At 49.8% G+C, this 70,828-nt stretch overlaps 2 protein-coding genes, 2 long non-coding RNA genes and 1 pseudogene across 4 annotated transcripts; 4 read left to right on the top strand and 1 right to left on the bottom strand.

Moving 5' to 3' along the window:
* The first annotated feature begins 10,284 nt into the window (after positions 1 to 10,284).
* Cxcl14 (C-X-C motif chemokine ligand 14) lies at positions 10,285 to 18,311 on the top strand. The gene is made up of 4 exons (NM_001013137.3): positions 10,285 to 10,551; positions 10,710 to 10,815; positions 14,312 to 14,425; positions 17,179 to 18,311. Exons 1-4 carry the CDS (start codon positions 10,488 to 10,490, stop codon positions 17,192 to 17,194), a joined length of 300 nt encoding a protein of 99 aa, NP_001013155.1. The 5' UTR covers positions 10,285 to 10,487; the 3' UTR covers positions 17,195 to 18,311.
* Positions 18,312 to 37,194: 18,883 nt separating this feature from the next.
* Rpl35-ps1 (ribosomal protein L35, pseudogene 1) lies at positions 37,195 to 37,613 on the top strand (annotated as a pseudogene).
* Positions 37,614 to 55,230: 17,617 nt separating this feature from the next.
* Positions 55,231 to 56,750, top strand: Neurog1 (neurogenin 1). The gene has a single exon (NM_019207.2). The coding sequence runs from the start codon at positions 55,474 to 55,476 to the stop codon at positions 56,206 to 56,208; it is 735 nt and encodes a 244-aa protein (NP_062080.1). The 5' UTR covers positions 55,231 to 55,473; the 3' UTR covers positions 56,209 to 56,750.
* A 2,593-nt stretch (positions 56,751 to 59,343) lies between these two features.
* Positions 59,344 to 60,405, bottom strand: LOC134482672 (uncharacterized). The gene is made up of 2 exons (XR_010059061.1): positions 60,287 to 60,405; positions 59,344 to 59,630 (listed from the first exon to the last, which is right to left on the bottom strand). It is a non-coding gene; the product is annotated as an uncharacterized LOC134482672 (long non-coding RNA).
* Positions 60,406 to 60,540: 135 nt separating this feature from the next.
* On the top strand, positions 60,541 to 66,511 carry LOC102547185 (uncharacterized). Its single transcript, XR_360776.5, has 3 exons — positions 60,541 to 64,179; positions 65,583 to 65,757; positions 66,007 to 66,511. It is a non-coding gene; the product is annotated as an uncharacterized LOC102547185 (long non-coding RNA).
* The last annotated feature ends 4,317 nt before the right edge of the window (positions 66,512 to 70,828 follow it).

A 70,828-nucleotide genomic window follows, 5' to 3' on the forward strand; every position in this document is an offset into this window, starting at 1 on the left:
GTCTTCACCTTGAGCTTACCTCCCTGAGCATCACCCCATCTAACCTCACCTCTAGCCTCCACTGTCCTGCCTGGTAGGTCAGAGTCTCGGTGTGTCTGTCTGTCTGTCTCTGTCTCTCTGTTCCTTCTCCCTCCCCTCATCGAGGTACCATCTGTCGTTAACAGTCAGTCTCGATGTCCTGTTCAGGAATATTCTCCTGCCCCCACAATATCTCTCCACGCTGCTGGCCTGGGACCCCTCTCCCCAACAGACCTCTGAGAAGCTGATGGCTTGCATTTTGCAACCCAACACAATCCATCCCCTCTCCCAGCAGAAGAATGGCAGCCTAGTCTGGCGTGTTTCTTGCTCACTTCTAGGGACTGCTACAGGCCTCTGCTGCATCTGATTCCTCCCCGGAATAAACACATTGAGTCTCTAAACACGTTTTAAAGAGTCATGCCAAGTGTCGAGCCTTCAAAGGCACAACCTCAGAACCTCGTGAAATGCCGTTTAGTCCAACCCATGTAGCCTCCGCTTCTGCCTTTCGCCTCTGACACCGGACTTCCAGCAGAGACGAGCAGGCCACAGGCTGAGCCAACTTGAAGTGGGGGCTCCCACCTTTGCAGAGAGGCCCCTGCTTAGCATCTCTCCCTCCTGCCCCTGCTCCCGGCATCCACATCTGGTTTCCCTTCAGCACAAATGTCACAATGGACAGATTTTGCACTTCGAGGATTTATGAATCCTGCCGCCCCTCTTGCTTTTGATATGATTCCATTATGTGCTTAAAAGCTGGGCTGTGTTCTTGGCTCCCGGGACCTGTTTATGACAATTCTTTTATGGCCTTAAATCGCTCACTGTTAAGAACTCGGTCGTGTCAGAAGCAGCTGAGTGGTCGCTGAGACACGGAATTGACTAATCTCAGTAGTCCGAGATTAGTCGAGGCTAAGAGATGCTCACCTGACAGGTAAACTCTCAAAGCAGAGCCTTTGACGCTGTTCTCCCACCTGCATGGCCAAATGCTGATTTCCATGCAAATTAGTCACCATCCCTCAGCCCAAAGCCAGTCACTTCCTCTCTCCAGAGAGAGGTTCTTGGCTCTAAGGGGTAGACATTCAAGACAGAAGGTCCTTAACCAGAAAGCACCAGCATCACCAATGCCTCGCTCTTAACAATTTTCCCTGGCTTGTATTTTTCAAGAAAGGGCCAAGAATTCCAAGAAAGGGAGACCAACTGTTAAGCTGTCAGCAAGATTTCTCCTGGCTCCCAACCCCCTCCTGCCAGTTTCCCTTCCCACAGCAGCAGCCAGAGTTCTTCCTATAAGGTTTGTGGGGACAATGCGGCCCTGGAGCCTAGAATGCTCTACTAGGTCTTTGAAGTCAGGGCTAAAGTAGACCGTCTCAGCAGGCCACACCTTGAGCAGCCTGGGTGATTCTAAATAATGAGCCTTAAGATTGTTCCCATGGTAACCTCACACTGTTCCCATGGTGAACCTCACACTGTTCTCATGGTGAACTTCACACTGTTCCCATGGTAACCTCACACTGTTCTCATGGTGAACCTCACACTGTTCTCATGGTGAACCTCACACTGTTCTCATGGTGAACCTCACACTGTTCCCATGGTGAACCTCACACTGTTCCCATGGTGAGCCTCACACTGTTCCCATGGTAACCTCACACTGTTCCCATAAGGAACCTCACACTGTTCTCATGGTGAACCTCACACTGTTCCCATGGTGAACCTCACACTGTTCCCATGGTGAACCTCACACTGTTCCCATGGTGAACCTCACACTGTTCCCATGGTGAACCTCACACTGTTCCCATGGTGAGCCTCACACTGTTCCCATGGTAACCTCACACTGTTCCCATGGTGAGCCTCACACTGTTCCCATGGTGAGCCTCACACTGTTCCCATAAGGAACCTCACACTGTTCTCATGGTGAACCTCACACTGTTCTCATGGTGAACCTCACACTGTTCCCATGGTGAACCTCACACTGTTCCCATGGTGAGCCTCACACTGTTCCCATGGTGAGCCTCACACTGTTCCCACGGTGAACCTCACACTGTTCCCATGACTCCCACTCTACACTCCAGTCTTCTGGTGTTATCCCTTGACCTTCCCCACCTCGAGCACCGCTAAACAGTTGCATGCCCTGCCTGCATGACCCTCCTGCATGCCAGCTTGGTCACCCTGCCTCCCCCTCTTTGCTACATCAGGAAAGCCAACGGTGTCTACAAGAGTTCATAGAATGCTTGTCCCTACCCTCCCAAGCTCTGCCCAGTCAGACCTCAGAGATTTAAGAATCCTCTCAAAAGGGAGGTGGCCCAAACAACATCACCACCCTCCAGTGTAGGACTCAGAAGTGCCGATTAAAATACAGGACACTCGGTTCCACTTGAATTTCAGATTAGCAACAGATGATTTTTAACGTAAGAAAGTCCCAGGCAGGGCATGGGCATCCTGCCTTTGTTGCTGAGTCTGGCAACCCAACTGGATGGGGGCTCTGGAGTGCCCTAAAGGAAAAGCACCCAGGACATGGCAGCATCAGGACCCAGGGAAGAGGACGGGGTGATGAGGAGCACCCCTTACCCCTGAGAGACAGCACAGGGCAGGATTCCAGAGCCAGGCTGCTCAGATCTGAACCTCAGCCCTGGGACCTGTGCCTCAGTTTCCCCTTCTTCTCCAAATGAGGCTAGCCACATCATGCAGACATTGTGAGATTTAAGTAAACATTTGAGCATTTACGGTAAAGGGAAAGAACACAGCCAAACGAACTCCTGGCCCCGACCGGACTTCTGTGCGTCACGCACCACATGTCGAGGCACTGAGCGACACGTGTGTCCTGTGTCCGCTCATTTAGTCCTCATCACAGCTTTGTCATTGGTTATTGTTATTAACCCTTTGTTGGACCACCCCGCCACTAAGGCACAGGTAGCCTAGTGGGATTCTACACTGGGAGGGCTGGCTCCATGATTCACCAGAAGGCAGTAAAGGGAAAACTATGTCCATGTTCTCACAGTCCCCCTGTTCATCCCTTCACTGGGCACCTGGATGAAGCTAACAGAGAGATTTCCGAGACCTGTGAGAAAACTCCCAGTAGAAAGAGTCTTGTAACCTGTCCCTCCACTAACACGGGTTGTTCTTAGAATGTGCTTCCGTGCCCTTCCCGTGTGTGAGTTCACTGTAGATAATTCATGGCAGCTGGCCATTGTCATTTGTTTACACAAAGACTCCTGTTTGCCACCCGAGGCCGCCCTTGTGACTGGATCCTTCACTCAGGTGGCTTGCTTTAACCCTCGGAGTACAAACTGTCTGACACTCTGAAGGAAGTTGGCTAGCGCGGGAGCCTTTAGACCCCCTCACTTATACGATCCTCTCTCCCAGGTTCACACCACCAACCAGAGCAGTAAACAAGCACCTACTGTGGGTTGGGCTCTAAGCTCGTGTAAAGGCACCAGAGTCAACAAGAAAGCCACAGAGCAACCCCGTACCATTAAACACCCAAGTTCATGAAGGGGAAGGTTCTGGAAGGTAAAAAGAACAACCAACCAAGGGGTCAGGAGAGCTTACCCCGAGCACAGGTAGCCTGCAAGGCTTTTGGGTAGAAAAAGCAGCTTTCAAAGAATCCAAAGAATAAACGATTCAGTTAGAAGCCAGGTGGCAGTGCAGACTAGCAAGGGGTATTACCAGACACATGGAAGTTAGGAGAGGGCTCGGCTTGGCTGGGCCTTTGGGCTGTGTCACCATGAAAGACAGCCACCAAGAAAAGCTCAAAGAGGGCAAGACAGGATGAGGCAAGATTCAGCCACATGGCGAGGGCTATGCAAATGGGGTCAATTCTGAAGACAAGGCTGGGTCCCTGTGCCTAACCTGGTCCACCACAGTGTCCCATGTCCTGCAATGTCTGCCACAAAGCCTCACATGCCTGCCTTATGGGGCTCCCAAGTGCCTATAATCAGATCATTCTCATAAATTCCATGACATCCAACCTCCTACCTCTCAGAGAAGTGGTCCTGTGTCCCTCACTTTGCCACCCTTCATATAGACCATCCTACTTGACGTACCTATCACCCTGTTAACACAAGCCTGCCCTTTTCTGCAGGTGTGACCACGGTCGCTGCAATCGGGATCCTCAGACCACCCTACATGTCCCTTCAGCTCTTTCACTAGCTGCTCAATCCCGCCTAGCCGTGCATGCAGACACAAAAAGAGTATCATTGGGGTTGGGGATTTGGCTCAGTGGTAGAGCGCTTGCCTGGTAAGCGCAAGGCCCTGGGTTTGGTCCCCAGCTCTGGAAAAAAAAAAAAAAAAAGAATATCATTAAATGGGGTACCTGTTACAGAGTTTTTTGTTTTAATTTTTATTTATTCATTATTCTGTTTTAAGACAGGGCCTCTCCGTTATGTAGCTCTAGCCGTCCTGGAACTCGATGTGTAAATCAGGCTGACCTCCGACTCACACAGGTCCGCCTGCCTCTGCCCTCCAAGTGCTGGGAATAAAGGCATGAGCCAACAGGCACACACACACGCTTTGATACAGATTTTTAAATAAGAGTTTTCTCAAGGGAATAGGGCGAACTCATTGAACTCCTGGGCGCACACACTATAAATATAATTTCCAATACCTCGTGCCCAGTCATCAGTGGGTCTCACCACTTACGCTCCCTTTGGACACAGCCTTATAAATGGTTCCTTGTTGGCTACGATGTGAGTGTGAACACCGCACCTCCACGCCATTACTGTTGTCTTTGCCCACTAATAAACATGCGCGCCCTTGTGAACTGTTTGATAATTACTTCTCCCAGAACGGTCTGTCATTCATGAGAAGGTTAAGGCCTTCACTAAAAGCATTTTTTCTGTATTAAGATAGTAAGGGGCTGTTTGGTGGGTGGGTAAGTAAGTAGCAGAATAAATGCTACTCACTGACACGGTCTTGTTCCTTTCCAGCGTTCTCTCCCATGTTTGGGTAGATCCTTCAGAGTGTCCCTGCTAACTTGTCTGAGTATAATAACCCTCTTCTGCCACAAATACAATATCATTGGGTCCCCAGCACTGTCCCCTCCAGTTATAAATTATTCAGAAAACCTAAATATCTCCAGTATAAAGAACAAGCCAGGATCTGTCCTTGGGGACCTCAGCTCTTTGTCCCCTCCACCTCAGAGTAAGACCCTGGGAAGTGGCTGGAGGAGCCCAGCAAAGGACAACACCCTACCTGGCATCCCACAGGCTGGGGTCACCCTCAGAAAGAGACACATGGGTTACCAGGCACAAGGAGGAGCTGCAGATGGGAGGTACTATATTGGATTAATCTCTATTGGTGTGATTAAACACTGGCCGAAACCTGCTTGTAGGGGAGAAGGGCTTAGTTGGATTACACATCTGGATCATGGCCTGTCATGAAGGGAAGTCAGAGCAGGAACTGAAGCAGAGGCCATGGAGGGGTGCTGCTTGCTGACTTGCTCCTCACGGCTCGCTCAGCCTGCTTTCTCTCATAGAGCAGATCACCTGCCCTGCAGTGAGCCAGGCCCTCCCATGTCAATCATTAATCAGTAAAATACCTTCTGGACATACTTGCCTACCAGCCAATCTGGTGGATGCAATTTCTCAATTGAGGTTCACACACACAACACACACACACACATGACTTCCAAACAACACAGGTACCCACCAACTTGGACTTGGTCACTGGAACCAGGTAGAAGTTAAATATTTGTGAGACCCACTGTGTCATGGGTGGCAACAGGGCTATATGTTCTGAAGCATGAGAGGACACAAACAGGATCGTGTCTAACACTAATGTCCTGTTTTGTCCTTCTGTGAAAGCCTACTATCTTTCCAAGCCTCAGTTTCCCTCTGTGTACTATCAGGGTAGATGAGGCCTACATTCACCTAAGTGCTTGAATCTAGGATTCCTGTTCCATCAAAGCAGAGGGTCCTTCCTGCTAGAAGGTCAGACATGGAGAGAGCTTGGGGTCAAGAGGGAGAGAATCTCCTTGTCTTCTAGTTTGCAGGGTTGGAAGGTAGCTGTGACGAAGCCCCGCCTCTCAACAGACCACGCAGTGATACCTGGGTAATGAGCTACAGCCTACAGGAAAGCTGGTTCATTCTTCCCCCCCAGTCACCGCTGTTCTCAAACAAATGCTGGAGACAGAACGGGCTTTCCCCAGACCTGAGGCTACCACAAACCCCCTTTCTCTCCTCCAATATATGCACATGCGCACACATTCTCATGTAGCCTCTTTGCACAGCCTAGGTTCAGCAATGTTCTCTACAGCTTTACCTACTGCCTGAAGCACGCTTCTATTTACCCGACTTACACAGAAATGAGGCTGTATTTATCTACTTTTCAATTGTGAGAAAACACCAAGGCCAAGACAACTTAGACAAGGAAGGGTTTACTTGCCTTAGCGATCCACAGTCCAGCGTAAGCTGAGACACCGCAGCAAGCAACAATCTTGATGGCAAAAGCAGAGAACTCAGATGTCGCACCACAAACAGAGCACTAAGCTGCCCCAGCGAGGTTTTTGCACCCTCAAAGCCCGCCCACCCACTGACGTACTTCCTCCAGCAAAGCCACACCCCCTAAACCTCTGCAAACAGCGCCACCAACTGGGGACCAAGTACTCAAACACCTGAGTCTGTGGGGGATATTTTCATTCAATCCACTTCCGAGGCTATGCTGCACACAGAGCTCACCTGAGGACGCTGAAGATGGAGATGACTGAGAAGTTCCCCTACAGTACACCCGCAACGAACATAAAAGCAACATGTCTGCCGTGGTAGCGTGTGCTGTGCCTAAAACGGTCACGGCACAGAGAGTAGCTGCTGCTGGGCTGCCAGGGAGCTTGGAGTACTTGAGTCTGAGAGGTGGACGTAGGCAGGGAGGATGAGGAGGGTGGCCCTGGGAAGAACAAACACTGTGGGCAAGAGGGCTGGTGAGCAAAGATTCCCCAGCGGGGAACACTGAATCCAGAGAGGTAAGTCAAGGCAGGGTCGCCAAGCATACAGAGTGGAAGGGATGTTGGCTGACCATTGGGAGTAGGCATTGTTGGGTACTCAGCCAGGGCTCTGAATGAGATTAGGAGTCAGGGAAGGGCTTGGAGAAGGGCCATCCCACGGGAGTTTGCCATGGGAGCAGAAGGATCTGCAAGAGGTGGGCCTTCTTCCCCTGTCAGCCATCTTATCATCCTCCACAGCCAACCCAGTGATCGCTTCATCTGGAAAAGCTACCCTACTTCTGCCCAGAATCATATCACCTGGTGCCAGCTTCTATGTGGTACCTACCTCTGGGGAATTCACACACTTATCCCACAATTGTAGTGGGTGCTATAGACCCTCCCCTGGGAACAGGTCCGTGTGCTTGCTCATTGTAAGTCCCCAGTGCCTGCTCTGAGGCTGGCCCATAGCTGGGGTTCGGGTGAGTGTAAGAATACAAAGGGGACCACATTCCCAGGTGTAGTTTCCTCCTGTGATGGCTAGTCTCGAGTGTCAACTTGACTACATCTGGAATTGATTAAAAACCCAAACAGCTAGGAATAACTGTGAGTGATTTTTAATTAGTTGGATCATCTGTGGTAGGACGACCCATCTTAAATCCAGATCGTTTGGGGTCAGAAGACCCTGCCTAAATCTGGGCCACACTCTCTCATGGCAGCCTACATAAAAGACATGGGAGGAAGCAGCTTATGCCTTCTGCCTGCTTGCCCTCATTCTCACGGCCAAGTCACATATTCCCTGCTGCTGAGGCAGTTGAGTTAGAGCCGCCTTTGGGATTCTGATGTGTGCTGAAGATCAGCTGAGACATCCAGCCTCACAGACTGAACAACGACCAGATTCTCAGGTTTTCCACTGGGAGACAGTCATTGTTAAGACTTTTCTTCCAGGGGTTGGGGATTTAGCTCAGCGGTAGAGCGCTTGCCTAGCGAGCGCAAGGCCCTGGGTTCAGTCCCCAGCCCTGGAAAAAAAAAGAAAAAGAAAAAAAAAAAAGACTTTTCTTCCTCCCTATGCTGGAATTACCATTATTGTCCCCTTCTTGCAGATGAGGAAAACTGAGGCAAAAGAATCATTTTTTCCCAAAGTCACATGCAGATTAACTGAAATCAGATACAGACCTCTTGGCCAGTATATTACATGGTTTCAAATAACACTGTTTTTTGTTGTTTTTTTTTTTTTAAAGAGACCTGAAGCAAGGCCAGCCCACAGAATGATACAACAGGCAGATCATCCCACCAGACGTGCAGCTGGTTCTTAGCTGTGCACAGAGCATTCAAACCCCAAAGATGGCGCCGTTTTCATCTCGGTGTAGACCTCGAGTAGATAAAACTGCTGGCCTTGTGGTCAAAGCTGAAAGCCAGGTGGAGTTAGGGGATTAGCACAGGTTGTGTGTTTCTTATTTTTCTGAAATAAACCCATGCTGCTATACATGGAGAAAAACGAATTTTAATCCTTTTACAAATGTATTTACTTTTATTTTATGTGCATTGGTGTTCTGCCTGCATGTATGTCTGGGTGGCTGTGTCCAATCCCCTGGAACTGGAACAGACAATTGTGGGGGCTGGGAATTAAACCCAGGTCTTTTGGAAGATCAGCCCAAATTTTAATCTTTTAATGTGATAAGGAGCAAAGATCATCTTGCTTTCCCTCTGCTGAACCCAGTGTCCCTATGCCAGCCTGACTTTTAGGACAGGAGCAATGGTGGTAGTGGGTTCTGCTTGCTTTTCAATTACAGCTTCCTTTAGAGGTGCACAGTTGAGAAGAAAAAGCACAAATTCTGCAGTTCACTATCACTATCACAGTGAACTATCACTTCCTACCCAGAAGCCCCTCTGTGATACTTGCACCCCTAGGGGCTTCCAGGCTAACAACACAGCAAGGAGCAAGCCCTGGCCTGAGAGCCAAGGCTAGCCCCTCCATGAGCCTAAGATACCTGGACCCTATCTCTGGGCCTCTCAAAGCAGCGCTTCACCAGAATTCAGGGGCCTGAAGACAGTAGAGTGGTTCTACTCTGCAGTCACAAATCCATAGACCCCTCCGTGCTAAGCCACCTGCTTCCTGGTTCTAGATCACCTTGCATGAGTCATTTCTTCCTCACTGTGCCTGTTTCTGCACTGGCAAATGAACAACTTAAAAGTACCAACTAGGGGCTGGGGATTTAGCTCAGTGGTAGAGCGCTTACCTAGGAAGCGCAAGGCCCTGGGTTCGGTCCCCAGCTCCGAAAAAAAAAGAACCAAAAAAAAAAAAAAAAGTACCAACTTAAGGGAAGCCGTCCCAGTCAAAGTGACACAAAATGTATATGCACGAATGATGCCCTCAAGCGCCGTTGTCCAAGCATGGTGTCCTGCATCCTGATAACTGCTTTGTACCTCTTAGGTTCTTCTCACGGATGCCTTTGTGGACACTATGACCACCTACAGGTTTACAGAGAGCAAAAAGAAGCCTTTTAATGGACAGTCGTGTGCTGCTGAATAGTGGGGCAGGATGGAATTTCATCCACCACAGTCTGGGGCAATGTTCACAAGGCGGGGCGGCCTCCCTCCCGTTACCATGGTCATAGCTGCCTACTGCCTGGCTCTACCTGGCTTTACAGATTCTTATGAACGTATGCGACAAGTGCCCCGGGTTGTCCACACTATAGGCACACAGTGCACAGTCACACATGAACACCACACCCCTTCTAGGACTTGCTAGTCCTCTCCACTGGTCACCCCCCACCCCGTGAACCAGTGACTTGATCAAAGGCTTACACAACCTGTGCTAAGTCCCTAACTCCACCTGGCCTTCAGCTCCGACCACGAGGCCAGCAGGCACAATAGAGACCAACACCGCAGGGGGCCGGGCCTGCTGGCATTCTCCCTTGGCACCTGCTTGAAAACTCTAGGATTTGAGCCAGGCCTGGGTCTCTCGGTGGCCTCGGAACATAAACCTGTGTGGCCTGAGAAGTGGCCACAGGAAACAGAAAAGCAGCACCTTTCCGCAGGCTGTGCTCCCGCCTGACCTTCTCCGAGGCAGGGCAGCGGCACCGAAGTATGGGTGTGCAAGTGCGTGAAGGCGGGCGTGCTGTGGAGCGAGAGGGTAGCGGATGTGAGTGTGTGCGTGTGCGCGCGTGGCTCCGAGTGTGCACCGCTGGGATCGCGATGGGTCCGGGGCGGGCAGCAGGGCGGGCTGGGAGATCTCCTCCCCCCACCACATTGAGAAATCTCAGTGAGTCACCGAGTGGTTCTGCATATTAATGAGCTCGCTCTCCGAGAGGGCAGGAGCGAATTTAAAAGAGGCCAGGGTGGGCGGAGGGAAGCTGTGGGGAGATCGCAGCACCCAGCGCCAAGCGCAGCGCAGCACCGCGACAGACGGCAGGAGCACCCATCGACGGGCGCAGCTGGAGAGAGCCCAGCATAGAGAGGCGGGCTCAAAACCGAGAACCCTGCCGGGCGGCATCCCCCGGCCGCCGCACGCACAGGCCGGCGCCCTCCTCGCCTCCCTGCTCCCCACCGCGCCCCTCCGGCCAGCATGAGGCTCCTGGCGGCCGCGCTGCTCCTGCTGCTCCTGGCGCTGTGCGCCTCGCGCGTGGACGGTGAGTGCCGCGAGGGCCCTCGGTCGCGGTCCTGTCCCGTCCTAGGGAGCCCAAGCACCACCTAGGCATCCTGGAACCCGGGGGGTCCCGGGCGGGCATCTTGGGCGGTCGCGGAGACCCGTGCAGCGACTCAGCAGCCGGGCCGCGCTCTCCCGCAGGGTCCAAGTGTAAGTGTTCCCGGAAGGGGCCCAAGATCCGCTACAGCGACGTGAAGAAGCTGGAAATGAAGCCAAAGTACCCACACTGCGAGGAGAAGATGGTTATGTGAGTTCTGGGGTAACAGGGATGTCCCGTGGTGGGGCCCAACCTGGGGTTGGGTCGGGTTGATAACGCCTTTCTCTCTGCCTTTGCCAAGGCCCGGGGAAGCAGTTCATAACCGGCTGGCAAGTCCTCGGGGCATTGCCCGACAGTCTGCAAAAGGGGAGAGGGTGTCTTTGGCCCGTCCTTCTGAGCCTGTCCTTGTTAGGATTCAAAGTGGCAGACGAGGTTTACTGTGGGCTAGTGGTTCTGGTGCGCCCGCTTAGAATGTCTACACCAGATCGGTTCCGGACACACACCCAGCCTGCTGGGCTGGCTGTGGCTGCCTTTCTCTTACTGAAGAGAGAAGTAACTTTTCCTTTCAGTGCCCCATTTCAGCCAGAGGTCTGGCCACAGGAGTGGACACTTTGGGGCTCCCAGGGCTTTCAATGTGAGAATGCTCCTGTCTCCTCTGCCTCGTGGGCCCGTACATCTGAACAATGTTGGAGAAACCGTTCCGCTGGGGTTAATGTGCCATGCCACCACTGCAGCCTGCTTAGTGGGGAAGCCGGCAAAGTCTTAAAAACTGGGGCAGAGAGAGAACACTGAGTTTCCTTGCGCCTCAGCCTTCCCAATTAACCGCTTGAAGCCAGCGCTGCCGTTTTCTCCATCAATACACTCTTGGCCAGGAAGGCAGCCCTTGGCAAAACAGCTCCCAAATATTTGCCATGGACCATTGGCCCCTCTTCCCCTCCCCCAGAAACAGGACACACTTTATTCTCAGTCTGGGCAAGCGCCTTCCACCGGCTGCCCTTGCTTGCCCAAAGGCCTTCACGCCGCGTCTGTGAAGGAAGGGCACACCCCCCACCCGGCACCTCACCACTTCCATCCGCCTAAGTTCAGGGAATTCAGAGAGCCACAGGGCCTGAGCTGACCCGAGTCATGAGCCTCCCAATTAACATCCTTATCCCCGCCCTCGTCTTGCAGGTCAGAGAAAGGAAAAGTACCCTTTGGGGTGTGGGCTGGCTTGGGGTTAAAATGCCCATGGCAAGAGTCACAAGAACTTTAGAATTTCTGGCTAGGGGAGTTTAAACTGTCAGAGGAGATTGCAAATTGTCTTTGAGACCTTGCAGGGGACCAAAGAAAGAAAGAAAAAAAGAAAAAAAGCATCAGCAACTCAGAAAGAGAAGGATCCTCCCCAGACAGGCTTTCCTTGAGCGAAGTTCTCTGGGTAGAGAGGGAAATTGCAGGCAAAGAACGTTCCCTGTAGCCTTGGGGAAACTTGCAGGAGCCACATGAGACCACCTCTCCTAGGTCTCACCTTTTGCCAAAACAGGTTTTCAGCCACAAAGACTGAAGGCAAGGTTTCCAGCTCACCCCGAGTCATGCAGAGACCTCTACTTGGGAGGTTGGGGGTAGAAGGGGTCAGGGGGAAGTCAGTGTGCCTTTTGAGTGCAAGTCTTTGTAATCAGGGCATGGAAAAGCCCAGACTCCTTAAAAAGATAGATAGATAGATAGATAGATAGATAGATAGATAGATAGATAGATACATACATACATACATACATACATACATACATTGATACATAGATACATAGATAGATACATAGATAGATGATAGATGATAGATAAATAGATGATAGATAGATAGATGATAGATAGATGATAGATAGATAGGAGATAGATAGATAGATAGATAGATAGATAGATAGTAAATATAATAAATATGCACTTATTATTGGGGAGCGAGTAGGCACGCCATGACCCATGTGTGATGAGAGGACAACTTGCAGGAGGTGGTTCACCCTTTCTACCAGGTGTGGCCCAGAAATCAAACCCCGCTCCAGGCTTGGTGGCAAGGACACTTACTTACTGAGCCATCCTGCCAGCCCAAGTCCAGGTTATTGAAGGACAATTTGTCCATGGAATCAATGATCCAAACCATCGGCACCCCAGAATTGCTGGGGGGTGAGACCCAGAATGTCTAACAGTTGTTAGGCCTTGGATCCCAGATTCTGCACCCTGTTCTGATTTTCATAACCCCAGTGTTCTGAGAAAGCTCTGGGCACCTCTGTGGGGGGTGAGGCAGAGAACTGAACCCTTTTGTATGCTCCCTGATCTTCAAAAGTAGGATGTTCGGTCTGCACTCTGGCCTGTGAAGAAAGGGGTTTTTAGGGGGGTTTGGGGGGCTGTTGTTTGTTTTTACTGGAGTTTGCCATTCAGGGAAACAGCATCATGGTACAGCATGGTGGGTTTGGCAGAAATACAGGTGCTAATTCCTACAGGACGGTAGAGGTAGAGAGGGAGGGCCCCATGCTCAGGGCCTGGAAGGATCCACTGTCCCTGGGGAAGCACGATCCAATTACCTGGTCTTATCAGATGTCCATCACTGGTCTTGGAGGAAGAACAAGGCCCTGGCAAAGCATTTTGTCCCCATTCTGCTGGCAAGACTGTTTGCCATTCCTACAGGCTGGAAATATGCGTTCACAGCAAGCCTGCCCCCTTCTAGAATTTGGCCTATAAACCCTGACTCTTCACCTTGGGGCCAGGTGGGGAGCAAACTTTCCCCTCTTTCTACTCTCATCTCCAACCACCCCTGCTGTAACCCATCAGGAAGACATATTCTGATTTTTTTTCCCAAGGCCCTAATTTCACCACTGTCACCTTTCTCATAGAAGTTTCCCGTAATCCCTGCCAGTATCTCCCTGGTCGCCCTAGGCGAGAGAGGTACCTCAGACCGTCCAGGACTGAGCTCACACATGAAGTTTATCATTCTCCTGGCTGCCTCATCTCTCGTGACTATTTAGTAATTAAGTCCCTGGATACCTTCCAAGGACTGAGTACTCTGCCTAGGATATACCTTCAGGAGCCCCACAACACAGGTCCTTTCACTGTACCTATTTTACAGAGGGCAGGCAGAGTCAGACAGGTCACAAGGATTCAAACCTGGCTGACTGCACTCAGTACCGGGTCCTGCTTCTCCCCTGCACAGCTAGGCCTCCATGGAGTGTTGGGGCTTTGGCTGGGAGAAGCCCGGAGAAGAAAGGTCTTATTTTTCTGCCCCCAAATGAGATCATTGCAACCTCACGCTCAAGCATCAAACGAGGCCACTGAGCCAGTGAGGATCAGCAAATCCTCAGCGACAAGGTGTAGAGGGTTCAGGTGCTGGGGTTACCAGTCAGAGACGGTGGTATCTGCAGGGTATATCTTAGCCCTTCTGTGGGACTTGGCATGAGCGCCTTCTAGCAGTGGCTCTGTCTACCTCTGGTACACAGGTAGAGCCCATGATCATTGCTCCCCAAGAGAGGCTGTCCTGGAAACAGCTGGGTGCTGTGGAAGGTGGGGGTATGGTCTCCCACTCAACTCCCTACGGGCTAGCCATATCATGAATATGAAATATTACAAAGGGCTTGCTGGGGGTTGGGCGCTTGAAGCCAGGAGGGACCGAGCAACCCAGTGCTCTTGTCCTGCAGGCAATCATTCAAATATCTCAACCCTGTACCCCGATTCTGCTCTGTTTCAGCATAACCACCAAGAGCATGTCCAGGTACCGCGGCCAGGAGCACTGCCTGCATCCTAAGCTGCAAAGTACCAAGCGCTTCATCAAATGGTACAACGCCTGGAACGAGAAACGCAGGTACACCAATGCTCGCCACCCCAGCCCCGCCCACCTCCAACCCCGCCCACCTCCAACCCCGCCCACCTCCAACCCCGCCCACCTCCAACCCACGCCCACCCTCGCCCACTCAGAAGGGAGTGGCTGTTAGCTATAGCTTTCAGAGCAGGAACGGACCCACACGCCATGCCACCTACCGGCCTCATGTGACACCCACGTAATAGCTATGAAAGGAGAAACCCTAACACCACCTCACACTGCAGGTGGTGTCTCCTTTTGCGAGCACAAGTTCTATCTCGTTTTATCTTTCGCATTATAGACTTGTGTGAAGATTTTTAAAGGTTTGTTTTTTTCTCTCTTATGTATATGGGTATCGGGCCTGCATGTACATATGTGTACCCCTACATGTCTGGTGCCTGTGGACCCCCCAAAAAGGGTCATCAGATCCCCTGACACTGCAGTTGCAGATGTCATGAGCTGCTGTGTGGGTGGCAGGAACCAAACCCAGGTCCTCTACAAGAACAGCAATGCTCTTAACTGCCGAGCCATCCCTCCAGCCCCTAACTCTCACATTACAGTCCAAATTGTTCTTTCTATCTAAGTCACATAAGCTGGAAGTGACTGGGTGAGCATCTGGCATAGTTGTCCCCTGTTAACTTCAGGGGGTGGGGTGTGACCTCTTAGGTGACAGTTTATTAGCCAAAAAAACTACAGGTACACAGTGACCCCTGCCAGTGAGTTGATTTCCTCTCCAAAGAGCCCCGTGCCCTGTTTGTCCTAGGCATCTGACTTGTTCCTTCTCAGGCACGTTCTGAGGGTCAACTGAGTTCAGCCCTTTCCAATAAGAGCCTCTTTACCCAAAGGGGCAGCAGTTGAGATGGTCAGTGCCTTGGACCAGACACCTCTGCTGATGGGCAGTTTTCACCCTCGTCAGAAGGGGGCTCCCTAGTTCTAATCTGGGGTCCTAGATCTGGCCTTGGAAGGAGAGGCCAGTTCTCAGCTCCTGAGGTAGGTCACTCTGCAGACACCCGAGGCCTGTTTTATCTTTACCTCCGAAGCAAAGCTAAGGAAGGATGCACACAGAGGTGACCTCCAAGAATTCCAGCAACTTGGCCTAAGAGGGGGAAACCAAGGTCAGGTGAGGACACGGTGTGACTGCCTTCACAGTACTAGGGAAAGTTGGGGCAAGACCTGTGTGGGGTGTGCGTCCCTGGAGCTGCCTGTCCCAGCAGGTGGCCTTGTGTTACACACACACACACACACACACACACAGCCTCAGCCTCAGCCCTGTGAGCTGCTCTCTCTTGGCTGACACCCCTGTTCAGCTTCTACACCTGAATCCTTTCTTGCTCCCTTCAAAACTGCCTCGTCCGCAATTGCCTGAAATAGAAAATGGTGAGGTGAGAGACTAGTTCCTCTACATCAGATGGGAATGAAGCCCTCTTTCTGGTCAGGGCACGCATAGCTCGCGTGGCAAAAGCAGAACCTGGCCCACCCACACCACACCCACACCCACCCCACCCTACCCCCGCCACCTTCCCGGCTTGTGTCATCAGAAGCAGAATGACCCCAGCTTATGGAGGGTTGGGAAATCTTGCTCAGACTACTGGAGACATTCAAACCGCTACCCACCTGATTTTGCTCCACCTGGACCATGGCTTTAAAGAGGAGGCGTCTGTGGGTTTCCTGCAGCCCCACCCCCACCCCACTGTTTCTACTTTTGCAAGTTGCTCTCCTGGAGGCTCTGAGGGCCTCTGCTAACCAGACTTCTGCCGATTTGCTACATAGTAGCCTTTTCAGGACTATTGGCTCCTTTGGCGAGACACAGTCTCATAAGGCCCAGTCTAGTATCAACTCAGCCTCAAGACAAAGGATATCCTTGAACCCTGAACCCTAGCCTGTGAACCTCCCAAGTGTAGGGATTTCAGGATTACCAGCCCACGTCCCGCTCTAATGAGTTCATCCCTTTCTTAGAACACTGAGGCACCTGAAACAGGAAACCGCTGTGCCTCTCCTTTCTCTTTCTACCCCTTTCCTTATAAAGGATTAAAAACGACTTAATGAACGCCAGTGGCGATAAAAGAACTGTTCCAAGTCAGAGAGAGAAGACACACACATGTTCCACAGCTCAGAAGGGAGAAAGGAGGAAGCACGGTTCCTGGTCCATGCCATCAACTACTGAGCTCAAAGCGCTGTAGAAACCAGAGCTTCTGGCTGTCATGAGAGGCAGCTGCATAGAACACTTGACTGCGTTTCTATTTTACTTATGTGCATGTGTCTGTGGGCCTGTCTGCCATGTGTGTGCAGGTGCCCAAGGCAGCCAGAAGAGGGCATTGGATGCCCCTGGAACTGGAGGTGTAGGGATTTGGGAGCTCCTGATGAGGATGCTGGGAACTTAACTTGATCCTCTGACAGAGCGGTGACAGATTTTAGAGCACTGCCTCTCGGGCCCCGGGGCAGTTTATGTGAATGCATGATTAGGGATTCTCAATCAGAAGTCAGGAACAAGCAAGAAGGAGCAGTGATCTGCCTACAAAGTGTAGCCCAGCGCTAGGATTTCAGGTGTGAGCGTCCACACCCGTCTGTGTGGTGTGAGCTTTTGCGTAGGTTTCAGTCACAGCTTCAGAACCATCTCTCCTCTCCTGGCCCCAGACCTGGGAGAGGATCCATAGATGAAGCCACTCTGCAGGAGCTGTGTGAGACGCCTACACCACGTCCTGAGCAGCCTACACCGCATCCCGAGCCACTTACACCTGTGTGTCCTCTCTTCCCAGGGTCTACGAAGAGTAGGGTGGACGATCTTGGAAAGAAAACCTCCAGGCCAGTTGAGAGACTTCAGCAGAGGACTTTGCAGATTAAAAATAAAAGCCCTTTCTTTCTCACAAGCATAAGACAAATTATATATTGCTGTGAAGCTCTTCTTACCAGGGTCAGTTTTTACATTTTATAGCTGTGTGCGAAAGCCTTCCAGATGTGAGATCCAGCTCTCCTGCGTACCAGACTTCATTACAAGTGGCTTTTTGCCGGGGGTTGGGGGGTTGGGGGTGGGCCCAAGCCTTTCCTTTTTAAAATAAGGGTTTTTGTATTTGTCCATATGTCACCACACATCTGAACTTTATAAGCGCCTGGAAGGAGCAATCAGTATGGTTCAGGCAATTCATTGCACTGTTGCTCCGGTCCAGGCTTTCGAAGCTTCCCCTCAGAGAGCCTGGCGCCTCAGCACAGCTGCCACAGGCTCTCCTGGGCTTATGACTGGTCAAGAGTTTCGGTGTGGCTCCACCATGGCCCCTGTTGCAGGGCAATTGGGAACAAGTCCTTCTGCATCTGTGCCTAGAGGAACTCAATCTACTTCCCAGGACGAGCTTCATGCCCCCACCCCAGCCCCACCCCCACCCCAGCTCATTCCCCTATCCCAACCAGGCAAGCGATCCTTAAAGGAGCTGGGTCTTTCTCTCGAAACCTCTGAGGGTTTCTGAAAGGCTCACTGCTTTGGTAGATGATGCTTCTGAAGCATCAGAAGCCCCCGGCAGCGTGAGAAAACTGTGTGGAGGAAAAGGGGAAAATTCAGGACTCAATGCATGACATCCAGCCAGAGCTACACATCCTACTGGCATGGGGAGACCCACGTAGCTCTGTTCCCCTCGCCCCCACAGAAAGCGCACTCCCCCTTCGGTGCATATGCAAACAGCGAGGTCCTCTTTTGGAGTTAGGATGACCCTGCACCCTCTCCTGTGTACATATTGCTTCAGTACCCGCCCCTGCCACACGCTGCCCCTCAGTAGAGGCCGCACTGGACGGCTGTGAATCTGCTATGTAAGTGCTGAGATTCATGAGTGCTGCATGCGGGTTTCATGTTCTTTCTAAGATGAAAAAGAAAGTAATAAAAATATATTTGAAGTTACCAAAATTCCGGGCTCCTGGGCTTTTTCTCCCGCTCTGTCTGGTTAGCCCAGATGACAATAGAATGTTTGCCAGCGTCCTAAAGGAACTGGCATGAGTGTGTTGGAAGAGGAAATTGGTGTTTCACAAGTACCTGTCTCTATGGAGTGTGGGGCTGCTGCTCTCTCTGGAAGCCAGGAGGCCAGGCTTGGAGGGTAACGCTCCCCACCACTCTCTGCAGCAGGTTGATGGAAGCAGGCAGGTGAGGAGGCAAGGAGGAGGCAGACCAAGATGCTCTGGGGCCCACAGCTCTGAGAACCCCCAGTGCAGGAGCAGGAATTCAAGTGGAAGGCTGTGGGCTCAGGCACCAGGTTGTGTGGTGGCCAAGGAGGGAGATGCTGTGGTGCTGATTCTGCTTCTGGGAGATGTCCGTGGCTTCAGAGCATACCGATGCTGTTTCTGGGGACCGGGTGATGGAGGGCTCCAGGGCTGGTGACCTGTGTTCTACTGAGCATTGCTCAAGTCAGCCAGCCGCATTTGTCATCTACTCTCAAGGGGACGGTCCCCAGAATAGGGACCTGGAGGTACATACTCCTTTACTCTCAAGGGGACAGTCCCCAGACTAGGGACCTGGAGCTCTATACTCCTTCACTCCTGCAGATGGTTTCCTGACCGACTCTCCTCTTATTCATGAAGGAGCACAGCAAGTCCCCTTTGCTGGGGTGAACCATGGGTAACACCACTATGACTCTTCTATGGTGTCCGTGCTTCCCCACTGAAGCTCCAAGCTGTCTCTCACAGGTTACTGAGCAAACTGAGGACTAGCGAGGCTAAGAAGGCTGCCCAGGGACCCAGGGTCCTAAGCATCGTGCTTTCCAGTGGCTAGGTGGCCACCATCCTGCTTGGGGGTAGGAACCTTGACTCCTCCACCCCACCATCCCTTTCCCTCACTCCAAAGGAAGATGGTGTAGGAAGCCTAAGCGAAAGCCAGAGGCCAACAGATGTTACAGAGTAGGGAGCTCCCACAGAAAGACACATTCTAGAACAGGGACAGAGAGGCCAGGCTCCACCCCGCAGGGGCTCCAAAGCTTGGTGCTGGTGTAGCCAGGAAGGCCTCATGAGTGCTCGAGAACCCTGCTGTGAAGCAGTCTATAGAAAGAGCCCTGCTGTCACACCATTGTGGCTTACCTGACGCACGGAGGTCTGGACACTCACGTTGTGCTGTTCTAAGTTCTAGACTTGCCCCTCCACACACTGCACCTGCCACATACCCGCTTGCCTTGTCCAATCACCTGAATCCTGGTTAAAACTGACTGCACAGTTTGCTCCCTGCCCAAGGTGGACCTTTAGGTAAAAATGATTAATTTGCTGCATATTTTAAATAGGGCATCTTGAATGTTTTCGGTACAAGGAAATGGTTAACGTTTGAGGCACTGTGCATGCTAATTACCTGGTCTGATTATTATGCACGGTAACCATGTACGGAAATGTCGAGCTCTACTACATGAATATGTACAGTTCATTTTTGACAACTTATAAAAAAAAAGGCTCGAGTGACAGAAAAGAAAAATGACATACTTCAAGATGGAAATGGCTGAACATTAAACCCAGCATGGGTCCTTCCCCAGCAGGCCCAGGGCAACTCATGTACTACAAGCCCAAGAGGCCTCCTGTTTCCAGTGTCAACTTCAATACCCGTCTGGATGATTCACTGGCCTCAAATTACGACCGGATTTGCTCTGTAATTAGCAGTTTGAAATGTCTAATGAGATAGGTTCTCAGAGGCCAGGGACTGTCTCTGGGCATCTTCATTTAAAACCTCCCCTAAGCCATGAAGGTACAAGGCTCAATGTTTGCTCCTTATCCGTGGGTTCTCTGTGCCACCATGAAGACCTGAAGTTGAGAATATATGGACTATGTTGCTGCTATGCAGATAAACCCAAAGGCAAGCTGAAATTATTATTTATCTAACGAATATGAGTGTTTTATCTGTATTTATGTCTGTGTAACACAGGTACGCCTGGTGCCCACGGTGACCAGAGGAGGGCATTGGATCCCCTAGAACTGCAGTTACTTATGGCTGGGAGCTAGATGGGTTCATTTATCAACTGGGTACAGCAAAGGACCAAACTCACCCCACTATAGATGCCTGACCTTGGCAAAGCATCATTACTTATGGAATCTAAAACTGGACTGGGGGCGTGGAACCCAGCAGTTGAGCTCTTGGTGGTACCTATGAGGTCCCCAGTTTGGTTAACAGAACCACAAGCCAGCCTAAAGCTCACCTGTCATAGCTTCAGCTGTCAACTGGGCACAAACGTAGAGCCCTCTGGGAAGAACAACCACAGCTGGAGGATTGCCTATATTAGACTGGCCTGTGGCCATGCCAGTGAGGCAGTTTCTTAAATGCTAGTTGACTTAACAAATGCTACATCAGCTCACTGTGAGAGGTGTCATCCCTAGGCCGGTGGGGGAGGGTAACAATGCAGCAAGCCCTGGGCCCTGAGCCAGTGAGCTGTACCTCCACGGTTTCTGCTTCAGCTCCCTGCCTCTGGGTTCCTGCCTTTGCATCCATCAATAGTGGCTTGTAAGCTATAAGCTAAGAAGATGCTTTGCTCCCTGAGTTGCTCTGAGTTCTGGTACTTATGATAGTAGTATTAGAGAATCACAGTAGGACATCACTTCATTCATTTAAAGGAAGCACTTCCAGCTTTTCCCTGGCATCTATCAGTCACCACCACTTCACCCTCATTACTATGCAAAATAGGAGTTAGCCACACAAGCACCCCAACACTGCAATGGCCGATCTGACAACCAAAATCACTCCCGAGGGATGGGAGAGCAGAGCATACTGCCTGGAAATGCTGGACAAAAGGGCAATTCCTGTCCCCAAAGGACAGAGCAGGAAGCTGCATGATTTCATCGTGCTATGGCCTACAATCTAAGGTATCGTTTATCTCTCAAATTTTCTACCTAATAGTTTTGGGCCACAGCCGAGCACTGAATCCTTGCAAACACTAAGGTGAAACACCAGGAAGGACTCTGTTGTCCTCAAACAGGACTGGTTAGCTGGTCTGACTTCAGGATCCTTGAGGGGAGAGGTGTGGCTTGATAGAGGGAGAGTTAGCGTCCTTCTTTGTGACAGAAGTTGATGCGGGTTCAAAATGGGCTTTGTGGAGAAAGAGAAACAGGGGGAAGACGTTACTGCTCGCTCCTGGGGAGATTTCAGAGTGTAGGACCTCTGCCCCTGGGATGGATTTACTGGCTGACCTGAGACATCCAAATTTCCCTTTATCCCCAGACCACTCCACACCACAGGCAAACATGGCGAGAGCTTCTGGAAGATTCCCAGGCTCCTGTTGTTGCTCTTGATTGAAATCTGCAAAAGTCACATCCCCCAACAAGGGATCTTCCCAAACACGAGTTCGGGCTGTCCTGCCTTCACAATGGGCAGTCCAAAATGCTTCAGTGATACATTAAAGGTTCCTCACACAGGGCGCCAACATGTGTGGATTAAATGAACTAGTATTTACTCCGAGTCACCAATAATGCATCAGTGTCTCATTAAGGAAAGAAATAAAAACACTTCCTCTTTGGGATCCTTTAACAGGAGCGGGGGAGAGAGGTATCCAGATTTGAATTCTCTGCTTCTTGCTCCCTGGGTCCGCCATCTGTCTGTGTGTCTCCCTCTCTAACACTGAGCTTTACAAAGAAAATACCACATGGGGAAGGAATGGGGTACTTTATAAAACATTTAACAGAGTTTTACAAGGGATTAAGTCGCTGGCTCTAACTGATCCCAACTGATCCAGATAACCAAAAGTACTACAGACATTTGCTTATAACCAGTCTCCATAAACAGTTACTCTTAACATTTATGGTAGGTTTTAGAAGATTGCTTTCAACATTCCCAGCAAATGATACATATGCACTGTCTGGGACCCGGAGGGGGGGTGCACAGAAGAGTGAGGGCTGGGAAGGGGGCAGGGAAGAGCAGGGGAGGGGGAGGGAGGGGAGTGTGGAAGAGTACATAACTTATGATCACAGCTCTGCGTTAGCTTATGTTGTAAAAGTTGATTACATGGGAGATCCAAGGCTGGTTGGACACACTGTTCTCTTCAAGGAAGATTAAACAAACAGGCCGAGCACACAGTAGGACAGCAAGCTTAAGTGACCTCCAGGTATATTATTAACGCTGGCTGTGAGGTCCAGCAAAAGTTCCAGTCTCTTGGGCTATAAGAGATGGCTGCATAATCCCCACACTGAGGAAGAGGATGGGTCAGGTTGCTCCCTTTTCCTCAGAGGCATTCAGTTATCTGTGGGCACCGCACTGCCTTCCTCCTCAGACCAGTGCTGCGTCCCCACACGCTGGGTTGGATGTCGGGGATGCTCTGCTGTCTACCAGGCAAAGCCACTGCCTGGATTGCATGTTGACTACATACTGTGCAAAAGGAGCACACAGGGGGTTGGGGATTTAGCTCAGTGGTAGAGCGCTTGCTTAGCAAGCACAAGGCCCTGAGTTTGGTCCCCAGCTCCGGAAAAAAAGAAAAAAAAAAAAAAAAGGAGCACACAGCAGGCTCTAGGGTAAGTGTTCTCAGCCTGTGGGTTGCGTACACACACACACACGCACGCGCGCGCACACACACACACACACACCATGGCTTCTAGTGTAGCTCTGTATCACAGATGAGGAAACGGAGGCTCAGTACGACCCACCTGTCAGCCATCTGTACAAACTCCGATTGGTGTATTAGTTGCTTTTCTATTGCTGTAATTAAACATTGTGACCAAAAGCAACCTGGGGGAGGAAAGGGCTTCTTAGCTTCTACTCCCATAACAGTCCATCCTCAAAGCAGTCATGGCAGGAACCTAAAGGCAGGAACTGATACTATGGACCAATGCCGCTCACTGACTTGCTCAGCCTGTTTTCTTAAACAACTCAGGGCCAGCCAGGGGTCACACCACCCATCTGTGGGCTATGCCAGCCCACACCAATCACTAATCAAGAAAGTGTTCTACAGACTTGCCTACAGGCCATTTGCTGCAAGTATTTTCTCCACTGTGAAACTCCTCTTCTGGAGTTACTCTAGCTTGTGTCAAGTTGACAAAAAGAAACTATGTAGCAGAAAACGTTTATTTTGGCTTAAGGGTTTCAGAGAGATAACAGTCTGTTATGGTAGGTAGGCACGGCTGCGGGTGGCTTCCCGCAGATGTTCTGCTCTGAAGTACACTGTCTACTGTTCCTGTCCGCCATCCCCACGTGACCTTCCTGCCTGCCTGAAATCCTGGGATAAAAAGACTTGGCCAGGGCTGAGCTAATTATAGAATGGACATCAGCCATTCAGGCAACATGGCAGCACAGGCTTACCGTGGGAGCTAGGTTCATTTTACTGCTGTCAAGTCTAGTTGTGTTCAAGAAGAAGGACGGCACTCCCGCCACATGCTCCTGCAGGGTTTCTCCAGCCGCTCAACAAAGGGAACCACAACCTGCCAGGCAGAGATTGCTCCTTGCCCCACATTGATGGACTCGAATTCTGTTTGAGCAGAGGCAGCCACTTCTCCACTAGCGAACAGCCACGATGCCCGATGCCATGGGATTCAGCTCAGGACTTCAGTTAGCAGTGGGAGGAAACCATCCATATTCAGAGTAGTCCCCGCACCAAGGGAGCGGTAGAACAAGAGGCTTCCTCTTAACGGTTTCCTCAAAGGCAGGACCTAACAGTCATTTCTCCATCAGAAAGGCTGTTCCCTTGCCATGGCGGTCATTAAAGACAGCCAGGGGCTAAGCACTCACATTGGTTCAGCCACAGAAAAGATTGTGAAGCAAGAACATTACGAGAGCAGTTTCTTTATGGTTGCTCAGACCACATGCTTTCAGGGACTGCTAGGGCTTCCCCACCAAACCCCAGTATGGGTCCCATCTTGGAAGAGCCTAAGGCCCCTGTCCAAGGTGGCCCAGTAGCCAAGAGCTCTTCAGCAATGTTAAAGGTCCAGCACTCTCCTGAGTAAGGTAGCTATACAGTCTTGGTTTGCCAGGGAGAGCGCTGGCCCCTGACTTGTTGTCCTGAATGAAAAGCATTGCCCCACCCCCACCATGTGTCTGTCCACATGGATACCCAGGCAATTAGGTACTAGGTTCTACTTTCAAGAGAACAAAACTCAGGGGATGGAGACATGGCTCGGTGCTTAGGAGCATTGACTGCTCTTCCATGAGGACTCAGGTTCAATTCCCAGCACCCACATGACAGCTCACAACCATCTGTAATCCAAGATCTGACCCCCTTAATCAGATATGCTCGCAGGCTAAACACCAATCCACATAGAACAGAAATAATTTTTTTTAAAAAATGAATTCTGTAAGGATTTTAATTGAGAGAGAGAGAGAGAGAGAGAGAGAGAGAGAGAGAGAGAGGAAAGCTTTCCTTGCTAGTGTGGTTGATATGAGCTTAAAGCAAGGCACTAGCTTACCTCAGAGCCTGGAATGGAATACAGGCCTTTGAAATTTCATCTCAGAGCAACCTGGCAGTGCCAAAGCACGGGACAGCTTGGGGGTCCATGGAAACTCTGGGCTGTACCATACTCACGCTTCTGTGATATTTTTCTGATTTTCTCCCTCCCTTGAAAGGGCTATGGGGGCAGGGTTAGATCAGAGACCCAAGTGCACACCATGGAGCCTCGCCAGCTCTGTAACCTGGAGGAGCCTCAGAAAGCTCAGGGGTGGCACCAGACTCCTTTGGGCTCTCTATATGCCCCCTTTGTGTTACAGCCTTTAACTAACACCCTATTCCAGAGGCTATGAGCTCCGTCCAGACCTGCACAGTCGTACACCGGTGATAGCATAATCACCCAGTCACTAGAGCTAAACAATGCATAAAGCAGCTCGCTCCATAGCTGAAGGGTCCAGGCAATGTGTCCTTAAATCGGAGCACAAAAAGATGCTTCCTGGAGCCCGCCCCCTGAGCCCCACAGAGGCAAAGCCTCTCTCAAGTGGTAACCTAGAGCCCTGCTGTGGAACACCTCCCTTCTCCATACTAGCCTTGGCTGTCCTCAGCCATGCTAGGAGGTAGCTGTGACCTCTCAGCCATCAGGGTGCCTCCCCACACCACCTACCATGTGAGGGTGGCTGATGTCCCCTGTGCTGACTGCAATATTTTCATTCAGACACTAGAGACCCCACACAAATGTCCCTCGAGAACACACACCAGGAAGGTATTTAACTGACCTCCCAGGCCTCATGGTGAGAGAGCAGAGTTCTGCTCCCCCAACAGCTCAACCCTTTGGATCTGAGTTCTTAGCTCCAACTAAACTTGGTCTCCCCCAGTTCTTTTCCCCACAGCTCCTGCCTCAGGGGAGCATTTAGAATTCATGTCACTTGTTCTGCAGCAGAGCCTTGAGCTGTTTGGGAACCCCACAGGGGACCAGAAAATTGGCAAGACTCACACTTGTCTGTGCCGAGCCCACAGCTTTGTGCCTCACACATGTTTGCCCTTGGCCATGCCAGCTCTATAGGATTGACACTGACGTCATCTGTCGCCCCCGGTTTGTGTGCTAGAAGCTCTGGGTGGACATGTCAGAACCTCTAAAAGCCAGGCAGGGCCTAGCAGAGAGACTAGGAGGGGGAACTGTCCTTGGAGAGGCCAGCATTGCCTCAGGAACAGTGTGGCTGCCTCAGCCCACTCTTACCTCCTTCCTGTGTGGTGCTTTCTATACCCACATCTGTCATCTAGACACCACTCACCACAAGGCCCTCCCCAGCACCGCGCAGCTGACAGAGCCCTGCTCTCAAACCTGTGTAACTGTTAACTAACTAAACCTCTTTTCTTTATACATTCTCCAGATTCAGGTACTCCACTGTAGCAACACAAAACAGACTAACACACTGTATCCTCCGTTTGTTTGTTGTTGCTGGGATTTGCTTTATTTGTATCTGTGTGTGGCCGGGTATACGCATGCAAGTGCAGTACCCACAGAGTCCAGGAGAGGGCTTTGGAGCTCCTACAGCTGGAGTGACCAGTAGCAGCTGTGACCCATTTGATGTGGACGCCAGGAACTGCAAGATCAGTTTGTCCTGAACCATCTCCCCAGCCCCTATTCTTGCTTTGTAGTTAAGAAAACCAAGTTTAATAAAAATCCAATTGCATAAGGACACCCAGGCACCAAATCACCATGTCAGGACTTCTACCAACCAGGCCTGAGTATGTCGTCATGTTTCAACACGTCTCAACGCTGCTACATGACATAACATTCTTCTAGACACATTTACGTCTCCCTAGGCTTTAGGATCCTTGAATGTAGTGAATGGGTTTCTCTCTGGATTTAGTCTGGTGTGCATGGTAATCATGATTTACTGCTACCCACACATGCCCGGAAGGTTTGGTGTCCCTAGTCCTCAGAGCATGAGGACCCTAAGACTCATTCATCCACTCAGATCCTGGGAAAGTGCACCATATCCCTCCCATGCCTGGACCCACCTCTAGGCCCATGGTAGACTCTCCCATCCTGTCTTTGATACATTCCACAGCACAAGGGGTCTGCAGGGCAGAAGCACTGAGAGGACAGACAAGCTCCTAACTCACTCTTCCAGAGCAGACTCTGGAGCAAACTCGCAGAACTTCTGTCCAAGAAGCTGGGCTAGGGAGAGGCTCAGTATGAAGTGACCAAAACACACTACCGTTCTCTCAGACTACAGTCTAGTTGAGGAGCCTACTTGCTCTGACCCATCTGCTCATGGAATCACACCAACTGTGGCCTGACCCTTTCCCTACAAGCTTTAGAGCCTTCAGTCAGACAATTAAACACAAGCAGTTCCGCTAAGCACATCTCATAGACCAAGAAAAGAAGCCTGGTCCATCCGCTTGCATTCTGGAGACAGTGCACAAGCGCCACCTTGTGGTTATTTAGTAGATTGCATGCTCCCTGGCAGCCTGGAAGTTGGCACCATTGGAACAGGAAAGAGGAAGTCACATGGCTTCCAGTTCCTGGCTTTGATTGTTTATCAAGAAGCCCAAAGAAGAATGTTTCCTTGGTGTAAAACCCATCTCTGGGAACTAATGAGGAGCCTGCGTAATAACCCAGGCAGAAGCGCTGGAGTCAGAGCTGCCCAGGCTCAAGAGCTAGTGTGGCCATTTTCAATCTGTGCAGCTTTGATGGAACTATGTTCCTGGGTGGTGACTGTTTCTATAAAAATTAAAGGGGAAGCTTAACAGAGAATCTAGCCAAGATCAAAACCAGCGCACAGAGGGAATCACAGCCGAGAAATGGCCTCACAGGAAGGTCTGTGGATGAACTCTGGATCCACCAGTTACGTACACCTTGATAAAGCCAGGGCATTCTCTGTTTCATAAGGCAGATCACTCTGGTTTGCCTCAGAGAGGCGCAGTCAGTAAAGACTGGGAGGAGGAAGAGGATCAGAAGGAGGAGAACAGCTGGGTATGGTGACACATACTTCTTCCCCCAGCTTTGTAAGACTGAGGCAGGAGGATCACCAGGAGTTGAATACTAGCCTAGGAAAGATACTGAGATCTCAGGCTCAGGCCCCAGTAGAAGAAAAAAGGAAGGTCTGATTGTAGCAAAGAAGTGATCGTTACATTCCCTTTGCAGTTGCCAAGGAGGTTTTGCAAAACAAATAACCGAGTGAGGGTTCCGTGAAGTTATACAGTGTGACAAGTTGAAAGCCGGCAGGGGTCAGTGGGGGGCTTCTGTCTGGTGAGTTTCTTTTTATTTATTTGTTTATTTTTTAGTTTTTTTCTGTGTATGTCTTGATTTTTTTGTTTATTTTTTCCCTCCATCTTTATTAAATTGGGTATTTCTTATTTACATTTCAATTGTTATTCCCGGTTTCCAGGCCAACATCCCCCTAGCCCCTCCCCCTCCCCTTCTATATGGGTGTTCCCCTCCCCATCCTCCCCCCATTACCACCCTCCCCCCAACAATCACGTTCACTGGGGGTTCAGTCTTAGCAGGACCAAGGGCTTCCCCTTCCACTGGTGCCCTTACTAGTCTATTCATTGCTACCTATGAGGTTGGAGCCCAGGGTCAGTCCATGTATAGTCTTTGGGTAGTGGCTTAGTCCCTGGAGGTGAGTTTCAATATAAAACCAGCACAGGAGAAAGAACTGTGCAGGACAGGCGGTTGTTTTGTTTTTGCGCCCCTGACACAAGTTATACTCAGTCAGGGTTTTACCGCTGTGAAGAGACACCATCACCACAGCAACTCTTAGAAAGGACAACTTAACTGTGGCTGGCTTACAGGTTCAGAGGTTTAGTCCATGATCATCATGGCCGGAAGCACAGTGACCTGCAGGCAGGCATGGTGTGGGACGAGGAATCAAGAGTTCTACATCTGGACTGGCAGGCAGCAGGGAAATAAGGAGACACTAAGCCTGGCTTGAACATCTGGACTCCAACCCTGCCCCCATCTTTCCCCTACACCCATAACACACTTCCTCGAACAAGGCCACACCTACTTACTCATAGTGCCACACCCTATAAGCCTATGGGGGCCGTTTTCATTCAAAACTCCATAACTGGGAAGAGGAAACCTTGATACAGAAAATGTCATCATCAGATTGGCCCATGGGCAAGGCCGTGGGGGCAGTTTTCTTGATCAATGATTAATGTGGGAAGGCCTAGCCCACTGTGGGTGGTGCACTTGGGCAGATGGTTGTGGGTTCTGTCAGAAAACAGGCTGAACAAGCTATGAGGAGCAAGCCAGTAGGCAGCACCCGTCCATGGCTTCTGCTTTAGTGCCTGCCCTGACTCCCCTCAATGGCCTGTACCTCAGAATCTGGAAGTCAAGTAATCCCTTTCCTCCCCAAGTCGTGTTTGCTCACAGGGTTATGTTTATTACACTTTAGAAAGCAAACTTGGGGCTGGGGATTTAGCTCAGTGGTAGAGTGCTTACCTAGGAAGCGCAAGGCCCTGGGTTCGGTCCCCAGCTCCGAAAAAAAAGAACCAAAAAAAAAAAAAAAAGAGTGGCTCTTAAGGGCTGGAGAGATGGCTCAGTGGTTAAGAGCACTGACTGCTCTTCCAGAGGTCCTGAGTTCAATACCCAGCAACCACATGGTGGCTCACAACCATCTGTAATGGGATCTGATGCCCTCTTCTGGTGTGTCTGAAGACAGCTACATTGTACTTATATGTAATAAATAAATAAATCTTTAAAAAAAAAAAAAGAAAGCAAACTTGGGCAGAAGTCCATCAGGAAGGTCAAATATAGATGAGGGCTGAGAGTTAGAAAATGATGCCTTCCGGGCACTCTATGTGTTAGTTAATTCTTTGCAGCCTGTGTGGCTACACGTCAGGTAATTTCTACAGAAATTACCTTCCAGTCAGTAAACCTATTTCCACACGTCTGTCCTAAAAGAGGAGAAACCTGTTTCGGTAAAAATAAAAAGGGGCAGAACCGTCCCTGATGGTCCAACTCTCGCTAGTTCCAGCTCCAGCAGGCCATTGGAACGAGTGCTAATTAACCTCAGGTTAGTATTTCTCCCAGCGGTTCTCTGATAGCCTCAAACTCTCTGGTTCCAGCTACCTGGCCAAGTCATGGTTCTACAAGTCCATCAGCCACTGGCCTATCGCGGCTCCCTGCCCACACTCCCAGCCACTGCCCCCTGGTAGTTAAAGTATAAACTCCCAGCTACCCCATAACATCAACAAACTATATAACCCAACAATCAGATTTATGTGTTAAAATCTCAATCCACAATTCACCCACAGGATAAATTCACTGCCAATTAATAAAGATAGAAACCGCCCACCTAGACAAGATGAAACTGACCCAGTCCACCTGGATCTGGATCGTCCTGCTCCGTTGTCTCCATCTTGAACTTTTCCCTGCCTACCCTTCCTTTTCATCCAATGATAGGCCGCGCCTTCTCCTGGACCCGCCTTGCTGCGTAATGACATCATCCTACACATCACTCTTTCTGTTTAATAAAAAAACAACTTTTTTTTTTCATCAAATATAAGCTGGGTGCCACTATTACCATTAGAAAATCAGCTAGATGACTATATTTTCTCAAAGTTAATTAGTTTGGATAGGCTATGAGACTAATTAGTCTTCAACTCTGAGAAGGACCAAATATCTATAAACATAGGAAGCCTAACATGGCTTCCAGAACTGAGAGGTTGTAGAGACCACTCTCCACTAGCACAGTCCCCTATTAGCAACTCATGAGAGCAGTCTTCAGCCTTCTGGCCCAGGATCAACTGACAGACCTTTGAAATGCAGAAATCTAGAAGGGCTGATGATTCTGGCTCAGCTAAGATTATCAGTCGACCGTTCTGCATAATGTGTCCCTTTTTGGACCGTGTTAGTCTGTAGGTGAAACAGGCAGTTTTGTCCAGTGGCTGCCTAGTCACAAAGTATTACCTCCCCTGGAGGTAGAGATGCTCAATTTCTTCATTAAATCCGCCAAAGGGGAACTGTCTCAACAAAAGATAAATAACTTTAAATGTCATATTTTGTGGATTTCTGACGTTTTTGGAAATAGGAATCCCAGTCATGGAGACTAATGGCCGCTTGGAGGTGTTCCCATGGCGTTATTTACCATGAGGAGGAATAAATTTTCAGAAATAGTGTGAGGATGTTTGAACAGTCAGAAGGCGTATCATCACCTACCTGAAATGACAAATAACACATGTACATCTTTGTACACACACATACAACTACACACACACAACTACGCACATACATACACACAAAAACATACACGCACATACACACACACGCACACACACACAACTACACACATACACACACATACACACATACACACACTCACATACACACACTCACATACACACTCACATACACACACTCACATACACACACATATACACATACACACATACACACACTCACATACACACATATATACACATATACACATACACACATACACATACTCACATACACACACATATACACATACCACATACACACACTCACATACACACACATACACACACATACACACACATACACACACACAACTACACACACACAACTACACACACACAAGTACACACACTACACACACAACTACGCACACGCACAACTACACACACTGCACACACACAACTACACACACGCACAACTACACACACTGCACACACACACACACACACACACACACACACACACACAACTACTCTGGCTACCTTTCATACTGCCAGAAGGTGCTATGAAGGCTGCTAGAGGAAAATTGACAGCGACGGCCTTCCTCGGCTGCGGGTACTGACCTGTCAAGCAAGGTGTTCCCGCTAGTGTGGGAGGCCTGATAGAGTCAGCCAGCCACTTTCCGATAGGACTTGTAACTGTGCCACAGGAGGGAACCACACCCAGTATGCAAACCTGTGGCTCGGAGGGTCACGGGGAAGCTGCTCCTGCTGTTTTGCTTAATGAAGTGTCTGCTGATTGGCCTTTTAGATACTCAGTGTACGCCCGTGAACTAGTGCTGTCACCAGCATTGGCCAGGAGAGCTCCTCTCTGAGGTAGGCAGCAGTTACTACAGTCTTATACCTGGTCAGTGTTGTGAGTAAATGACTGTTGGATGTTTAGCCCCTCATTAAATGAGGGGTCTATATCACCCCCTTCCCGGCTCACAGAGCATCACGGAAGAAAGGATGGGAAGACTGTAGGCGCTGAGGGACCGGATGGAGTCACCACCGGATGGAATGTTGTCTTCCAGGCATTGATGAGCTCACAGCAGCAGCAGTGAACTGCTCCTGGCCTGTACAAAGCTGGGCCCATACAGTCAGTCACCAAGCCCATCTCCCCCAGAGGATTTACAGGCTATTAATGGCTCCTGGGAGAGGGAGGTTTTCTTCAGTGGTGTAGCTGCTGGCAAGTTGCTCCCTATACGATTATCCTGTATACTGGCTGGTTTTGTGTGTCAACTTGACACGAGCTGGCGTTAGCACAGAGAAAGGAGCCTCCCTTGAGGAAATGCCTTCATGAGACCCAGCTGTAAGGCATTTTCTCAGTTAGTGATCAAGCAGGAAGGACCCAGCCCCTTGTGGGTGGGGCCATTCCTGGTCTGGTGGTCTTGGGTTCTATAAGAAAGCAGGCTGAGCAAGCCAGGGGAAGCAAGCCAGTAAGTAACATCCCTCCATGGCCTCTGCATCAGCTCCTGCTTCCTGACCTGCTTGAGTTCCAGTCCTGACTTCCTTTGGTGATGAACAGCAATGTGGAAGTGTGAGCTGAATAAACCCTTCCCTCCCCAGCTTGCTTCTTGGTCATGATGTTTGTGCAGGAATAGAAACCCTGACTAGGACACCTGTAAGTAATCCCTCACATGTCCACCTGTAAGCAACCCTAATTAAATTCATTACAATCGTTAAAATGAACCCTGGAATGAAGGTAGACCATGGTCTTTTTGGGAAGAGGCACAGATGACTCTAGAAAAGAGGTGTAGTGACGAGGGGTGGGTGTGATCTTCAGCCTTAATAAAAGTACAATACAGTGCTTCTTCCCATACTAGGAGCATTTAAACCCGGAGAGCTGAACTACACCATCAGGAGACTGTAGCTGTTGAGACAAATCTGAGTTTCTAGCGAGGCATTCAGATTTTCAGTGAAAGTCACACATCAAGTAACAATGGGCAGTCCTCAGACCTGTGCCATTAGGTGATTTCCTCACCGTACGAACATCATACAGCGTATTTACACAAAAATAGCCCACGGCGTTGCTAAATGATGCAATCTTAAGAGATGACGTGCATTCAACCCATTGGTAATTACAGCATCGTCACACAAGGTGTGAGTGTATTTGGGATATAAAACTTACATACATAATAATTTATTAGAAGAAGAAATGTGGGGCTGGAGAGATGGCTCAGCAGTTAAGAGCACTGCCTGCTCTTCCAGAGGTCCTGAGTTCAATTCCCAGCAACCACATGGTGGCTCACAACCATCTGTAATGGGATCCGATGCCCTCTTCTGGTGTGTCTGAGGACAGCAACAGTGTACTCATATACATAAAATAAATAAATAATTCTGAAGAAACATTTCTTTAAAGTTTTTTTTATGTGTATGAGTGTTTACCTGAGTGTATGTGTGTAGCACGTGCCCACTTGGTACCCAAGGAAGTCAGAAGAGGATGTCAGAGCTCCTGGAACTGGAATTAAAGATGGTTGTAAGCCTCCATGGGGGTACTGAGAACCAAACCTAGGTCCTTTGCAAGGGCAGTCAGTGCTCTTAGCCGCTGAGCCATCTCTCTAGCCTCAACAATTTAATGTTTTTATTGTGGGCTGCATTTTAAGTTTGTGTAATCCTTGGGCCATTTAAATTGGCACCTTTTAATAAATCATTTTACAGATGAGTAAGCTGTGGGTTGGAAGAATCTATAACTTTTTGGTGAAAATGGCAGAGAAAAGATTTGAACTAGCCATGTCAATCAGAAATCCATAGGCAAGCACACTCCCTCACCTTTTGTGGTGGTTTGAATATGCTTGGCCCAGGGAATGGCACTCTTTGGAGGTGTGGCCTTGTTGTGGTGGGCGTGGCCTTGATGTGGTGGGCGTGGCCTTGTTGGGTTAGGTGTGTCACTGTGGGTGTGGGTTTTAAGACCCTTATCCTAGCTGTCTGGAAGTCAGTCTTCTCCTAGCAGCCTTCAGATAAAGATGTAGAACTCTCAGTTCCTCCTGCACTATGCCTGCCTGGATGCTGCCATGTTCCCTCCTTGAAGATCACGAATTGAACCTCTGAACCTGTAAGCCAGCCCCAATTGAATCTTGTCCATTATAAGACTTGTCTTGGTCATGGTGTCTGCTCACAGCAGTAAAACCCTAACTAAGACACCCTTCTTAGAGAAGGGTGAAGACACTGGGGAGGGCCTCCTGAATTCCGGGCACAGGTTGGTGCCATGAGTCCACGTTAGCTGTTGGATTCCCACCGTTTACCTTTATCTCTGTGATCATCCGTCTTCCTCAAGAAGATTGAGGTGTGGCTCAGCCAGGGAGCCCTGCTTAGTCAGAGCTGAGGGCAAGGAGTTGGCAAGGGTATGGGAGGCTTTGATGGACAGGTAGAGGGTAATGTGTGCTCTAAAATGGCGAGGGGGAGTGGGGAGGACAGAAATAAATCTCTCTCAACCACTGCCACTCCCTTTTGTTCTCGGACAAACACTACTCACTATGGTTTCCTGAGCCAGCAGCTCAGGTCTCAGGGGAGCAAGGCTCAGACAGTCCGAGCTTCAACAAGCAGGGCCCAGGAGCAGATTGGTAGGTCTCTAGCAGTATCAGTAGCAGAATGGGTTAATGTAGTTCTCACCAGCCCTGGCTGATTCCCACTAAGGTGAGTGTTATAAAGGCAGTGTGAGCGCCCCACCACCACCCTGTGCCCAGTCCTCTGATTTGCCAGGTGATCATCATCACGTGAGCTTCTAAACATTCCCACCACTGTGATGGCCTCCCCAGACACATGCTAGTGGACCTCTAGAATTGTTAGTCAGATAAACTATATAAACTCTGTGTGTGTGTGTGTGTGTGTGTGTGTGTGTGTGTGTGTGTGTGTGTACCCAGCCTTCCCAGCCCTATGCATTTTATTATAGCAACAAAAGGGGGGATAATAGACTCCCTGTGATTGTCTCATTTCACTTAATGAGAGGTCTTAAATCCCAGCACTATTAATCCATTTTATAGAGTATGACATTTGTTGAATAGGAAGCCCAAGCAAGCTACACACAGAAGAAAGATCCTCCCTACCCATCAAAGGAAGCGTCCTTCTGAGGCAAGCAATCTTCACTCCCAGGGCACTGAACCTGGACTACCTTCTGAACACTGGAGACAGAGGAGACTGGGATGGGGTACAGCACTAGGCTTTGGGGACCTAAGACTCAGAACAGTAGCAACACAGCTGGTGGGAGACAACAGCCCAGCGCCCTACTAATTGTCCCCCGTTTCGGTGTCCAGTTAAGAACTCAGAAGAAACCAATCTTTGTGCCTTTTCATGGTTAAAATTCTACATGGAACTGAAACCTCAAAGCAGCCACCAAGCCCGCCTTTGTTGGGTTCCTAGGCAATCCAGATGCCACATCTCAGCACCGAGCGCTAAGACAGAAAGCGCTCGGCCATTCAAAGGGGAGCTGACTGAACAAGAGCCCTTGTTCTCCTTCCCGGGTGCTGCAGTCCTGGCAATTTCAGACTCACTTTTAATCTCCGGAAGGAACGTTGTACGAACACACACACACACACACACACACACACACACACACACACTTCCTCTACACCACGGTCCTGCTCCTACCGATGGAAGAATTTCATGAATGACTAAGCAGTCGCTGTTGTCATTCTAGGAGTAGCAACTTGGCTTTTGGACCCTCAAGCTCCAGATTTCTCTTTAAAAGATAAACACGTTCAGACATGTGCGTGTGCACACACACATGCATGCATACACATACACACAATAATAATATGTGGTATTAATTTTATGATTGTATTATATTTTATAATATAAAATTATATTATAATATATACTACATTATCATATATTGTCATATTATATTATTAATATTATAATACCAATACTTATCAATATACATATAATATATAGTAATATACTATTAATTATATATAATTAGAGTGGCTAGGAAGACACAATGTCAACCTCTGGCACCCATGTGCACACACACACACACACATACACACACATACACACACACACACACGTATGCACACATACATACAGAGAAAAGAAAGGAACAGAAACTAAAGGCTCCTCTCTGGACAGTGTTTCTTCCCTGGAGAAATGAAAACTCCCTCTGAGGACAAGAGATGGGCAGTGGCCCAGAACTGGCTCTGTTAGGAATGAAGCCCATTCACTGATGAACCAGGTCTATACCCACAAGCCCCCGTTTCCCTCTCTTCTCACCAGGGACTCATTGACCACTGCCTTGGAAACAGTGGAGTCCTCTGAGTTTATTTATCAGCTTGGTTCTCTGTCTTGCAGCTACAATGGAAATTATTGTCCCCAAATTAGCAACCTTTTGGGTAGCCGCTGAACTAGACTGCTGGCCCCACATGTCTTTAACCTGTCTTTGGCTCAGCTTTCTCCTGCACTCTGGACAGGGCAATGTGTGGGTTTATCTTCCCTGCCACACAGATTATGATGTCCCAAGTGTGGGGACGAGCAGATGTCCCCGGTGTGGAGAGGGCAGGTACCTTAGTCCCAGTTTATTTTTTCTAGTTATTTTAAATAGCAAACATCTGGGAAGGAGGTGCCACAAAGGCCTTTCACTCACCCTTGGTGACAAGTTGGTAGAAACTCTACAAATGGCCACACTTTGTCAAAAGTGTTTGCATATACAATCTGACCCAGAAACCCTGCCTCTACCGTGACATACGTATGCATGTAAGAAGAAATATGAACAGTCATTGTAAAGTTACAATACCAACAGATGGATGGCTCCTAGCTAAATGAACAAATCAACCAGTGGGTGACTTTCACCCCATGGGAAATTATTCAGCCACTAAAATGTGAGGTCTTAGCTATTCAGACCCAGAGAGAGGCTCCAGTCATCTGAGTGAGGTATGGGCTATCTGTGGTGTGGAACAGCAGAATCCTGGTAGGAAAAAATAGATGAATAGATTCCTCAGGCAGGTCAATAGAGAGAAAAGTCAAACATATTTTGGGGTGAGCGCTTCCAGTGTCTGAGTGCCCATTACAACGTCTTGTGAGCCAGTTGCTTTTTAAGTAGTTGGTAGTTCGAGATCAGCCACAGAGAATTTACTCCATGGAAAACGAGAAACATGACAAGCGCGGGGAAGCTGCTCTGGCCCCAGAGTCAGATGTACACGTGTGCAAATACAGCTCAGGAAACTACATAAAAGTGTGGGCAAACTTAAAGAAAGCCAAGCAAGGCTCTCTCGAACCGGGCGGCCTCATCCGCGAACAACGCAGAACAACGCAGCAATGGCCAAGGCTCGGGACCTGCGCGGCAAGAAGGAGGAGGAGCTGTGAAACAACTGGATGATCTGAAGGTTGGAACTGTCCCAGCTTCGCGTGGCCAAAGTGACAGGCAGCGCCGCGTCCAAGCTCTCCAAGAGACGAGTCGTACGCAAATCCATCGCCCGTGTCCTCACTGTCATTAATGAGACTCAAAAGGAAAACCTCAGGAAATTCTACAAGGGAAAGAAGTACAAGCCCCTGGACCTGCGACCCGAGAAGACGAGAGCCATGCGCCGCCGGCTCACCAAGCATGAAGAGAAGCTGAAGACCAAGAAGCAGCAGCAGAAGGAGCGGCTGTACCCACTGCGCAAGTGCGCAGTCAAGGCCTGAGACGACGACAATAACAATAAAGTCCAAAACTGACGAGGAAAAAAAAAAAAAAAGCCAAGCAAGAGGCCGGAGAGATGGCTCAGCGGTTAAGAGCACTGACTGCTCTTCCGCAGGTCCTGAGTTTAATTCCTAGCCAACTACATCTCATAGCCACCTATAATGGGATCCGTTGCCCTCTTCTGGTGTGTCAGACAGGGACCGTGTACTCATATACATAATATAAATAAATCCAAAAAAAAAAAAGAAAAGAAAAGAAAAGAAAAGAAAACCAAACAGGGTAATTTAGCATCCACAGGAGCAAGAACAGGGTATGACCACTAAATGAGAACCACACAGCCAAGACTGAGGAAAACGCAGGTGGTGCAGGGAAGGAAATGACCTGTCCCTCTTTTTCCTGCCTACGTAGAGACACATTGTGAGTTGAGATGAAGCGCAAACGCTTAGGAATGGAATTCGACTGTGGGTCTCAGACTCTGGGGACTGCAGAATGTAGATGTGCCTATTCTGTCAGCAAAATAAATAAATTACTTTCAACATGCCAGGTTTACCATAAAAGTTCCTTCTGTAAGACCGGAACCCTGAGCCACACATAGCCCTCCAAAATTTCTCAGCCCCTCCTGACCCACAGAAGCACAGGTCCAGGAGGAAAAGCCAGGGCTACAAACAGATGGTGATTCCATTTTCTTTTTGTATTGTTTTCCTCTTTTAAAAAAAATACTAAAATGAGGGGCTGGAGAGGTGGCTCAGTGGTTAAGAGCACTGGCTGCTCCAGGGCATCCATGTTTACATGACGGCTCAACCATCTGTGTAACTCCAGTTCCAATGATCCAACGCCCTCTTCTGGCCCCCATAGGTACTGCACACATATGGCACACAGACCATGAGATATTCATAAATATATATATTTATGTATATATATGTAAAAAAAGAAAACTCACTAAGTTGAATAGGGGATATATACAGTTAATTTTAAAAATAAAAATAAAAAACATAAAATACAATCCCAGAATCAAAAGATTAATTTAATTTTTACAATAAAAATTAAAAAGGGGGTGGGGGAGAGATGAAAATAACCATAAGTTACCACAATAAACCACTCCCTCCCACCTGTCCCTGCCCTCTTCTTCATCCTGACATCTCTTTCTTTTTTTTTTATCTTTATTAACTTGAGTATTTCTTATTTACATTTCGATTGTCATTCCCTTTCCCGGTTACAGGGCCAACATCCTCCAAACCCCTCCCCCTCCCCCTCTATATGGGTGTTCCCCTCCCCATCCTCCCCCCATTACCACCCTCCCCCCAACAATCACATTCACTGGGGGTTCAGTCTTGGCAGGACAAGGGCTTCCCCTTCCACTGGTGCTCTTACTAGGCTATTCATTGCTACCTATGAGGTCAGAGTCCAGGGTCAGTCCATGTATAGTCTTTGGGTAGTGGCTTAGTCCCTGGAAGCTCTGGTTGCTTTGCATTGTTGTACATATGGGGTCTCGAGCCCCTTCAAGCTCTTCCAGTCCTTTCTCTGATTCCTTCAACGGGGGTCCTATTCTCAGTTCAGTGGTTTGCTGCTGGCATTCGCCTATGTATTTGCTGTATTCTGGCTGTGTCTCTCAGGAGCGATCTACATCCGGCTCCTGTCGGCCTGCACTTCTTTGCTTCATCCATCTTATCTAATTGGGTGGCTGTATATGTATGGGCCATATGTGGGGCAGGCTCTGAATGGGTGTTCCTTCTTTTCTTATACACATCTCAACTCCCTAGGGCACAGACAAGCAAGCTCCCTACCCAGGTTATAGCCTTTCTTCTTCTGATACAATGTAACACGCTGTGGAGAATAACCCACAGCCTGGTTTTTGCCTCTCCAGATCCCTCGGAGAACTTTCGGTATCAGAAGCTGGACCACAGGCTCGTTGTTTCTGTCGTGACCGCAGGCTTCCCCTTCTGTGGGTTAGCATGCTCTTCTCCACCATTCCTCCCTGCACGGCGGCTGCCCTTGATCCTTCCTACATTCCACAGTAGAGAATAGCTTGGACCTGTGGCATTTCCGTTAAGGAGAAAAAGCGCCCACTTTCTTCTTTGAGTTCTCTCTTACTCAGATTTTGCCTGCCGTTCTGTTGGAATCTATACGACCTTTTCAGGCCACACTCTTCACTTCTCCCATACTTTGCTTCCAGGGAGGCCGGTAGAATGTAGCCCAGACTCCCGAATCACCTAAACCACCACGCCAGGCAGAGTCATCCATCTTCCCGAAGGCTCTTCCGGCAATACTCCACCCCTCAGCCTACTCCTTGCACCTCAGTTTAGCACCTCAGTGCCATGGGATAGGTGACACCTTTCTTTCCCAAGGCAGGCAACAGTCATACTCTATTTCACCGAAAGGTGGCGCTGCTTTCCACCTCTGCTCAGCTAAGACCTCAATCCCCATTGGAAGCCTGTTCTGAGAAACACAGGAGGGTAGGGTGTGGCCCTAAAAATGACTTCATTTATAAGGGGTTTCCAGTGCTCTCTGAATCCTCCCAATCGCCTAAGGCAAAACTACAATTTCCCCTCTGTTCTGTAAAGCTTTCTTGTATATTTAGAGGCAGAACACTGGAGAGAGGAGCTTAGCCTCTGGCTTGACAATTGGCCCCAACTTTCTGACCCTATGGAGTTCTTTCGAGGGCTAAGGGCTAGTTCTCATGCACTGGGCACCAGCGAAGTGCTCAATGGTTATCCGGTACTGTTTGCTATGTATATGTGTATCCAATGTTGTCAATACCTCACTCGAAAGTAGACATAAGACTTCAGCGTTTTATCCATGGCAACCCATCCCTGCTCCAGAGTCTGCATTTGCAGCTTTTCTTCCTGCCATCCCCACTACAGGAAGTTTCAACTGGTCTGCTACATGGGGACCACACTGTTAGGTTTCCACACTTGAGTTCTGCTTCCCAGGAAGGCCGCCAGACACGTGAGGATACAAATACCTCTCCCACCCAGCCGTCGCTTCCCCAGTGCCAGGCCTCAGCAGCACTTGTGGAACTGTCCATGTGTTCTGGGCACAGCCAACTCAGAAGCACACAGCTTTACCCTTGGAGAATGGAGACCTCATGCAGGATCTGCCCCCTTCTTTAGCCAGGGTTTCCTTGGAACCCAGAAGGCTGGGATGTAAGACAAAAGGCTGCATCATTGATATTTAAAGTACATGCAAATCAATGTCTAAATGCGAGCAGCCCTTAAGCAGCCCTTAAGTGGCAACACTGTTGCAGACTTGGGAGCGATGGGTTGATAGGTGACATGTGCTGGTTACTTTGGGGTTGCTTTGTTTTCTTTCTTGGACATCTGTACAAGACACCTCATTTAAAGAATTGCCTCGGGGCTGGGGATTTAGCTCAGTGGTAGAGCGCTTACCTAGGAAGCACAAGGCCCTGGGTTCGGTCCCCAGCTCCGAAAAAAAGAACCAAAAAAAAAAAAAAAAAAGAATTGCCTCTATCAGATTGACTTGTAGACAAATCTGTATGATCAATGAAGAGCTGGATAGTGGCGGTACCATAGAGAGAGACCCTGCCTTAAGAAACTGAAAAAGGAAAAAAAATGTAATTTAGAGGGCTCAGCCCACTATGGGTGGTACCATCCCCCAGGCAAGGTGGCCCTGGGCTAAGTAAGAAAGATGGGTGAGCTAGCCAGAGGGAGCAAGTCAGTAAGCCTCCTCCATGACCTCTGCTTCAGTTCCTGCCTCTAGCCTCCTGCCTTGACTTCCTTAGGTGACAGGTTGTGACCTGAGAGTTCTAAGATGAAATTAACCCTTTCCTCCCCTTCCCTCACCCAAGTAACTTTTGGTTGGGGTTTATCGCAGCAGCAGAGAAGCCAGCTGGGACAATATGCTAAAGAAAGGACTGTGTCCTGTGGAACTTTCACTGGCAAGGCAGACGGGAAGCAGGCAGAGGGATACATGCGGAAAGTGCTAACAGCTGACAGCTGATGGGAAGGTTATGTATCAGACTGACCATGTAGTCAATAGGATAGCATTGTCCTAGATCTCTGGGAGATCCTTTGAATGGGAGTCAGAGGGTAAAGGGAGCCAGTGTAGTTTGACACAGCAGTCTGGGTAAGCGGATGGGCAAGTACAAGGCTCTAAGAAGTGGCAAAGGCGTCATGCAGGTCAGCGTTGTTGGGCACAAATGCAGAAGATAGAAGGACCCAGGAGGTTGGGGTGCTCCAGACTTCTTGGACACAGTTATAACAGATGAGCATAGATAGGGGTGGTTCATCCTAAACGCATGGGACTCTTTCTAAGGGATTTCAGAAGGGGAGTTAAGGCATCATTCATCCAGAAGAACAAATGGACAGATGGATGGAAGGATGGAATATTGAATAAACACTATCGAGTCAACCAGCATTAGCAACCAGGACCTCTTAGTACCCAGGCCATGCTGTGTTCTGCAAGGACATGGGGACTGGAAGCCCAGATAGCCCACAAACTTCAGGGTCCCAGACAATGCCCCGTCCACCTGCTTTAGCTCTCTGTTCCGCTCAGACCCTCTCTCACTGTGTGAACAGGGGACAAGATTAGAAAGGAGAGGGTCTAGATGTCACAGGGCCAGGTAATTCCTCCAGCTTGGGGAAGGCAGTACTGAACCCATATAAACCTAGGGTTCTCCCCACCCCCTTCCTCCCACCCCTACTCTCTGCTTTTGATATCTAGAGCTTAAAACCAGAGGTGAGAAGGATCTTGTGGTTGTTTGAGTAAGAATGGCCCCGTAGTAGGTTGATGTATTTGAAAGCTTGGGGAGTGGCACTATTTGAAAGGATTAGAAGGTATGGCCTTGTTGGAGAAAGTGGAAGGGGCTTTGAGTTTTCAAAAACCCAAGCGAGGCCCAGTGACTCTCTCCTCCTGCCACCTTCAGATTCAGATGTAGAACTCTCAGCTACTGTGTCTGCCTGCACATCCCTGTGCAGGAACACCGTGATGATGATGGACTAAACCTCTGGAACCGTAAGCCAACCCCAGGGAAATGCTTTCTTCTGTAAGAGTGGCCACGGTCATGGTGTCCCTTCACAGCAGTGGAACAGTGACTAAGACAGACTGTCTGGATGAAAAGCAAAACCTGGACCCCTCAGTTCCCACCGGGAAATCAAGAATGGAGACCAACTCCAAACTCAGCAGTGTTCTTGGTGGGACCAAGGCACAGTCCTTCCCTGAAGAACATCGCCTACCTCCACAGCAGGGACCAGTGCTCTCCCACACAGTCTGGGGCCAAGGGTTCTGTTCCCCACCCCAGCCCCAGCATCTAGACAGACCCAGCTGTTTCTTAGACGCAGAAAAGAAGTAAAAGGTGGGTAAGACCTTAAGCCAGAAAATTCCACTTCTACCTCAGCTCTACCATTGGCTGGTCCTGCAACTCTGAACACATGATTTAACCTTCCTGATCCTGTCTCTTCATGTTTAGAAGACAGGTAAAGAAAGGGCTGAAGATACGGCTCAGCTTTTAAAGAGGATCCGTGTTCAGTTCCCAGCACCCATGTCAGGGTGTTCACAAGCACCTGTAACTCCAGCCCTAGGGCACCCGACACCCTCTTCTAGCCTACTCTGCTACCTGTAGGTATGAGCTCATGGACCACATGGACTTGTAGTTTTGGGGTCTCTATTGCTGTGATGAAACACTGTGATCAAGAAGCAAGTTGGGGAGGGAAGGGTTTACTCAGCTCACACATTCACATTGCTGCTCATCATTGAAGGAAGTCAGGACAGGAACTCACACAGGGCAGGAAGGAGCCTGGAGGCAGGAGCTGATGCAGAGGCCATGGAGGGATGTTACTTACTGGCTTGCTCCTCATGGCTTGCTCAGCTTGCTTTCTTACAGAATCCCAGGACCACCAGCCCAGGGACGGCTCCACCCACAACGGGTTGCACCCTCCCCCGTAAATCACTGATTAAGAAAAGGACCCATAGCCAGCTCTTAGGGAGACAGTTTCTCAATTGAGGTTCCCTTCTTTCAGTTAACCCTAGCGTGGGTCAAGGTGACATAAAACTAGCCGGCACAGAGGCCCACGTGCACGTAACTAAAAGTGAATCTTACGTGGCAGACTAAAAGATGGAATTCTCGAGGTTGCAAATGAGGGTACAGCTCCCCTGGAAATGACTGCCCAGTAGTGGCACTCCTGTCAGTATGGGAGATGATGATGATGATGGTGGTGGTGGTGATGGTGGTGGTGGTGGTGGTGATGGTGATGGTGATGATGATGGTGGTGGTGATGATGATGGTGGTGGTGGTGGTGGTGATGATGGTGGTGGTGGTGGTGATGATGATGGTGGTGGTGGTGATGGTGGTGGTGGTGATGGTGATGATGATGGTGGTGGTGATGATGATGGTGGTGGTGGTGATGGTGGTGGTGGTAGTGGTGGTGATGGTGGTGGTGGTGGTGGTAGGGGTGGTGGTGGTGATGATGATGATGGTGGTGGTGGTAGTGGTGGTGATGGTGGTGGTGGTGGTGGTGGTGATGATGATGATGGTGGTGGTGGTGATGATGGTGGTGGTGATGATGATGGTGATGATGATGGTGGTGGTGGTGGTGGTGATGATGGTGGTGGTGATGATGATGGCGATGATGATGGTGGTGGTGGTGGTGGTGGTGGTGATGATGATGATGATGATGATGATGACGACGACAATGATGACAGTAGCACAGAGCCGAGATAAGGGACTGACAGTGAGCATGCTGGACCAGTGCTCTCGTGCCAGCGGGCACGTGAGGCAAACACGCTGAAGCAATCAGGTAGCCTGGGCTGACTTAGAAGGATTTCCATTTTTCTAAACATACTTCTGCCTAGTCTTCAAGCCAGCTTTAAAAAAAAAAAAAAAAAAAAAAAGCTGGGTTTCCCACTGGGTTCCCACCACCCCTACCCCCCCCTCGCTCCAGATGCAAGAGAGCCACCACCCAGGTCCCACAGCAGGACACTTGCTCACTTGGTGGGGACAGGTGTTGAGGTAAGAAGCTTGTGGCTTTGAGCTGTGGGGAGCTGGGTGCTATCACCGAGGCAACCCCTCCCCACTCTCAGAGTCCCCAGAGGAGCCTGACGGTGTCCAGGGGAGTATCATGTGCCAGGCCCTTGGCGCTGCTTGATGATAATTTACCTGTGACCTTTGCAGTGATCTGAGGAGTCACCAGGACCTTCGATCTGATCTGTGCTTACCCAGGTCCCACAGCCCCCCCTCCCCTCCCCAGTGGGGGGGTAATTAGGGACTCCTCCACCTAGGATGGCAACACCTCCATTTCCACCCCACCCTCTCTATCTCCTCAAGTTACTCAAGCTACCGCAGAGTGTGGGAATAAAAACCCACCCAGCGAGCCTTCTCCCAGCAGTGGCTGAGCACATAGAAGAGTGCCCAGGGTTGTGGTACTAATCTGTGGGTACTCTCAGGTTACAAGGCTTAGACGCCCCCATTCCCTCCTCTTCTCAAGATGGGGAAGGACTGTTGGGATATACATGAACCCCACTCATGTATGAACACCAGTGTGAGGGGCTGACAGCACGAAAGGGGGAGGAATGGGTCTCACCCATGGGTGATATGGATTTGCTTAATCGATAGTTCCCTTTAGAGGGAATTCAGGCTCCAGATCACGGATACGGTCTCCCCACCATTGGATGTCCTTGTTACTCTTAATACAGGTCATGTTTGAGCCCCTGGGGCTCCTCTACTGCATCTCTACTGTGTGTGTGTGTGTGTGTGTGTGTGTGTGTGTGTGTGTGTGTGTGTGTCCCATGGTGGGAAGGTAAGATGCACTTAGACTGATAGAGAATAAAGTGCTTTTCTGTTTGTGTACAACATTGTTCAAATTCTTTCCCAGGGAGAGACTTAAAGAACGTCTGTGCCTCCCTCTACGGTCTCAAGAAACTGAGGGCGAAATCTACTGAAGTAGTCTATCGGGCTTCCTCACTGAGCATAGGTGACAGGTTGCCTACAGGGGTGCAGGAGGTGCAGGAGCTCCCCCTTTGGAAAAGAAGTCAACCCAGCAGGAATGATGGCTTTCCTGTATCTCGTGGATGTGTCCTCTCTCCTAGCCTTCCCCACACTACTCTATCTATCCCCAAGGTCATCTGTAATCAAAGTAGAGTTGCCTAGGGCAGGTGGGTGGGAGTAACCGGACACTCAGGTGAGGGTACCATAGCCCTCCCCCTCTAATGAGGGGGTGTGACTGTCAACAAGCCCACCTGGGATAACCCTTTTGTAAGAGAGGTGCAGCTGAAATCCCCAGGCTGCCCATGGCTGGGCTCGGAGGGTGGACCCCACAGTGCCCAAGGCGGCAGCCTTCCTTCACACTCACTGGGGGCTTTCCCCACTTTCCTGGATTTTTCTTGTGACTTCCCCCCTCTCTCCAGCCCCCACCTGCCTGAGGCCCAGGCTGCTTGTCACATGGCCCCTGCTTTTCTTTTTATATCCAGCAAACTCTGTCTATCATGGCCCCAATTAGCATCAGGGACGCAGTGAAGAGAATTCTAAGCATTGTTGCTAAGTGAGCGGTTGGTCCCTGAGGCAGGGGAAGTGGCCACCCCACTCAGCCAATGAAGATTTCTTACGCCCCCCCAACCCCCCCCCCGTCCCAGCGCAACTCTGTGATCTGGTGCTGTGGAACTGCACCCACTCTTGAGGCTCCAGGGTCAGGCTCATCCAGGACGGTGTCCTCCCCCGCATCGGGCAGTCCTCCCTCCAACCCCTGCCCCCACCTCCCCTTCAGATGCAAAGCGGACATATGGCTCGTCTCCATCTTTGGGGGAGGTTCTGTCTAAAGTCGTCCCAAAGATTCAGATTGTATGACAAATCACGTTCTAGACTATCGTGGCGAGAAAGCCGCTGGGCACTTGCATCATTAACCCCAGACAACAGCTTCATTAGACTGAAAGGGAAGTTTGCCCCAGTGCAAGCGCCGCCACTGACCTGGGCCTCTCTCTTCTCCATTGTCTGTGGGCGCCACGGCTCGCGTCTTCATACCATATGGTCCATTTGAGCACCCCACACTGCCTTCCTGGGGAAACAGGCATACTGAGAAACACTAAGGTAACCAGCGGCCTGCCTCCTCAGTCCAGGGGCGAGCTTGCCACGGAATGAGGTAGAACTGGATGAGAAGATGGGGACCAGGGGTCTCAGGCGGGCCTGAGTGCACATCTACTGCACTTGGAAGCTCCTCTAAGATTCCTGGACTCCAGACATTTCTCCCCCACCCAAGAAAAGTCGACTAAGCAGAACTGCCAAAACCTGAAAACCAGGGTATCCCTTTGGAAATATTCAGGAATCTGATTTAAAGGGGAAATGTGGGAGCGAGACCAGAGACCTGCTTTTGTTCCTAGCTCCTCCACCATCTCCATGAAGCTTTGCTCCAGAAAGCCTCTAGGACCTGATTTCCCCAAGAGGAAGGAGTCTTATGCAGCCCTGCACAGAGAGCCGGGAGCCATCAGAGGGCACCCTCGAAACTTTGGGATCCAGAAAACCGGCCTACAGGGACCTCGCTGACGTTTCTTTAAGAGTAAGGAAGAAAGCCGGCCAGTCCTGGTGTGGTGCTTGGTTGGGCTGGCCAGCCCGGAGGATTAGGGCCAGGATTAACATTTTAAACTCCGCCAGGCTCCCTGACTCAAAGATCTCGCTCGCTAATCGTATTACTATCCCTCGGATTATTGCCTTACTCTTGGCACAACAGACTCTAAAATCAAATTGATTAAAGTCCCCTCCTGTTTTCTCTTATCTCCTTTGGTGTGTAGGGAGGGACCTGGGTTTCCGAAGGAGCGGACTTTGAAAGTCCGATCTCACTTCGTATTCGCCTCCTTCCCCCTCCCCTTTCCACGCCAGACTACGGTGAGAAAAAGGAACGACACGGTATCTTTAGTCCCGCCCACGTCAACTCCTAATTCCCGGTCATTTATCCCATATTAAAACTTCTTTAAGTAAGAATGGACCAGCGTCAGCACCTGCTATGCAAATGTGGCCAAATCCAGCAGGGCCGCCGGGCGTGCGCCATTCAGCGCTCCCGGAGGCGCCGCGCGGCCCTTCAAATGCAGACGCGCGGGTCCCGACAGATTGCGGGGGGAGGGGGGGACGGGGACGGGGACAGGGCGGGGCGGGGCGGGGCTGCGAGAGGGGCTGGCTAGCTGGAGCCCCCTCCAAACTCCTCTCCCCTGAGGCTTTCTTCCCTTACACACTCTCCCCCACCTACCTTTACTGTTTTCTCCCTCTGACGCCAAGGTCGCTATGCCTTGGTGTCCCCGGAATTCATCCTTGAGCCTCAGTCTAAATCTAGTCAGCCTCACTAGTGCGGGCGTGGTGTGGCCGCGCCCAGGATGGGACAGAGTGGGACAAGGTCGCCTCTCAGTCCCAGCCCGCGCCAGCGTCTCCGCAGCACGCTCCCCTCCGCAGGGAGGCCGTGCTGTGGGATAACAAGGATTAGCGTGTTGGGGACCATTGAAGCCTGCCCCGTCCTCACGTGGCTACAGGCTCAGTCACCTCTCGTGCGGCTCTAATCTGCTCACGAGAGGAGCCTGATCGCCCGCACCGGGGCCGCGTGCTTGACCAGGCGCGGGGTCAGTTTGCGCGTTCCGGCTCGCGCACTCCAAGGCCCGGGCGTGGGAAGAACTGTGGCGTGAGGGTCAGCGACACAAGGCTGGGGGACCCCTTCCTCCAGCCCCCAATCTTTATTTGTGGCCCCATAAAAGAGATAGTGAAATGCTGGCTCTCCGGGGGCGCCGGGCAACAGCGAGGACCCAGGCGTCCCAAAGACATTCAAAGCGATAAATACACTTGCACTGCCCGCTTGCTCTGTCCCTTGGGGGCATAGAAAATGAGGCGCTTTTCTCCCTCCCTTTAACTCGAGGGGAGTACCAATAATTCATGTATGTTATAATTCTTCATCGCCCCTAGGTAGTCTGGGAAAACCAGAAGAAAAGAAAATGCCAGAAAGTTATGGTAAAACTTGAGTTGCCTCTGAAGCCGCTTTCTTTGCCCCTGCTGTGAGAGTTTGAATACCGAGAATGGCCCTGAACTGTAACAAACAAAAAGAACGAAGAAGACAAAAGGTTTGCAGAAAAAGGTTTAGCTAGAAGACAAGGCTAGTGAAACTGAAAGGAGGGGGGAGAGCATTTACAACGGGACAATAAGTGTACTAATCGCTTTGATATATTATACAAGCCCAAAGACTCAAAACATTGTGTAATTATTTATAAATGACTTCTCCACTCCTGTGCATAATACAGAGGAAAGAATAAAACCGCGGGCTACTCTCAAACCACTTCTAAATAGACCTGGTTCAAAAGGAGGCAGAAGTGTTTGAAATAAAATAATTAATGGTGGATTTTATGGTTGTCTCATTAAAACATTTTAATTACTGCAAACAAAATGCAATTGTGTTTGAAACCTGACGTGAAGTTAGGTAGCCCAGTGTTAAGATCGTGAAGGAGGGGAGCGCTTCGGTTTCGGACTTTAGTTTGGAATTCTTTGCAGTAGCCACTGAGGTAAATTTCTTGTGGATCTCTTCCATACACCCCCTGGCCATGTTCCCACACTTGACCCCACAACACACACAGGCAGTGATTTTCGATTTTTCTCTCCTTTCCAGGGTTGAAGATGTTCAGAATTACAAATACACACGGCAGATAAAAATAAAATGTAGCGAAATGAGTTCTCGGTGGCTCCGCTTCCTGTGGCAGGTGCAGATGGATGCGGAAGCTAAACTCCAGGGGAGCAGCGGGCTGTGTGGTTTGACTTACTTCTCTTTAAATCCAAGAAGATTTAACTTCAAGAAATCTTCCAGGACAAAAACTCCAAGGCTTTGCAGGTAATTCAGAGTTGATTATCCCTGGCCTCTAAGCAACTAAGTATTTCATGATTCCAAGCCTCTCCGCAGAGGGGTAATCACCTCAGGCCCTCCCTTTTCAGTTCTGGGCCCGAATCCTTAGGGCACTCACTGCAAAAGCTAGCACACCCCTTACACCTCCCCCTCCTCTTTCTCCCCCACTCTCCCTTCTCCCCTATTCTCCTTTGGGCACAAAAAGGACATTGTTTTCTCCAAGATTGGCTTCAAACTTAGGGCCACCCTAACCACGTACTGTCCCCCCTCATCCCCCTGCACACCAACCCAGGCCTGACAGTCCCTCCGACTTGAAACCTTCTTGCAGAAAAATATTTCTTTGGTTGGCAAATTGTCCGGCATATTTTTGGGGGAGGCATCCCTTACTTGCACTAGAATAAAGTCGATTTGCATCGGAGTCTCCACTGACCCACGGATTTCTCTCCCCAGTTGTGCATATTGTACACAACTGAACACACCAACACACAATGCCAGGGAAACTTCCAAGCAGACATCTCCGAGGTGGCAAATGCATACAGGCAGCACTGTATTCAGCGGGGCAGGGGCCGAGGGGAGCCTCCATGGATTTCGGAAAACCATGGATAATTTGCCATTTTCCTTGCCCTGTCACTGAAAGACCCCTCTGTTTCCCCCCTCCTGCCTCGTTTCCCCCCCTCTACTTTACACCCCCCTCCACAACTGTCATGGGTCATCAATAAAGAAAATGGCGAATTGTTTCCCCTTTCCAACCCCACCCTGCTGCTCTTATGTGGAAACACAACTGTGTGTCTCCAGTGTACTTAATCAGAGGGAAGGACCCCACCGTGTCTGACGCCAGCCTTCCAAGCCCTTCCTCTTGGGCCACGGCACCTTTCTGGCCTTTTATCCCTAAAAAGATTCTAAGGGTTTTTCTTTCTTTCTTTTTTTCTTCCCCCAAATGTCACTCACAAAACCAATGTCACCCCTCCCCCCAGGTAGCTGCAGAAACCAAACAAAGATTGGGGTGAGGCAGTCTCTTTAGAAAGCCTGGCTATCTCCAAAGCTTCACTTTCTATAAAATTCCCCGGCAAGGCTGCACCTGCGGACGTCGGTCGCCATTGCTGGAAGCCCATAATTCAGTGCAGCATACCGCCAGGTCCCAAGCCCCAGACTGCCTTGAGCGGCAAGGCCACTTTCCTGTCCTGAATTGCAGCTGAGAGTCCATATGTATTGGGCTGGGGATTAATATTTTATCTAATTAGAAGCAATGAAATGTGAGGGTGTGCCCCCCCCCCCAGATCGCCAGCCCAGAACTCTTCATTCAGAACAACAGCCTTCCACCCTGGTTGCTAGCAAGGGGTGTCTAAAAGATTGCTTGTTCAGTGCCACACTTGAGTGTCCCTAGAGCGGGTGGGGTGAGTGGCACAGAAGCATTGCCTCCACAAAGGGATGCAAGGAGGTGGGTACTTGACTCCAGATGACGGCACTGACAGAGTTAAGGACCATGTCCCCTCCAACAGCAATCTGGTTCCAGCCCTGGAGATCCTATAAGCTCTCTAACGTGTCATTTTAAAATCCCGAAGCTTGCCTTGTAAGCAGCTGGTTGTTTTTGTCTACATGTTGAGCACATTCTCTCTCTCTCTCTCTCTCTCTCTCTCTCTCTCTCTCTCTCTCTCTCTGCCTTCCTCCCACTCTCATGCACACACACATGCACATACACCCACACATACACCCACACACACACATACACACACACACATACACACACATATATATACATATATATATATAATTTACCACCACTTTCTCCCTAGTCTGGACTTTTTTTCCATTAAAAAACAAAAAACAAAAACAAACAAACAAACAAAAAGACTTCTAGAGAAACTGCCCCACCCTGACAGCCCTTCTTCCCATTTCTTACTATACAAATCCTGTTTCATTATTCCTTACGGTAATCTCACAAAGGTCTTCTCCGTAAGGAGGTAACACTGCCTCTCTGCCTTCCCTTGGGAACCCAGAGTCAGGTTACTAGGGTTGCCCAGATTTAGGTACACAGTCCTTCCCTCACCCAGAAACCTTGGCGTGGTCCCCTGACATCTGCTCCGCCCACCCTTGCCTCCCTGTGGATTGACAGCTGGATGCTTCACCCATCAGTTAGCCAGAACACCTGGTGCATCACCAACACCAGCATTCAACACCTGCGGTGATTGGATCCCTTACCTGCCCATATCACTTCAGATTGTTCTCTGGTAATGGGAGTGCCCACAGAGTGCACCTCCCTAGCAGGAATGCATCCCCTTATAGAAGAAGCAAGCCCTTAGCAGAGCCAGCTCTGTCCTCAGAAGGTCTTATAGGCAGGACCCTCGAGCCCTGTATCCCAACCCAAAGCATCCTATGGGCACCACTCCTGTACGGAAGAAGCAGCTGCTGCAGGAGCAGGAAGTGCAAGTGGCCTGGTCAAGCCACTCGAAATGGTAGGAGAAAGCCTGGATCCACTACAAGGGACTTTGTGTACACAAGAAGATGTCCTCTGTGGTCAGATGTAGCCCATGTCAGGACATCCGGGTTGCCAACAGGCTATGGCACTTCTATGGCCAAAACCATTTGTTCCCTTCTTGTCTCCTCTACCAATGTCGTTGCTCAGTGAATATGGGACAAATGTCAGTGAGCCATAGCCCTGCTCAGAGAGAAGACAGGAGGAAGAGTCAGGAAGGCCATTGTAGCCATTCGAGGACCATCACAGCTTCTTCTATCCACAGAAACCAGAGCCAGATATTCCACCTCTCGATAGTCACTCTGTAGTCATTCCATCCGCACTCCTACCCCACCCCTAGATTGTCTATTTACATCCAGTTCTTCTTTCAAGGCCTCCCAAGTCTGACTCTGAAGCCATCCCTGATGGCTTCTTCCCCCTTGAGAAGTGTTCCTCAGATCTGCTCCTTAAGGATCCTCTCAACAACCAGAGTTAGATGCCCGTGACTGCCCTTCAAAGCAATGTCTCCCTTTCCCAAGACCAGAGGCCTCTTCTCTTTAGAGACCTGGCCCAGGCCAGCCAGTAGTAGGTGTTTAAAGTGTCTCTGCTGGAGAATCATGACAGAAAAGCATGGGACGGGATTGAAAGCAGTAGTTGAGGATTACATGGTGGGCGCGGGGGTAAGCTGGGGGAAAGATCTCATTCATTACCTCAGTTTCCTGTGCCTGGGGTACAGGGGCTGACCAAACAATCTCCATGAGTTCTATTAGCACCGAACCCCACCAAACAATAGTGAGGAGTCAGGGCCTCCCTCAGCCAGTTACCCCCAACTTTCTGCACCCCAGGCTTAATACAGCAGCTGGCCCAGAGAGAGGGTCCACCTCTTCTAGGATGGCTTTGGCCATGTGCACCTGCTTCACTTGGTAAGCCACAGACACAAACCTGGCAAACGGAGCTCCACTGGGCAGACTGGCTGCACAGTCCTGGGAACGGTGGAGAGTAAGCCTTGAAGACAAACTGGGGTGCGGGGGGGGGGATGCCAGGGCCTGGTCAGGACATCCACTACTTCCTGGCCATCTCTGTCACCAGTGGCCACGACTCTTCTTCTGGTCTGTCGCCATGATTCCAGTGACCTTAAAACTGTCACCAGCTCAGAGGCAGAGTTCAGTTTGACAGACTGAACTTTAAATTGCATGGCCCGATTTGTCAGAGCAGGGGACTGAATTCTCATGCTCTGGTACTTCAGGAGGTGGGCAGCCCGAATCCTTGGGGCTTCCCATTCCAATGGTGCTGGCCGAACGTAGAAAAGGGGCCATCATGAATTCAGTGGTAGGACTCCCCCCTCCCCACTCATAGCCTCAGGATGTTACCTTAGCTGGAACAACCGTTCTGGAAGATGTAATAAAAGTGACAGCCTGGCGTCATCTCAGAGTCAGCAGTGCCAGGAGTCCATCAGTTCTCCTTAAGAAGACACAGAGTCCTGGGGAAGGACGCATGAAGGCAGGAGGCCAAGCTGGAGGCTTCAGTTATGAATTGGTGACAAGGACATCCAGGAGCCACAAGAAACTGGGAAGGGCTAAGCCCCCTGGCATCTTGGTTTGGGGCTTCTGGTCTTCCAAGCCTCAGAAGAACAACCTTCTGTAGATTTAATGCACCTACTGTGTGGTAATTTCTGTGGAAGCCCAAAGAAACAAAGACCTGGGGCCTGGAACTGTCACAGAGTCACATTGGCACTGGTATGCAGGAACCACCAGAAACTGTCACAGGGCCAGAAAGAGGCAGGGTCTGCTCCGGAGCACAACTCCCAGCAGCCCTTGGGCTCCTGGGATCCCGAGGATCCGTTCAACTATTACTTTTTCTTACATAATCTGATTACAACCACTTCCTGTTACTTCTTACAAACCTCCTGAAGCCCTTTTCTATAACTGTGTCCTAGCTCTCTGCATAGGCTTTACCTACATTAGCTGCTGCAGAGGGAAGGAGCCACGGGGCAAGAGTTAGCCTTAAGCAAAGGCTGTGCCTTCTCCACCAAGGCGTAGGTGTCCTGGACAAGAGCCCCTTTGAGGATAGCAGGCAAGGCAATGGAGGGGGCCTGAGGCCACCACTCAGATATCATGGAGGAGGGGAGTCTCCAGGGTGTTCCTTTTGTTTTTAATACCTGACCCCACAATCCAGAGTTGTTCCTTAATAAAACAAACAAACAAACAAACTCCTCTCAGGTGCATTTGAGAGGCTGTCCAGGCCTCTATTGCTTTCTGGCAACCAGGAAAATGATCGACCCCACAGAATGAGGAAATTCTCTGGACTACGCAAGTTTACAGGCAAATTGGCAGAAGGGGTGGGGACAGAATTCCACCCACTGTGTGATCGCTGACCTCTGTGGGACATCTCCCTCCTAGCCAGAAGCTAAGTCCCTTAGCCAGCTGGTACTGGGGTGGGCCCCGGAGGCTGGCACCGTTCCAAAACGTGCGGCACAGGAGGATTCTTGGAAACGAAGAGCGCACGGTTTCAGAAGAAGAGGGTGTTGGCATACCCTGTTTCCTCGTGAATCTTTGAGGAGGGGTATGCGGGCTGGGCCAAGACCCAGCTCCGGGAAATGAGTAGGGCCAATGAGTCTGGTAACTCGTTGGCTCTTTAGATTTTTCTCTTGCTCTCTCCTTCGCTAATTTCAGCGCAGCAGGGACACCTACCCCATCCCGGAGACTTGTAGCAGTTTGCTGGTCCTCTCTAGGATCTGTTAGGATATGGATAGCCACTGGGAGGGGACTGTTCACCGCAACCTGCACGGTTACAAAAGCGCTCTGCCCGGGGACCTACGAGTACGGTCTAACATCGTCGTGCAGAGCTACACTCGTGTCCCCTTTCGTCTAAATAAAGAAACGCGAGAGAGCAAACCACTCGCTCAAATTCTCGCGGGCCCTCAACAGCAGGAGAAGGGATGCGAACCCAGACTCCTGTCTCAGATCCAGCTCTCCATCACCCGCCGCGCAGCTCACACTTTCTGCCAGGGTCCCGCCTCCCCATCCAAGCCGGGCCAGGGTTATCTGCGCGCCCCTGGGAGGAGTGTGCCTCGGCCGGCCGCTAATCGCCCCCGGCCCCCGCCTTCGCCTTGGTTTCCCTGCCGGAGTCGCCCGGGCCTCCCTCGCTTGATCCGGCTCCCGGAGCAGGCCGGGCCAGCGATTGGCCGGCGGTAATTACGGGCACGCTCCAGGAGGGGGGCTGGGCGGGGGCAGCCGCCCGCGAGCATAAATTATGCAAATAGCAGGCGCCGCACGGGGCTGACCTGCCGCCTCTCGCCATTCACCCGCGCCGCCTCGGGGGCGGAGGTGGCCAGGGAGGGGGCGCCCATTGTTGCGCGCCGTACTTAAGGGGTCCTGAGGCCGGTCGTGTGCCACACTCGGTGCTCACACGAGCTGATCTGATCGCCGGCGACATCACTCGGGAGACCAGCCCGGCGCGTGGCCCCTGCAGGCGAGGCGAGGAGGCCAAGCCCATTCCCTCCCTGAGCCCCTGCGATCTTCCCCGGCCCTCGCGCCTGCAGCAGGCACAGGCTAGCCGCGGGTCATACGGACAGTAAGTGCGCTTCGAAGGCCGTGCACTCGGCCCACATTCAAGCCCTCCAAACCTCCCGTCCGTCCGTCCGTCCTGCAACGATGCCTGCCCCTTTGGAGACCTGTCTCTCTGACCTCGACTGCGCCAGCAGCAACAGCGGCAGCGACCTGTCCAGTTTCCTCACCGACGAGGAGGACTGTGCCAGGCTCCAGCCCCTAGCTTCCACCTCAGGGCTGTCCGTGCCAGCCCGCAGGAGCGCGCCCACCCTCTCCGGGGCATCGAACGTTCCCGGTGGCCAGGACGAAGAGCAGGAGCGGCGGCGACGGCGAGGTCGCGCGCGGGTGCGGTCCGAGGCGCTGCTGCACTCGCTGCGGAGGAGCCGTCGCGTCAAGGCCAACGATCGCGAGCGCAACCGTATGCATAACCTCAACGCTGCGCTGGACGCTCTGCGCAGCGTGCTGCCCTCGTTCCCCGACGACACCAAGCTCACCAAGATTGAGACGCTGCGCTTCGCCTACAACTACATCTGGGCCCTGGCTGAGACACTGCGCCTGGCAGATCAAGGGCTCCCGGGGGGCGGTGCCCGGGAGCGCCTCCTGCCTCCGCAGTGTGTCCCCTGCCTGCCCGGTCCCCCGAGCCCGGCCAGCGATACAGAGTCCTGGGGCTCCGGGGCCGCTGCCTCCCCCTGCGCTACTGTGGCGTCACCACTCTCTGACCCCAGTAGTCCCTCGGCTTCAGAAGACTTCACCTATGGCCCGGGTGGTCCCCTTTTCTCCTTTCCTGGCCTGCCCAAAGACCTCCTCCATACGACACCCTGCTTCATCCCGTACCACTAGGCCTTTGCAAGACAACGTTAATACTTTCTTCCTGCCCCAGTCTAAGAGCAATAGATGGGGGAGCCGGCTGAAGCCTCGGGGACCACCCTTACCCCCAGGTGGATGCTGGGAGCTTTAAAGAGGGGAGGGATACCTGACCACTTGCTAGGTTGCCGCACCCTCGCTGAGAAGCTGCCCCTCGGACTGTTTCCCCACGCCCCAGCACCGGCCCCTCCTGCCCGCCCCCCAGACGGCCTTTCGGTTTTTTTTTGCACTTTCTGAACTTCACAAAACCTCCTTTGTGACTGGCTCAGAACTGACCCCAGCCACCACTTCAGTGTGATTTGGAAAAGGGACAGATGAGCCCCTGAAGACGAGGTGAAAAGTCAATTTTACAATTTGTAGAACTCTAATGAAGAAAAACGAGCATGAAAATTCGGTTTGAGCCGGCTGACAATACAATGAAAAGGCTTAAAAAAAAGGAGACACAAGGAGTGGGCTTCATGCATTATGGATCCCGACCCCCACCACTGTGGGCTTGCTCCCGGAAGAACCTGAGTGCTTGCATAGCTATTCAGGCACCGGGCCGGAGGGTACTTTAATTTATTCAGGATGCTTCATTCATATGAAAATGTATTTTTGTACATAAAGAATTTATTCTATTATTATGAGCTATCAAAGTTTACATTTTTGTACTGCAGACGTTTCGTGTAAATAAAAAAATAAGTAAAAAAGAAGTCACCAGCTTCCTTGCCTAATAGTGGTGTCTCTCCCCCACTTCCCCTTGGCAGCTCCACCTGTAAACTGAAACATTATCCCACCGCCTCCAAACCCTCCAATCCTGTTTCAAAACAACTTAAAAATAAAACGCACCTGACTAGCACCAAGATCGAGGGAGCCAGATTAAGGCACGTGCGAGCCATTGATTCTTGTCGCCTTGTTAGCACAAGGGAGACCCCTTCAGGCACCCCCTAAGCCAATTAAGACTTTCCGGTGGGGAATTAGCCCCGACCCGCAGCTACCTGTCGAGGTAGGGGCCGAGGGAGTCTTTTGAGGAACTCCACATCAGCTGGCTCTGTGTTTCAAAGGGACAGGATTAAAAAGATCAATACCGTGTGGCCACTGCCTAGGAAGCCCAAGCGACAGGTGGGTCTAGTCTGGGCAAGCAGAAGGGTCTACTCTTGGAGCAGCCTATTTAGAAGGGGAAATTGATTTGCAAACAATGCCTTTAAAGTATTGTCTGTTAAGGCCGCGGTCGCCCTGGCTGTGAGGAGTGGGCTTCATTGTCCCTGAGTGGGGTCTACAGCTGCCTTAAAACTGTGGGCGGGGGCTGGGGATTTAGCTCAGTGGTAGAGCACTTACCTAGGAAGCGCAAGGCCCTGGGTTCGGTCCCCAGCTCCGAAAAAAAGAACAAAAAAAAAAAAAAAAAAAAAACTGTGGGCTAGGGTGCTAGCCCACCACACACCGGGCATGGATACTCGCTCCGCAGCTCCAAGGGTGGGGGAGGGGCACCCACAGAGAAGGGTTTTGCTCAGCCAGACCTCAGGGGCCATAGCCAGGGCTTTTATTTGTTGCTAGAGAAATCCCAGTGGGGACTTTTCTGGCTGCAGGGCTTGTCTGACAATCAACTAACGGCACTAGCCAGCCAGAAGTAACTTTTCCTTGAAATTTCAGAATGGAGAAAATTTACAGGAAGGTCCTGACTGTATCCCTGTCAACCTCATGTAATCTGGTCTCACAAGTTGCCCCACAGTAGGACAGCATCCCCCGACCCCATACATTGGATTGCCCTTTGTGGTGAAGCAGTTATCTAGTGGGAAAGGATCTTGTAGGACTCTCTTCAAGAGAAGCCCCTTGCCTTCTGACATTTTGTCCTGGTGGCTTGGATCCACAAACTCATATGCCCCGGCCAGCAATGCTAAACCCTGCCACAGGCAAAATCCCCCATGTCAGATAAGAAGGCTATCTTCCAGAAGGTTTTGGAAAATTGGACACCTTGCCCTGGAGCAGGGAGTGAGTACTCTTTTTTTTTTAAAGATTTATTTGTTTATTTAATGTATATGAGTATACGGTAGCTGTCTTAGACACACCAGATCCCATTGCGGATGGTTGTGAGCCACCATGTGGTTGCTGGGATTTGAACTCAGGATCTCTGGAAGAACAGTCAGTGTTCTTAACCACTGAGCCATCTCTCCAGCCCGGGAATGAGTACTTTTAAGAAGCTTGAGAAGTTGTGGTGTCTAAGAGCGGAGTCAACCTTTCCTCTTAGAAGCTGTGCCTATGATGGTTCAGCTTGGGGCCTGCTGGATGCTTCCTCCTCAGATCTAAACCATCAGCTTCCAGCTTCCCAGAGCAAACTGAAATGGTTTGCACTGAGTGCTGAGGAGAGGATGCTGGGAAGTGACTCACACCTTCTCGGGAACAAGGATAGCCCCTTGGGGAGACTCTTCAGCCATGAAGTAAATGCATGTGTTTATGACAGGAGAAGACAACAACAGATTGGGTTTATCACCCTCTCAAATCCTTGGGAAAAGCAGAAGGGCCAGGAGTCAGGTGGCATTTTGCTGCCTCCAACAGCAGCCGCCAGCCCTGGAGACAGGACGATATCCTTCCCAAGATTCAAGAACATCACCCCATCTTCTCTGATTGCTCAGAACTCCAAGGTGTAGGACCCAGAGCCCCTTTCCATAAAGAAATATCTTTAAAGACATCCTTGCCATCCGTACCCAGGACCGTTTCTGTAAGTCTTCCTAGAACCCAGGACAGCTTCTACGATTCTTCCTGGAAAGCACACACCCCTGTAAGTGCAGATATGGTAGCACCCAAACAAGAAGAAAGAAGGAAATGATTTAAAATGTATACTTCCTGGTCAGGGACCTACTTATCCCTACAGCAGAGCTTCACTCATCCCCTCACCTCTTGGGGAAGGGAGAGAGATACTGAAATATTCTAGCCACTTAAGAGGATCCAAATCCTCGCTGACAGCCAAATTTGGCTACCCTCAGTCATGGTTCCCTGAAAAGTCAGCACCATGCCTGAAGAAGCCTCGAAGTCTCGTTTATTCTTTGTCTTTGTCCTGGCGTGACATTTTCATACACTGCTCCCCAGCCATTTGGGAATCGGGGTGGGGGGTTGAATAAAGGAGTAAAATGGAGATTTTTTTTTTACTTCTTCTCTTGTTTCTTTAATGGCTGTTGTTCAAGCCCCTGCTATATTCTAAGCATTGGGATAAGCAAGACAATGACATTCTTGCTCAAAAGGAGCCTAAATGTTCTAGTAGGGACAGATCGGGATGGGGAGTGGGTACAATGGCTTCACTGTTGAGTGGTGGACTCACTTCAGGGAGGTTCTCAGTCTTCGGTGTCACCATCATCAAAAGCCCAAATCTGGGGGGGCCGTGCAATATTGGATTCGAACCTCCAGAAAGAAAATGTCTCTCTTTGCTTCAGAACCATGAAGCCAGCATAAGGAACAGGCAATGCAGACAAAGGAAAAGTAACATCACCTGGAGAAGTCAGAGAAAGGTCTCCACACACACACAACAGCACGTTTCAGGGAACAGCAAGGAGGCTGGCATGACTGAGGCAAGGAGGCAGGAATGGCTGAAGCAGGGGGCACAAGGTGGGCGAAGAAAAAGAGGGAGTCAGGGGGCTGGGCTGGGGATTTAGCTCAGTGGTAGAGCGCTTACCTAGGAAGCGCAAGGCCCTGGGGACTTCGGTCCCCAGCCCCAAACAAAAGAACCAAAAAAAAAAAAAAAAAAAAAAAAAAAAAAAAAAAGAGGGGGCCAGGAAGATACAGGTCCTGCTGAGCCTTGGAACCTGCTTTAGGGGCGTAAGGGTTCCCATCTAGGGCTCTGAGGATTTGGAAAGTTGGGGTCAAATGGGGGGATGTAAAGGCAGGAATGTGGGGCAAGGAAGCAGAGCTGGAGGGGCTGGGGTAAAATCTGGGAGCAAACTGAGTGAGCACTTGGGAGTTGTTCTTAGAGACAACTGATATACACAGTGGAGAGTGCCCAAAGCAGAAGGGAGAAACTCCAGGATTGTTGCAGTACTTGAAGAGAGACCGAAGATTTGAACCAGGAACTAGGAAGAGCACACACCTCACACCCCCAAACGATTCCAAATGCTGAAGAATGCTTAACTTGGCCATTGTAGCTCCCGTACAAGACATGAACTTGGGCTGCAGTTGCCCATTAAATAGAGGCTGGGTTGTGCCAGAAAGAACCCAAGCATCCTCTGGGATAAAGCCTGAGAGACATCACAATTCAGGTGAGGAAGGGGCCTTGTGATGTCACGGGCAATGCCTAAGGTAACACCAGCCACAGCCACAACACCGTCACCACTGCCATGGTATCTAATGTGTAGGCAGAGTCATTCTGGGCTCTGCACCCTGCTCCAAGTACATCACACACGTTAGCTTGTCTAATTAATTCTTGTAACTGATGAGGTTGAAATATCATTATGAACCGGGTATGGTGGCACACACCTTTAAACCCAGCAAAATTGGGAGGCAGAAGCAGGCGGATCTCTGTGAGTTCAAAGCCAGCCTGGTCTATGTAGGGAGTTCCAGGACAGCCAGGGCTCCACAGAGAGATCCTGTTTCAAAAGAAAAAGAAAACGAGAAAAGAAAAAGAATGAATAAAAATATCATTACGGATATCACTGTCTCTACGTCACGGAGGAAGTGAAGCCAAGCTAATGACTCGCCAAGACCACAGACCAGGCAGCTGTATAGCTGGGATCCGAATCCCAGCATTCCTGTGTTCTTAATGGGAGAAAGACCAAATGTTAGCCTTCGTGAGTAGTGCAGCCACCCACAAGCCATTATGAGCCACACGCTGAACCTTTGAGACCCATACGGAGAATGATTTCCCACACTTTTATTTTCTAACGAGTGAGTTTACAAAGCACATACAAAGCCAGTACAGGCAGAAGAAGAAATGACAAGAATCGGCTGGAGAGAAGCGGCAGGCAGGTCTCAAACATCATTCAACAGGGTGCTTATGGCAGCTCTCAGAGATGATGGGAACCCGCTGACGAGATCAGGCTGACCGACCGAGAGAGTTTGGGGCAGACACATCTTGTCCACGGTGAGCCTGTGCCTTCCCATTGCCACAGTGGGCATTTTCATAAGGTGGGGTGGACAGCGGTAACCTCTGTTGGTCAGAGTGTACCTTCCAGCCCTTCTCAAGGGTGCAATGTTTTTCCTCAGCTGCTTCCCATCCCCCTTTCTCCTCATCGCAAAGGGGGCTGCAGCAGCTTGAACCCTGGAAAGGGAGGATGCTTTTAGAGGATGCTTGAGATAAATGTACTTGAGGCTGAGGAAAGGGAACTCCCTTGTCTTCTATGATCCACTCTCAACAACCCAAGAAGCTCATCATACAGTTCCTGTTATGCCCAGGGGTAAGGTCACTCATAGCTAGAGACAGGGCCACAGCTGCTGTGCAGAACTTTGGGCTGAATGAGCGAAAGAGCTCCTTCATTCCTCCAGCTGAGGCAGAAGAGAATTAGCCCTTAGAGAGCTCGAGAGTTCGTTCTCCAGCGAAGACCTGGGGCGTCACTCTGCAGAAGTAGCAGAGGAAAATCGGCTGAGGCAGCTGGAGGGAAAGTGGCCCACCTCTCACTGAGACTCCAGCATCCCTGATAAATTATTTCTAGGGTTACCTCAACCTCAGCCAAGCAAGGGACAAAGGCCCCAATGTTAATGCCAAAGATGCTTTCTGATGGTAAGATGTCTAGCCTTGAAGACCAATCGCCTTCAGTGACCACAAACCAGTACTCTGGTCAGGATGCATCTTGACTTAGAAGCTGTCACCTCCTAGAGATTGAGAGAAACACTCTGCTCAGGCACTGAACCTTCTTGTAGCTCCATGTGACCTGGATAGGTACCAGGTCACACTAAAGGCAGGATGTAGAGATTTCAGTTGGCCTGGCCTATCTTACCTTCTCTAACAAGAATTAGATGCCACTACTGCGTGCCCTCTGGAGTCACTCAGATGATACCCCTGTGTTACTGAAAAACGTGTCTTCACCAACAGCATGGTGTTGTATGCACACATTGCTCTAGTCCCAGGATCAGGAAGGTAGAGGCAAGAGGATCAGGAGTCCAAGGCTGGCTTGTGTTATATGAGGCCTTCCTTGACTCAAACAAACAAACAAAAGCAAGAGAAGGAAGGAGAAATGTACTTTTTTTCAAGCCTTGAAAATGAGGTTCAGTATGTATCAAAAATTTGCCAAGGTGGTCTCAAGTCATTGAGACATAATCAAAAAACAAGAGGCACTCCACATTGTTTGTCAACTCAAATTTGATACTCACACGTTCTAACTAACTGTACTATCAGCCCTTAACACCATGCTACTTGGCTCTATGACACTAGCCTCCCTGTATAATCAGAATACTTAAGGCACCCAGTCGAAGAGCTTGATAGATCCTATTAATGTTTAGATGTGTTAGTGCCCTCTGTGTTATCATGGTTTCCTCTTTGGTGGATCATCCCTTTCTTCTCATAAAATTTGGGTTTTTCTGTGTTTTGGATCTGGTTTCAGTTTATCTCATAAAGGTTGTTGTGATTGTTGATGCAAACTTGACAGAATCTAGAATCATCCAGAAGTCAAGTCTCCAAGCATACCTTTGAAGGATTATTTGGCCTCTGAAAAGATCTGTGAGTCACTATTTTGATTAGATTAATTGAGCTTGGGGAGACCTGCCCATTGTGGGTGGCACCATTCCCTAGGCTGGGATCATAAAATGTATAAAAAGAGAAAGCAAACTGAGCTTGCATGTTCATCACTGCTCCCAGAGTGTGTGGATACAATATGAGCCAATCCTTGCTCCTACATAATGGACTCTATCTCTCTGAAGCTATAAGCCAGAATAAGTCCTTAATCTTTTTTTGCAAGATATTTTCTCCCTGCAAAGAGAAGGTAAGAAGGTAGCTAAGATGATGTATAGCAGGGAGGTATCAAGAGGGAGAAACTTGAAACATTTATATAATGTAGATGGGTACATTGTAGCTATTTCAGACATACCAGAAGAGGGCACAGGATCCCATTACAGATGGTTGTGAACCATGATGTAGTTGCTGGGTATTGAACTCAGGGCCTCTTGAAGAGCAGTCAGTGCTCTTAACCACTGAGCCACCTCCCAAGCCCCAGGGATTCCCATGCTGCTATTCAGTATTTCTTTTCATTGTAAAAAACTTGCAAAAAAAAAAAAAAAAGAGCTTGCAAATAAAAAGTCTCACAGCCAGAGACTCAGACCGAAGTCTAAGCACTTTTGCATTTTATGCTTTAGGCTGACGATGACAGTGTACTACTAGGCTGTGCACCGTCACTTATAAGTATACATTATACCATTGGAAAGTGGGCTTCCAGCTTGGCCATGGAATCTCCTTGAATGTTGAACATGACATGTCCAGTCAGGACCCTGCCCTCCTCTCACTTGCAGAGTGTCTCCTCCAGGGTCTGTTTCCTGAATAAGGACGGTGGCATGGAGAAAGTGGCCACCCCTCCAGCTTGAGTCTCCACATGAGAACTGTGTGCTTCAATCTTTACTCTGAGTTGCTTCTGGGACAACCCAATAAAGGAGACTGGCCGCATCTTAAATCTCCATACAAGTTTCTCCTCAGAGAAATTTACTACAATCTACTTCACACCCAAAAACCAAAACCAAAAACCAAAGCAACCAAACCAAACCAAAAACAACCAACTAGCTTTTTCTAGACTCAATTAGATGCCTTAGATGCTTACACTCCCAACCCCATACCCTATATTATGTAAGCTTGAACAACAAATCCCACAGGGCCTTTAATGAGTCTTTACCTTTCCCCCAGTAGTAAGGATGTGGTCAGTCAGCCTCACTACTTAAGAGTGATTTTCAACTGCTCTAGGCCCAGAATTCCTTTAGATTTCATTTAAGCTATTTATTTATTTATGACTTTTTTTCTCTCCTCATGAGCACATGACCAGATTACCTTCCCAGGATCCTTTGCAGGTGAGCATTACCATATAACTGGGCTGTTTTCGTGGGTCCCCAATAGAAAAGTGGTAAAATCGTAAACAAAGGCTTCAAACAAACACAAAAACAAACAAACAAACAAAAAGCCAGAGCTGCCATTAAAATGAGAAAATCTTCATAATTTGCCAATTCATGAGCTTTCTCAAACAAATCACGGAGTCAAAGTTACAGGGTAATTAAATTAGAATGGGGGAGGCCTTTCTAAGCAGACACTGAGATCTTGACTGGAACAGAGAGGGAGAGAAGTAGGGAGGGACATAGGGAGGGAGGAAACATTTAAAGTAGGCAAGAAGGGGCTGGGGATTTAGCTCAGTGGTAGAGCACTTACCTAGGAAGCGCAAGGCCCTGGGTTCGGTCCCCAGCTCCGAAAAAAAGAACAAAAAAAAAAAAATAAAGTAGGCAAGAAGAGATGAGGCAATTAAAAATATCTATTTTTGAGTATGAGTGTCCACATATATATATCTGCACACTGTGTGCATGCAGTGCTCACACAGAAGAGGGCGCCAATTCCCCTGGAAGCGGAATTATAAACAGCTGTGGGCGCTGGGAACTGAACTCCGGTCCTCTGCAAGAACAGACAGTGCTCTTAACCTCCGAACCATCACTCCACCCCTACAATGTTTCTACAGTTTTACTCATGTTCTTTGTCCATGCTCTTACGTGAGCTCAGGCATCCAGCAACAGAATGGATAGTTTGTTTCCAGTAGAAGGCAACTGATACACAGAAGAACATGAAGACATCGCACAAGCATGATGCCGGGTTAGAAAAAGACAGTTTCAGACAGCTAAATACACAAGTACACAGTAAGCCAAACACACGTACACAGAGCTAGCCAAATACCACACCACAGGGGAATAATCAGATTAGTCATCCCCAGGCACAAGAATGGGAGAAGATCAATTTTAGATGGAATGAGAGAGATAGGGGTGCAGGGTGCAAACATTTCAGACCTCAAATATGATGATTCCAACACCATTGGCCAGTTCTCACATGGCCGTGCCTCCTAATGTCCATCCCCATAAGCTATAAACTGAAACCCATCTTACATTAGATGTGCCCAGAGGCTGCCTCTACTCCCTTCTCCCACAATCCTCTCTTGGACATGAGGACAGCCCACCTTCTATGCAGATGATGAGCCCAGGCCAGTGCTAAGGTACTCAGTTTTAACACAGGCAGAAGTGGAGGATTTGTATTCAGTGGCATTTTATAGCAACATTTTATTTGGCAACATTATGTCTGTTGTAGCTAATAATAAGACCTCTGGGGCTTGCCCTGGGTGACCACGTGGAAGAGAGTCATTTGGCCTGGACTCCTCTTGACTGTTGTGTGAATGAGAAAATAACCTTGGCTTTTGACTGCTGTACGACTGTCTCCCCAGGAGAGAAGCCGAGTCTTCCCTTGCTGTCTGAAAATCTCCGATGCACGAGCTTTAGCCCCAGAAAAAGTGGAAGCCAGACCTTCTTAAAGAAAGTGCAGAAAATGCACAGGGAAAGCAAGCAGGCAGAGCATTCCTTTCTCACCATGGAGGGTGCCTTTGTTTTGGAGGAAAGAAGGTAAGTATGTCCTGTTTGAGCGGGTATCCTACCAGCCACCCAAAGACAGAGCCATTTAAATGGCCTGCAAGTCCTTGATTTGAATGGAGGGGACTTCATTCCCATAAGAGAGGAGGCTCTTGGATTGGTCTGTCTATCCATCCATCCATCCATATATCCATCCATCCATCTGTCTGTCTGTCTCCTCTCATTTCTTAAGGCAGGACTCACTCTGTATCCCTGTTTGATCTGTTGTCCTTGAACTCATAGAGATCCACTTGCCTTTGCCTGCTGGATGCCGGGAAGAAAGGTGTGTGTCATCATGCCTGCTGGGTAACTGTCTTCTCCTGAGGCCGCCTGGGCACCATGATCTACCGGAGCGGATCTGTCCATTCCTGCTCATTAACTTCATTCCAAAAATGTCTCCCGAAGTGGGAATTTCTGGTTTCACCGGAGACCCAGTTGTGTTCTGCGATATTTTTCTGGACGCTGTCTGGTGAAAGGGCATGCGATGTTTGACTGGAGCAGACACTCGAGAGGGCACGTGATGTTTGGAAAGAGTGTGAGTACAACCCAGCAGACAGTGGACAACACTCTGGCCTTGGTTTGCCTTGCTTTCTTCCCTGATCTTTCCTGACTCTAGCCGATTGGTGGAGTCTCGTGGTTTGTTCTGGAAGGAGCCACCACTGCTGATTTATGTGTGGGATGAACTGCTGACCATGAAGATTGGAATCGCCCCCAAAGAACGATTTCTAAACAGATCCAAAACCCTGTTTCCTATTAACCTTTCTTTTCCCCTACCTCTGGTGGGTGGTGGCTAGAAGGGAGGTTGAAGTGTTTAAGAACCCTACAACCCCCTCTTCTAAGATTGAAGATAATGACTGTGTCCACCTGTGTTGGAGAGTTGGTCAAGGTTCCAGTTACGAGTTAGTCATTAAAAGACTAAAGCTGGGGCTGGGGATTTAGCTCAGTGGTAGAGCGCTTACCTAGGAAGGGCAAGGCCCTGGGTTCAGTCCCCAGCTCCGAAAAAAAGAACCAAAAAAAAAAAAAAAAAAAAAAAAGACTAAAGCTAGGTACCACTCATTGAAAAGAGCTTGACAAATATTAGCGATCGGCCGACTCAGCTGTGAACGCTTTGTAACGAGATGGCCTTTCCTTGGTCTCCAGATGGTCCCTCGGTGCCTGAAGGTTGGATGGCTCAGACTGGTGTAACTTGATTCTCAGGCAGCAATTTGAGTGTCGAGGCAAACCTTGCCCTTTAAACGTAAAGCTGGCTATGGAGAGGAACAAGTACATTATACCCAGTGATAGGCTGGCTCAGGCCTAGACTCATGCCTCGCTGCCTCCAAGGATTCTTCGGGCTGAGCATAAGTACTTGCGTTCGTGCCTTCCTGTTTGCAAAGCCGTTTCACATCCATCACAGGACATTAGCCTCACCGTGTCCATTGAGGTAGAAGGGATTATTGTATCTTTGGCACAGATGAGGCAAGGGGCGTAGAGGTTAAGTGGATCACCCAGGGTCATGGGGTTAATGAGAGGAGAGGTGGTACCGGGAGCTGCATCTGCCTCCAAGTCCATTTCTTTCTCTGGGATACTCTCCTGCCCCTTCGGGCTGGCCCCCTCTGACCCAGAGCACAGCTACTCTGACATCACGAGTAACCAAGCAAGAGATAAGGACCGTGAACGTCACACCGGAGGGGACAGCATTAACTGGCCAATATCGCAGTTACACGAGTGGCAATTCCGTCTACTGCAACTTACTAGCTCGCAGCAATACTCAGCCTTGGGTACTTAGCCGGGATTAGGCACTGAGCCAAGCATTTTAAACCGTGGTGGCTTATGCAATCACAACAGCCCTCACTCTATGTTAGGAATGAGGAAGCTAAAGCCCGGATTGCAAAGCTAAGTGGTTGGAGCAGGGTTTAAACCCAGGCATAACGGCATGAGCCCTTAGGAATTGGGTTATCTTGCCAGTTCCTTCCCCAGCAAGAAGACATGACCGTCTAATGGCAGAGAACCGTGGCTCATCCAACCGTAAAATGCTACCTGCAGCAGCCGGTATTCATCCGTTTGATAAGTTGTCGGACTTACTGCTTTGCGTGAGACAGTCTGGTACGGGTCTCGAGCATTTGTATTTATCTTGGGCAAACATTGGCGCTCTTTGGTCTGAATTATCTTTTCAAAAATGCCTGTATATCCAACATCTTTAGAAGGCAGAGACAGTGTCCCTTGCTCTGGCAAGGGACAGGTAGGCTATGGGTATGGAATAGAGTCCCTAAGCTCAGAGCCTATCCCTTGTACCTCACTCAGTGTGCAGGTGTCATCCGGCTACTTTGTGTCCCACTATGGATATCGGCCTTGGGGATAAAGATGCCAATTCAAGGACTTCCTCTACTGCTAGATGTTAACTGGCCTTCTCTGACCAAAGGGTCCCCCGTCTTCTCTTAATATGAAACTGTGCCAGACTGATTTGCTAGCTTGCAGAAAGGTCAACGTCTCAGACCCAAAGTTCTTAATAGGACAAAGTAAGTACTAGCCTCCCCCGATTAAAACAAACATGTCCACTGTGAACATTTACCATCTGCTGTGTGTGTGTGTGTGTGTGTGTGTGTGTGCGTGTGTGCGTGTGTGTGCACCAACTGTCCTCAGGAAGTCATCTCATCGAATCCCAAGTGTGGCTGTGACTGCTTGCAGAGAGGTGAGTGATGTAAGGAAAGAGAGAGGAGAGTGAGTCTGGTCCCCCTGGGCTAGCCACTGCTCTGTAGGGCAGCCATATTAACATGCCGTGCTATTAAAACAATTTTCTAAATTTCCCAGGTGCACCTGGGTGAGCAGAAGAGGCGATCTCATAACCAATTAAAAAAAAAAAATACTGAGTGACTACCTTGTACCCTGCTCCCAGGATTCAGGAGAGAAAGACAAACAGGACTGAGAGGGCTCGTCAAGCTGACGGACCGTCGTCATTAAGCAAGCAACAGTCTAGTCGAGTGAGAGAATGCCAAATAGAAAAACAAGAAATCCTCTGCCAAGATAGGACAACAAGATATGCTAATGAAATGCTGGGATGGTCCGGAGTTAGACACCAAACAGACAAGAAGAGACATTGCTGTAGTCAGGACAACACACAGAGGGATTAAGACTGTTGTGCTTGAGAGGGAGCAAGGGATGGCATGGATGCGTGGGTGGAGCCTAGAGAAACAGGGGTTGCAGGTGGACGGGATGGGTGGAGCCTAGAAGCATGGAGGGGGGCAAGGGTGCAGCCGGTGGAGGTCACAGGGCACTCACTTATGATGCTTTGAATCTGATGCCATCAGAATGACATGGGCACAGTTTAGTGAGCCACACAGAGCAAGGCATGCTGGGTGGACACTACTTAGACCTCAGAGGGGGCGGGGCAGGAAAACTGTGCTGTGTCAGTTCAGCCCCGGGCTGCTCAAAGACGGTGAGGAGCAGAATGCGAGATTCTTACGAATAGCAGGGTTGTGTACAACCTTTATTTTATTTTATTCTGTTTTATTTGTTCAAATAGCCTAGGTCGCTGAGCACCACAAATAGTGTGTAGACAGGAGTGCGTTGCCCTCACACTAACAGATGTCTTTCACATGGCCTGGGCACCTCTGGGAGCCTGCGCTGGAACGGCAGCCTCAGTTTGGTTTGAATTTGGGCTTTGGTTTGCAGAATCTACAGCCCTTAGTCACGTAGCCTCAAATCGACTTCCCAAGCGAGACGACTGTGTCTGCGGTTGGGGTCCATTGGCATCTTGGGCTTGACCACCTTAGGCTTCCCAAGCTCTCTCATGCGTCTTCTTCAGGCCTTTCCTCTTGGGAAAGTGCAGGGATTTGGGGTCAACCCCCTTAAGAAATGTATCTTTGTGACTGGGATTCCTTTATTTATTTGTTTGTTTGTTTATTTATTTTCTGTGTGTTGGTATTTCGTCTCTGAGCTGTCATGTAGGTGCTGGGATTTGAACTCAGGTCCTCTGGAAGAGCAGTCAGTGCCCTTAACCGCTGAGCCATCTCTCCAGCTTCAGTGACCGGGGTTTCTTGATGCCATTTTCAGATTTTTTTTTCACCGAGACAGGATTCCTCTGTGTAGCCCTGGCTATCCCAAAGCTGGTTCTGTAGCCCAGGTTGGCCTCAAATGTACAGAGATTCATCTGCCTCTTTGCCTCTCAAGTGCTGGGTAAATTAAAGGCTCGCATCACCAGGGCTTGGCTCATTTTCAGAGTTGTTGACATTTTTTCCTTTGTGCAAGACCGGGGCTTGAACCCAGGGCCTTGTACATGCTAGGCATGTGCTCTACTGCTGATCTCCTCGATCTCCTCACAACCTCCTTAGATGTAGCTAAATGAAATGTTGAGGGATGGAAGGAGGAAAAGGAAGAGAAGAAACCGAAGGAAGAGGAGGAGGAGGAAGAGGAGAAGGAGGAAGAGGGAAGGAAAGAAACAAAGGGGAAGGAAAAAGAGACCCAGAAACAAAGGTACAAATGGTCCATTTATACAGACAATTCTAATTCACAAACCCAAGGGTACTCAGCAGAGAAGGGTGCCGTCACTGAGAAGAAGCAGGACCCAGTAAGAGCAGCCATTAAAACAACAGAGGTTCCTCGAGCTGGAATTAAACACAGGGAGAAGGATTGAAAAGCTTCACCTACATTTGTCAGAGCGGTGTAAAAACTAACGGTGTGCAAAACACCAAGACAGGAAAAGTCAGGAATGTCAACGGTACTTCATGAGTGGCGACAGGGTAAAGTGTCGGGTCTTACACCACACACTTGAAGGATTTCTCCTGATTTCAAACTGGAATGCAAATTATAAAAGCGAAAACAAATGACATTATCCATCCATAGTTAGCAACAACACCGGAGACGCTCGCTGTCTGCCTCCCGAAGCAGGGCTTTCTGGCTGGACGTTTGCCTGTGACCAAGTTTATTAAGTGTAAAGACTATCCTATTAGCCCTTGGCTGTCCTTTGGAATCACAGACCCCCTGCTCTAGGCAGCACTTTTAATAAGTTTCCCTGTCCAGATTCCCCTAATGATATGCCTTTTACTACATAAAAAGGGGCTTGTGAAACCTAATTCCTCTGACAGAA

The sequence above is a fragment of the Rattus norvegicus genome, chromosome 17 (genome assembly GCF_036323735.1).
Source record: "Rattus norvegicus strain BN/NHsdMcwi chromosome 17, GRCr8, whole genome shotgun sequence".
Lineage (NCBI taxonomy): Eukaryota > Metazoa > Chordata > Mammalia > Rodentia > Muridae > Rattus > Rattus norvegicus.

Bases quoted from the DNA above. Each gene is read 5' to 3' on its own strand.
- Neurog1 (NM_019207.2), top strand. From the start codon at position 55,474: ATGCCTGCCCCTTTGGAGACCTGTCTCTCTGACCTCGACTGCGCCAGC.
- Cxcl14 (NM_001013137.3), top strand. From the start codon at position 10,488: ATGAGGCTCCTGGCGGCCGCGCTGCTCCTGCTGCTCCTGGCGCTGTGC. The intron at 10,552-10,709 runs GTGAGTGCCGCG...GCTCTCCCGCAG, and splicing joins GTGCGCCTCGCGCGTGGACG to GGTCCAAGTGTAAGTGTTCC. The intron at 10,816-14,311 runs GTGAGTTCTGGG...GCTCTGTTTCAG, and splicing joins TGCGAGGAGAAGATGGTTAT to CATAACCACCAAGAGCATGT.